The sequence below is a fragment of the Hemitrygon akajei genome, unplaced genomic scaffold, assembly GCF_048418815.1.
Source record: "Hemitrygon akajei unplaced genomic scaffold, sHemAka1.3 Scf000058, whole genome shotgun sequence".
NCBI classification, from domain to species: domain Eukaryota; kingdom Metazoa; phylum Chordata; class Chondrichthyes; order Myliobatiformes; family Dasyatidae; genus Hemitrygon; species Hemitrygon akajei.
In genome coordinates this window covers 2,063,066-2,133,941 of record NW_027331944.1, presented here as the reverse complement: position 1 = coordinate 2,133,941, position 70,876 = coordinate 2,063,066, and the positions used below count along the sequence as shown (strand labels likewise).

The 70,876-nt window shown below is 51.7% G+C and overlaps 1 protein-coding gene across 1 annotated transcript; it reads left to right on the top strand.

The window, feature by feature from the left end:
* Positions 1-14,604: 14,604 nt before the first annotated feature.
* Positions 14,605-63,755, top strand: LOC140721615 (NACHT, LRR and PYD domains-containing protein 3-like). The gene is made up of 6 exons (XM_073036427.1): positions 14,605-16,349; positions 59,697-59,783; positions 59,939-60,109; positions 62,350-62,520; positions 62,676-62,843; positions 63,008-63,755. Exons 1-6 carry the CDS (start codon positions 14,605-14,607, stop codon positions 63,093-63,095), a joined length of 2,430 nt encoding a protein of 809 aa, XP_072892528.1. The 3' UTR covers positions 63,096-63,755.
* Positions 63,756-70,876: the final 7,121 nt, after the last annotated feature.

The window sequence follows — 70,876 nt, the reverse complement described above, 5'->3', positions numbered from 1 at the left end:
CTTTGCACCCTGAATATTCTACAATATATTTTTCTATTAATCCAGCTGTTGGTTCTGCTGAAGCCTTCACTCCAGGTCCTAACGCTCTGGGAATCCCAACACACCCTAGGCAGGCTCCTGATACACTGTATGACCCAGTCCAGGTGACTTTTCTATCTTCAGACCTTTCATCTTCCAAGCCCCTTTTCCTTTGTAATAGCACTACACGCAATTCTGTTTGCTGATGTTCTTTACCTTTTGGAATTCTGCCAGTGACTTGCACAGAGTTTGTCTGGCATTTCCTTTTCACCCGTTACTGGGAAAGAAAAAAAAATACTTTGGTATCTTTTCTTATGTTATTGACCATTTCCTTGCATTTCCTGCACATTCATGAATAACTAGGAGCATCTATAACATAGTTGCCTCCGACATGACCCTAGTCACTAGACTCTAGACACTAGAATACTACAGCACAGTACAGGCTCTTCCGCCCTGGATGTTGTGCCGACCCATGTATTCCTTTAAAAAGAGTACTAAACCCACAGTACCCCATGACCCTCTATTTTTCTTTCATCCATGTGCCTGTCCAAGAGGTTCTTAAATACCTTTAATATTTTAGCCTCCACCACCATCCCTGGCAAGTTGTTCCAGGCACCCACAACCCTCTGTAAAAAATTTACCCCTGATGTCTCCCCTAAACTTCCCTCCCTTAACATTGTACATATGCCCTCTAGTGTTTGCTATTGGTGCCCTGGGAAACAGGTTCCAGCAATCCACCCTATCTATGCCTCTCATAATTTTTTAGACCTCTATCAAGTGCCCTCTCATCCTTCTACGCTCCAAAGAGTAAAGTCCCAGCTCTGCTAACCTTGCTTCACATGACTTGTTCTCCAAACCAGGCAACATCCTGGTAAATCTCCTCTGCACCCTCTCCATAGCTTCCACATCCTTCCTATAATGAGGTGACCAGAATTGAACACAATACTCTTAAGTGCAGTCTCACCAGAGATTTGTAGATTTGCAACTTGGCCTCTCTACTCTTGAACTCAATCCCCCTATTAATGAAGCCTAGCATCCCATAGGAGTTCTTAACTATCCTATCAACCCGTGCAGCGACCTTAAGGGATGTACGGATTTGAACCCCAAGGTCCCTCTATTCATTCACACACTTAAGTAACCAACGTTTAAACTTGTACTCAGCATTCTGGTTTGTCCTTCCAAAATGCATCACCTCACACATCCGGATTGAACTCCATCTGCCACTTTTCTGCCCAAATCTGCACCCTGTCTATATCCTCTTGTAACTTTCGACAACCTACAGCTCCATCCACAACTCCTCCAATCTTCAAGTCATCCACAAATTCACTCACCCATTCTTCCACCTCTACATCCCGGACATTTATAAAAAATCACAAATAGCAGGGGTCCCAGGACAGATCCCTGCGGCACTCCACTAGTCACCGACCCCCAGGCAGAATACTTTCCTTCCACTACTACCCTCTGCTTTCTTCCTGTAAGCCAATTATTTATCCAAACAGCCAAGGTTCCACTTATCCCGTGCCTCATAATTTTCTGGATGAGTCTCTCGTAAGGGACCTTGTCAAATGCCTTGCTAAAATCCATGGAGACCACATCTACTACCGTACCTCCGTCAATTGCTTTTTGTTACCTTTTCAAAAAACTCAATTAGCCCCGTGAGGCACGACGTTCCCTTCACAAAGCCATGTCGACCCAGACAGTAAATTCCAGGCACCCACAACTCTGTTAAAAAACTACCCACAATTGCTGTAAATTTACCCCATCTCACCTTAACCAAATGCCCTCTGGTAATAGACACCAGTCATATGTAAAGAAATAACAAACAAAATACAAGCTGTCGACCCAAACTCTTATCTCTCAAACTTGTACACCTCAGTCAGATCTCTATTCTAACTCCAGAATAAACAAACCAAGTTTATAAAACCCCTACTTGTAGCACATGCCCCCGAACCCAGGCAACATCCTGATGAACCTGTTCTGCACCCTCTCCAATCCTTCCAAGAGCTGGACAATCAGAAGCGAACACAATACTCCAGATGCTCCTTAAAACCATAAGACCTAGTAGCAGAATTAAGCCATTCGGCTCAGTGAATTTGCTCTTCAATTCCTCTCTACCCCATTATCCCAGTAAACGTCGACGCTCTTCCTAATCAGGAACATATCGACCTGCATTTTAAATATATCCAATGAAGTGACTTCCTCAGCCGTCTATGACAATAATTTCACAGATTCACCACCCGCCAGCCAAGAAACTTCTCCCAGTTTGTGTCCCCGGCAACCAGGACAATTCCCCACAGTTCTCAAGCATGTTCATATTCTGTATGAGCCTCCCATGTGGGACTTTGTCAAACACTCTACCAACATACAAATAGACAATATCCATGTGTAACTTCATTATTCACCTTTGTTTCCTCCTGGAGGAACTCAATCAAGCTGGCAAGACACAAACCCGACCCAAAGCCTTGCTACTGAACCCCAAACCACCTCATACATCCTCTCTGTCATACTCCCATGGGGCAGAACATATAAAAGGCTGAAGGTCTGTACCACCAGCGTCAACGACAGCTTTATTCTGCATTTATAAGACTACTAAATGGTCACCTACTAAGTTATTATTGGCTCTTAATAATAAAAACACAAATTTAAATCTAAAATTATAGCATCGTACATCTCATAACGAATAACAACTCAGATAATAACTTAGATAACCACAATATACTCACAGGAGAGCAGACAGAATACCATTCGGGTTTGAACAACAGATAATATGATGTAATTCTATTTCAAACGCTGTGGAAAGCAGAAAACTTTCAGTGTTATATTATCAATCAAAAATCAACATCTGATTCTGTTCCTCGTGTGTTTAAAAGAAGTTCCAAATATATATAAAATTCATACAATGCTTGTGAAATTTCTACAACTGATGAAGCATTCGCGTAAAATAAACGTCCTATTAACAACCACAGAGGAACAACGACCACCATTAAAATAAATGGAGGGATTTTCCAGAGCGACTCACTAAGCCCACTATGGTTTTGTCTAGCTTTAAGCCCACTCATAATTTACTGAAAGAGATAAAAATCAGGTATCTCATCAGAAAAAAATAACAATTATACCTTGACACAGCTATACATTGATGATTTGAAATTATTTGCTCTTGCATCAGTAAAGCTGAAACAAACAATTCAAATACTGGAACTAATTTCCAAATATATAAGCATAAACCTTAGACTACAAAAGTACAGAACATGATTAAACATAAAGAAAGGTGCAATAGAGCCGGTAGAATATCAAGCAGAGCATCAGGATGCAATGCAACAGAATATGAAACGGATATTTAAGATATCACTAAGCAAAGAAAACAGATAATAGTGTGATAAAGGAAAACCTTCCAACAAAATTTACTTCAAGGCTGAAGAAAATCTGAATTTACTGCTAGGCTGAACAAACTTTGAATTTACATCAAGGATCAAGGAAATCTGCCAAACAGAGCTGAACAGTAAACATATAACGAAGGTAGTAAACACTCACTGTGCCCATATTGACGTATAATTTTGGTAAAATATCCTGGTCTGAAACAGATCTGGAAAATATGCAAAACAATAAGAACTGAAATAGCAATTTCTGGAAAACCCCATGTGCACTGGAGCGCACTTGGATTGATATGAACGAGGACAGTATGAGGATGATGAATAACAGATCTAAAAAAATGAGACAACAGCCAGATAAAAATTTTCAGGATCAGGGTTAATATCATGGACACATGTCGTGAAAATTGTTTTTCTGTGCCAGCAGCACGATTACGGTAAAGTGTGTGCAGTGAGTCTGTATTTATGTATACAATTGTGGAAATAGAATTGTATCAGCGTGAATTAATCAGTCTAATGGCCTGGTGGAAGAAGCTGTCACGGAGCCTGTTGGTCCTGGCTATTAAACTGCGGTACCATTTCCCGGATGGTAGCAGCTGGAACAGTTTGTGCTTGGTGAGACTTGGGTGCAGAATGATCCTTCGGGCCCTTTTTACCCCGTCTCTGAAATGACCTGAGTAGTAGCAAGTTCACATCTACAGATGCACTGGGCTGTCCGCACCACTCTCTGCAGAGTCCTGCGATTGAGAGAAGTACAGTTCCCATACCAGGCAGTGATGCAGCCAGTCAGGATGCACAAAATTGTGCACCTATAGAAAATCGTTAGCATTTAGGGGCCCATCTCAAACTTTCTCAAACATCTCATCCATTTGTTTTTCTGTTTTTCTTTTTTTTTGTTCAGACTAGAGAATATGTCAGGCAGGATGTCGGAATGCTCCTCTTGCAGGATGTGGGAAGTTAGGGAGACACCCAGTGTCCCTGACAACGATCCCTGCAAGAAGTGCATCCAGCTGCAGCTCCTAACATAGCGCATTAGGGAACTGGAGCAGGAGCTGGATGACCTCCGGATCATTCGGGAGACTGAGCAGATTATAGATAGTAGCTTCCGGGAGGTAGTTACACCTAAGAAACAGGGCACAGGTAATTGGGTTACCGTCAGGCGAGCGAAGGGGAAAGGGCAGTTAATGCAGGGTTCTTCTGTGGCCATTCCCCTCCAAAATAGGTATACCAATTTGGATACTGTTGCAGGGGCAGGGGGGCGGGGCGGGCCGGAGGATGGCTTACCCGGGACAAGCTGCGGCAGCCAGATCTCTGGCACTGAGGAAGAGGAGAGCGGTAGTGATAGGGGACTCCATAGTCAGGGGTACAGACAGGAGATACTGTGGTCGTGACAGAGACTCCCAGATGGTTTGTTGCCTCCCGGGTGCCATGGTCAGGGATGTCTCTGATCGCCTGCACAGCATTCTGAGGTGGGAGGGTGATCAGCCAGATGTCATGGTACACATCGGTACCAATGACATAGATAGAAAGAGTCAGGATGTCCTGAAGAGTGAGTACAGAGAGCTTGGTAGGAAGTTGAAAAACAGGACCTCGAGGGTAGTAATCTCCGGATTGCTGCCTGTGCCACGTGCCAGTGAGGGTAAGAGTGAGATGCTCTGGCAGATGAACACGTGGCTGAGAAACTGGTGTAGGGGGCAGGGTTTCAGATTTCTAGATCATCGGGACCTCTTCAGGGGCAGGTGGGACCTGTACAAGAGAGACGGGTTACACCTGAACTACAAGGGCACCAATATACTTGTAGGCAGGTTTGCTAGTTTTATTGGGGAGGGGTTAAACTAGATGGGAACCAGAGTGCCAGAGTAGATAGTGGAACGGGGGTAAAAATAAATGATGTTGGTAGTTCATGCAAAGTCACAAATAGCAAGGTTGTGTGTGGTGGTAATAATCCTCTGAATTGTGTGTATATTTCAAAGCGTGGAGTATTGTGGGAAAGGCAGATGAGCTGAGGGCCTGGATTGACATGTGGAATTATGACATCATAGCCATTACTGAAACTTGGCTACAGGAGGGGCAGGACTGTCAGCTCAGTGTTCCAGGGTTCCGATGTTTCAGACGTGATAGAGACAGAGGGATGAAGGGTGGGTGGTGGCTTTGCTAGTCAGGGAAAATATTACAGCAGTGCTTCGGCAGGACAGATTAGATGGCTTGTCTACTGAGGCCATATGGGTGGAGCTGAGAAACAGGAAGGTATGACCACATTACTAGGGTTGTATTATGGACTACCCAATAGTCAGTGAGAATTGGAGGAGCAAATCTGCAAAGAGATAACAGACAACTGCAGGAGACAGAAATTTGTGATTGTAGAGGATTTTAATTTTCGACACATTGATTGGGACTCCCATACTGTTAAACGTCTAGATGGGTTAGAGTTTGTAAAATGTGTTCAGGAAAGTTTTCTAAATCAATATATAGATGTACCAACTAGGGAGGATGCAATATTAGATCTCCTATTAGGAAATGAGTTAGGGCAGGTGACGGAAGTCTGTGTAGGGGAACACTTTGGTTCCAGTGATCATAACGTCATTAGTTTCAACTTGATCATGGATAAAGATAGATCTGGTCCTCGGGTTGACGTTCTAAACCTGAAAAGTGCCAAATTTGAAGAAATGAGAAGGGATCTAAACATCGTAGATTGGGACAGGTTGTTCTCTGGCAAGGATGTGATTGGTAAGTGGGAGACCTTCAAAGGAGAAATTTTGAGAGTGCAGAGTTTGTATGTTCCTGTCAGGGTTAAAGGCAAAATGAATAAGAATAAGGAGACTTGGCTATCGAGGGATATTGGAACTCTGATAAAGAAGAGAGATGTATAACATGTATAGGTAACAGGGAGGAAATAAGATGCTTGAGGAGTATAAAAAGAGCAAGAAAATACTTAAGAAAGAAATCAGGAGGGCTAAAAGAGGACATGAGGTTGTTTTGGCAGTCAGGGTGAACGAAAATTTTAAGAACTTCTACGGGTATGTTAAGAGCAAAAGGATAATAAGGGATAAAATTGGTCCTCTTGAAGATCAGAGTGGTCGGTTATGTATGGAACCAAAAGAAATGGGAGAGATATTAAATGGGTATTTTGCATCTGTATTTACTAAGGAAACTAGAATGGAGTCTATGAAAACAAGGCAAACAAGTAGGGAGATCATGGAACTTATAGAGATTAAAGAAGAGGAGGTGCTTGCTGTCTTGAGGCAAATCAGAGTAGATAAATCCCCAGGACCTGATAGGGTATTACCTCGGACCTTGAAGGAGACTAATGTTGAAATTGCAGTGGCCCTGGCATAAATATTATGTCGATATCCACGGATCGGGTGCCAGAGGATTGGAGGATAGTTCATGTAGTTCCGTTGTTTAAAAAAGGCTCAAAAAGTAAGCTGGGAAATTATAGGCCAGTATGTTTGACATCGGTAGTAGGTAAATTATTGGAAGGAATACTAAGAGATAGGATCTCCAGGTATTTGGATAGACAGGGACTTATTAGAAAAAGTCAGTATGGCTTTGTGCGTGGTAGATCATGTTTAACCAATCTATTAGCGTTTATCGAGGAAGTTACCAGGAAAGTGGATGAAGGGAAGGCAGTGGATGTTGTCTACATGGACTTCAGTAGGGTCTTTGACAAGGTCTCACATGGGAGGTTAGTTAGGAAGATTCAGTCGCTAGGTATCCATGGAGAGGTAGTAAATTGGATTAGACATTGGCTCAATGGAAGAAGCCAGAGAGCGGTAGTGGAGGATTGCTACTCTGAGTGGAGGCCTGTGACTAGTGATGTGCCACGGGGATCAGTGCTGGGTCCATCGTTATTTGTCATCTATCTCAATGTTCTGGATGAGAATGTGGCAAATTGGATCAGCAAATTTGCTGTTGATACAAAGATTGGAGGTGTAGTGGACAGTGAGGAAGGTTTTCAAAGCTTGCAGAGGGATTTGGACCAGTTGGAGGAATGGGCTGAAAAACGGCAGATGGAGTTTAATGCGGACACGTGTGAGGTATTGCACTTCGGAAGGTCAAACCAAGTTAGAACATACAAGGTAAATGGTAGGACACTGAGGAGGGCAGTAGAGCAGAGGGATCTGGGAGTATAGATACATAATTCCCTAAAAGTGGCTTCACAAGTAGATAGGGTCGTAAAGAGAGCTTTTGGTACATTGGCCTTTATAAATCAAAGTACTGAGTATAAGAGTTGAAAGGTAATGGTGAGGTTGTATAAGGCATTGGTGAGACTGAATTTGGAGTATTGTATGCAGTTTTGGTCACCTAATTACAGGAAGGGTATTAATAAGGTTGAAAGAGTGCAGAGAAGGTTTACAAAGATGTTGCCGGGACTTGAGAAACTGAGTTACAGGGAAAGTTTGAATAGGTTAGGACTTTATTCCCTGGCATGTAGGAGAATGAGAGGTGATTTGATAGAGGTGTATAAAATTATGATGGGTATAGATAGAGGGAATACAAGCAGGCTTTTTCCACTGAGGCTTGGGGAGAAACGAAATCAGAGGTCATGGGTTAAGGGTGAAGGGCGAAAACATTAAAGGGTACATGGGGGGGGGCCTTCTTCACACAGAGAGTGGTGGGAGTGTGGAATGAGCTGCCAGATGAAGTGGTGAATGCGGGATCACTTTGACATTTAAGAAAAACTTGGACAGGTATATGGATGAGAGGGGTTTGGAGGGATATGGGCCAGGTGCAGGTCAGTGGGACTAGGCAGAAAAATGGTTCGGCACAGCCAAGAAGGGCCAAAAGGCCTGTTTCTGTGCTGTAATGTTCTATGGTTCTATCTGAGGTGAAAGAGGTGCTGTTGTGCCTTTTTTCACCACACAATTGTTATGTACAGACCACGTGAGGTCCTCAGTGATGTGAATGCCGAGGAAATTAAAGCTGTTCACTCTCTCAACCCCAGATCCATTGATGTCAATAGGGGTTAGCCTATCTCCATTCCTCGTCTTTGCAACATTGCATCCAGCTCCTTTGTTTTTGCGACATTGAGGGAGAAGTTGTTTTCTTGTCACCACCGTGTCAGGGTGATGACTTCTTCTGTGTAGGCTGCCTCGTTATTATTTGAGATTTGGCCAATAAATATAGTATCCTCAGCAAATTTAACTAGCAGATTGGAGCTGTGGGTGGCGACACTGTCATGCGCATACAGAGAGTAAAGGAGGGTGCTTAGGACACAGCCCTGAGGGGCTCCTGTGTTGAGGGTCAGAGGGGCAGAGGTGAGGGAGCCCACTCTTACCACCTGCTGGTGATCTGACAGGAAGTCCAGGACCCAGCTGCACAAGGCAGGGTGAAGGCCGAGGTCTCTGAGCTTCTTGTCAAGCCTGGAGGGAATGATGGTATTGAATGCTGAACTGTAGTCTAATAACATCATTCTCACATAAGCATCCCTCTTCTCCAGATGTTTAAGGAGGTGTGCAGAGCTGTGGTTATTGTATCATCTGTTGATCGGTTGTGTCGGTAGGTGAATTGTAGGGGGTCCAGTGTGGGTGGTAACAAGCTGCAGATGCAGTCCTTGACCAGTCTCTCAAAGCATTTGCTTATTATTGAGGTGAGTGCGACAGGACGCCAGACTTTCAGGCATGTTGCCTTAGTTGTTTTAGGTACAGGAACAATGGTGGATGATTTGAAGCAGGAGGGAACTCTACACTAGGAAAGGGTGAGATTAAAAATATCCGTAAATACACCTGCCAGTTGTGCCGCGCGCATCCTGAGTACCCGCCCTGGGACGCCGTCCGGTTCCGCAGGCTTGCGACTGTCCACTCGTTGGATACACCTGCGAACTTCAGCCTCAGAGATGACCAATATGCAGGTCGCTTTGTCGGCTCTCCTCGGGGTCTCAGTGTTGGCGATATCGAACCGAGCGTAAAGAGACTTCGATCCTCTGGGAGACAGGCAGCGATGTTGGCAGCACCACTGCACTTAGCTCTGAAGTCTGCTTTGGGGTGCAGAGCTTGCCATAAGCTGTGTGTGTTGTTTGTGGAGAGCTGTGCCTGAATACGATCTCTGTATTGTCGTTTCGCTGCCTGGATGACTTTGCACAGATCGGAGCTGAATTTCTTGAGCTCCTGCTGATCACCGGCAATGTAAGCAGTCGGTCACACGGCTAGTGCTGTTCACACAGAACTGTTGATACAAATTTTGTGGTTTGGGAAGTCCTGACCGATTTCTAAAGGAAATCATCCCCCCTCTGTGACAATAACACACAACTGGGGGATGTTGTTATTACACAGCTGTGATAATAACAGCCGGGAACTCCCTTGGCAGCCGGAAAGGTTTACACAGCAGCACCAGGTACTCCAGATCCGCGGAACAAAAGGGTTTGAGCGCATGGACATTCCGGGGTTCCACCAAGCATTAATGATCATGAAACATACCCTAAATCCTGTTCTCTTCCCAAATAGGTGTGTGTGTGTGTGTGTGTGTGTGTGTGTGTGTGTGTGTGTGTGTGTGTGTGTGTGTGTGTGTGTGTGTGTGTGTGTGTGTGTGTGTGTGTGTGTGTGTGTGTGTGTGTGTGTGTGTGTGTGGTGGTACTGGATGACGACACGATTGTTGGTGACGGTCGGGGCCAATTCTGGATCTGTGGACTCGGGAGCAGTTGGGACAGAGGGACAGCTGGGACGCAGGCGTTTGGGTAGTTGGATCCTTCTTGCATCCCCTCTTCTTTTCAGCAGTCGCTCTTCTGGGTTCCTCAGAATTCCTGGCTTTTCCGTGGATCAGCGGCTGCCACTCGTTAACCTCCATATTTACCTGAGAGAGCCTCTGCTTAGTTTGGTCCTTGTACCTCCTGCGCGGGGCACCACGATCTCTCTTGCCCTGAGAGAGTTCTCCGTAGAGTACTGCTTTCGGTAACCTGGAGTTATCCATGCGAGACATGTGTCCTGTCAGACGGTGGATCTGGCTGAGCAGCGAAGTGGCTTCAGGGCCTGGAAGTTGAACATATATAGCTGTGCATGTCTGTGTGATTATATGAAATATTAAAATAAATTAGTGTAGAAATAGAAATTTAAAAAGAGATTAGTGAGGCATTATCGATGGGTTCAATGTTCATTCGGAAACCACATGGTAGAGGAGAAGTTGCTCCTGAATCGTTGAGTGTGCGCCTTACTCCGTTCCTCGTGAACCAGACGGTGATGCAGCCAGTTACAATGCTCTGCAAGTTACACCTGTAGAAATATTCGAGTGATGCTGGAAACTCCTGATGAAATATAGCCACTGTTGTGCCTTCTTTGTAGCTGCATCGATATATTGGGTCCAGGTTAGATACTCGGAGATACTGACAGCCAGGAATTTGGAATTGCTCACTCTTTTCTGAAATCCACAATTAGCTCTATTGACATACTTTCATAACACAAACAGGATTCAGCACTCCATACAAGCATATGCAAAACTGATAAAGGGTACACATCACTGAACGTAAATGAAAGCATAACCCATAAAAGTGAAGAAACTATCATAATAGTAGAAAACGTTAACCAATGGAAGAGTCTGACTCCCCACGGAGGACATCCACACGATCTGAGCCGATTAGATGTCGACAAGGAAGCGTCGAGCCCCTGACTCAGAGTTGGAGACCTCTTCCCAGAAACAGAAGGAATCATTGTAGCAATACAGGACAAGGTTGTTGACACATGTAGTTATCAATAATACAGAATAAACGACCAATAGATTCAGGACGATAAATGCTGAAAATTACAAGAGAAACCAGAAACAATCCAACACTTTCCAACATCCTGCAGTAATTAAACTGAATCTCATGACTTGCACAAGCACAATCAACTGGTGGACAACATTCCCAAAAAGCTTGCTTGAACTACAACTGATGAAAAACACGATAACTTACAATAATTACAAGCCTGTTCCACTTTTAGAGTTAGAGTCCTTCATATCATACTGCGTCCGATCATTATTTCAGATAGGATAATACATGATCTGCGTTCGGATGTAATTTTACAGGATAAACAAGCAAAAGAAACTTTTTAAATATATATAGCCATTCCAACCACACATAACTTACAGAAATGAATCAGTAAAAAAAACCCCAGAAATATGTTGAATTGAAAGGGCAAAATGAAAGACTATGGAACACGAACAGGGTATTATTTATCCCAATCGTAATATCAATAACTGGTATCATCCTAAAGGCTTTACAGAACAGTATTAATAAATTAGGCCCACACGGCGATACTTGTGTAAATCTTTGAAAACCCATAACACTATACACCACGAGAATAGTCTGAAATCTCCTATCAATTCAGACATGAGTGTGCTTGGCTATGCCTGTACCTCAAGTTTTACCAGTTTAGGCTATGAAAAAGAATAATAATAATGATGACTTATTTATAAAGCACCTTTCATCCAGACGATGCCGTTCAAACCGCATCACAACGGGATAAAGTGCAAACTAGAAAATAAAAGACAAAATGTGTCAGTCCTAATATACACCTCAGACTCCTGCACAGTACTGTAGTTTAAGGTGTTGAATTCTACAGTTTAGGAACATAGTCCCAAAAAAACTCAACGCTGACCTCCCAATGATCCTTTGGCCTTCTACCTTATCGTCTGCCTGCACTGCATTTTCTCGGCAACTGAAACACTGTTTCCCTGAACTATTCTGTTCCAGTTTTCCTTGTACAACCTCATTGCACCGATGTGATGTAATGATCTATTTGGATCGCATGCAGAAAAGTTTTCCATTTTACAGTGGTGCATGTCACAATAATAAACCAATTTACCGATTCGTTGTCAATAATACAGCGCCCCTTGGTTGCTTAAGATTGTTATAACCGGGGGGGGGGGGGTGACAGTGCGGATGAGCTGCCACGACCTATTAAATGCTCCCAGTGGCGAGTAGCCTCTGTCCAGCTCTTGGCCTTCACGTGCGGTTTAGCCACTAATCCCGGTGGAAGCGTTTCTTCCCACAGGAGAAAGGGCAGAGGTGGGTTACTGGTGCCTGACAACCAGTCGCTTTGGGCAGATGGGGCTCATCGGCCGTGATTGGCAGCTCACCCAGGAACAAGAAAACTCTGATCTCAAAACTCCACTGCCTTGTAACTGTAACCCCTCATGGGGAAGAGTTTGGGAGTAAACCCAGTGGGAAAAGCCTGGAGCTGGATTCCCTGAGTCAGTGTTAAATGGTATTCAACGCAGACTGGCATCTCCTGCGACACCTCTGGTGCCAAGCTGTGTCAGTCTATGTTGTTCCTTTGTGTACATCAGATGCATGGAGAGAGGGAGCTTGTTACATCGGCAGAAGCTTCCTCTCCATATCGGAGTGTGCCGGCTTGCAGGGGCAGGACATCCATGGTCGACTCTGACAGACAGAAGCCTCATTAGACAGAGCCCCATACCCCCACAGCAAGACTGATGAGTAGCAGTTGCCAAGACTTCACCACCCTCTCCCACAGACACGATGTACATCACTGAGACAGACGCTTGTGGCTTCTTCCATTAACACAGATTCCATCTTTCCACCAATCCTCCATCACTGCGATTGAAAACTACCCCTTTTCATTCCTGTCATTCCGATGGGTTATCGATCTGCAACTTCACTGTGATTCTCCCCCAGACGCTGCCCGACTTGAGTATTTCCCGCGTATTCTGCCTCTGTTTTGATGCAAGAGCAGTGGACACCTGTGACTCTCCAGTGAGCAGATTGGCCAAAATGCACAGTGTCCTGCTCTTCATAGTTCCACACCAGATCAACATTAACATCCTCTGTTAATGAGGCAAACAATGCTTTAAATATAGTGAAATGTTGTTGTAACGGGAGGTGCAGTCAGGACTGCAATAGGATATTCAAGATTCAAAAACTTTATTGTCGTTCCAACCGTACATCAGCTCTGCAGGGTAGAATGAGACAGCGTTTCCCAGGAGCAGTGCAATCATAACATTACAAACGCAACACTATATAATAAACACAACAATAAATAATAAAACACAACAGCCACATGTCGCTTTAAATCAAGTTATAAGTGTCCGGTGCAAGTTAAAAGTGTCCAAAGCAGAGTCAGGTGGAGCAGCTATTTCGCAGTCTGACTGTCTGTGGGAGGAAACTGTTTAGTAGTCTTGTGGTTTTAGTTTTGATGCTCCTGTAACGTTTGCCTGATGGCAGAAGAACAAACAGTACATGGAGAGGGTGTGAGGGTTTTTTAATGATGTACCGTGTCTTCTGGAGGCATCGACATTGAAAGAGGTCTTGGGAAAAGGTAGGGATACCCCAATAACCTTCTCTGCTCCCCTAACCACCCTCTGCAAGGCTTTTATGTCGGCAGCACTGCAGCTGGAGTACCAGGTTGTGATGCAAAAGGTCAGCACACTCTCAACCACGCCTCTGTAGAATGTAGTTAAGATGTTAGTGGGGAGTGATGCTTGTTTAAGCTTCCTCAGAAAGTGCAATCAGGGGAATGTTCACCTTCACAATAACTATTGTGTACAGTTCTGGTCACCGAATTATAGGAAAGATATCAATAAATTAGAGAGAGTGCAGAGACGATTTACTAGGATGTTACCTGGGTTTCAGCACTTAAGTTACAGAGAAAGGTTGAACAAGTTAGGTCTCTATTCATTGGAGCGTAGAAGGTTGAGGGGGGATTTGATCGAGGTATTTAAAATGTTGAGAGGGATAGATAGAGTTGACGTGAATAGACTGTTTCCATTGAGAGTAGGGGAGATTCAAACGAGAGGACATGATTTGAGAGTTAAGGGGCAAAAGTTTAAGGGAAACACGAGGGGGTATTTCTTTACTCAGAGAGTGATAGCTGTGTGGAATGAGCTTCCGGTAGAAGTAGTAGAGGCCAGTTCAGTTGTGTCATTTAAGGTAAAATTGGATAGGTATATGGACAGGAAAGGAGTGGAGGGTTATGGGCTGAGTGCGGGTAGGTGGGACTAGGTGAGATTAAGAGTTCGGCACGGACTAGGAGGGCCGGAATGGCCTGTTTCCGTGCTGTGATTGTTATATGGTTATATGGTTATAGAACCAGAACATGAGGATTGGACATTTTCAGGGACATCCAATGCTGTCAATTCCGTATCTGTGAACAGAATTTTACTTTCTGTCCTAATATCCATGGAAGCATTGAATTTATTCATGCAATCTCAAACACTGAATGCTGAAATACCGTTATAAAGTTCTTTGTCAGATGAACCATTTAACGTTTTGAATATGTTCTCTGTTCCCATGGAAGATGTTCAACAGAAACACAAGGAGACTCTGCGGGCACAAACTGAAACACTGAGAGTTAACACGATCCTGATGACGGAGAAGGTGAAGGTTTTCCAGCTGGCTGATCGATACGCTGAGCTCACGGTCATTTCTACTGTTCGAGATCGGAGACTGGTGGAACATGAGCTGCTGGCAAGAGGCAGAGACCATGAGGATTATAGAGAGGAGCAACTCCGCAGACAGCTGGAAAAAATCCGTACTGATCAGTTATTCCAGAGCAGCTTTTCCCGGAGTAAATCCAAATCTGGGAGTGCAGCAGCAGTGGCCGGAGTCCCAGGGATCGGGAAAACAACGATGGTACAAAAGATTGTTTATGACTGGGCCATGGGGAAAATATACCAACAATTCCAGTTTGTCTTCAGTTTCAAATTCCGAGATTTAAACAGTATTAACTGTCGAATAAACCTGAAGGAACTGATTCTGGATCAGTGTCCTTACTTTGGGAATATCCTGAGAGAAGTCTGGAAGAACGCAGAGGGATTACTGTTTATATTCGATGGTTTAGATGAATTCAAACACAAAATCGATTTTGCGGACATTCGGAGAGATATAGAACCCAAGCACCAGTGCCCAGATCCCGAGTGGAAGTGTGAAGTGTCTGACATTGTGTACAGTTTAATCCAGGGCAAGCTGCTCCCAGGGTGTTCAGTGTTGGTGACCACCCGCCCCACTGTGTTACATTTATTGGAAAAGGCGGAGATCAGTGTCCGGGCTGAAATCCTGGGATTTGTTCATGAGGAACGGAAGGAATATTTCATCAGACATTTTGAAGATCAGACGGTGGCGGAAGCTGTTTTCAATTATATGAAGGAGAATGAGATCCTGTACACCATGAGCTACAACCCCTCCTACTGCTGGATCCTCGCTCTGGCACTGGGCCCCTTCTTCACAAAAAGTATCAGGGACCCACAGCAAGTTCCCAAGACTATCACCCAGCTATATTCCTACTATATTTACAACATCCTGAAAAACCACGGCCGTGAGATTGAGAGACCCCGTGATGTGTTACTCAGGGTTGGTCAGATGGCCTTCAGAGGAGTGTCCGAGAACAAGATTGTGTTTACAGATGGAGACTTGATCAAGTACAATCTTCAGCCTTCCCAGTTCCTGTCCGGGTTCCTGATGGAGCTTTTGGAGAGAGAGGATTCTGCCTGGAGTGTGGTGTACACATTCCCACACCTCACCATCCAAGAGTTTGTAGCTGCAGTCGCACAATTCCTGACTATACATCCCGGGGAAATTCTGAAATTCCTCACTGATGCCCACAACACGAGAGATGGACAATTTGAGGTATTCCTCCGTTTTGTTGCTGGTCTCTCCAACCCAATAACAGCTCGGGGCCTGGTGGAGTTTCTGGGTCCATTTCCTAATGAAACAACCTGCCGGGTGATTGACTGGGTGAAGGAGGAGGTTAAACGCAAGAGTGGAAACACAGGGAGTGAAGCTGGTAAAAGGAGGCTCCTGAACACATTGCACTACCTGTTTGAGTCTCAGAATCGTGGACTGGCTCAGGCCACACTGGGATCTGTGAAAACACTTTCATTCAGTGGAATGACACTGACTCCGATTGACTGCGCGGTCCTGTCTCATGCCATCGGACTCTGTGATACAATAAAACACCTCGACCTGGGGAACTGCCACATTCAGTGTGAAGGAATCCAGCGGCTGGGACCCGGGCTGCACAAGTGCCAGGAGTTGAGGTAACTTGATTTATCTCTCACTCGGAACTGTGAAACTGTTCTATTGTGTCATGTCATTTCAATGCAAAAGGGATTTGGGTTAAACTGTGATAAATCAGATTGTGATGAATTGTGACAAATGCCCAGGGGATCGGTCAGTAATTCCCCAAGGATGGGAGGGTTCTGTGGTTCCTTGTGAAGGGATGTTGGAGGCTTCATCAGATCAGTGAACAACGACCATTGGTTTAATGGTAGTAAATCACAGGAATAGCCGTGTTTCCTGCTGCCTGTGACACGTCCATTGACAATGTTCCTTCTCACTGTTACTGACACCCAGACCAACACTGACTGTAGGAGGTAGGTCAGAGATTCACACCCCCTTCCCGGTGAGGGACAAGAGACCGTCTGCCGACTGTCCCAGTGAAAATGAAAGAAATACCATTGTGAGATTGTGTTTGCCTGCCCTTGATAGTGTGTGACTTTGCTCACTACCAGATACACAGAGAGCGAGGCCGCATCTCCTCTGGGTCTCTGTTCAGACCCGACACACACGTACAAAAATTTTCTGCATCCTCTCGTCTTGTAGGATTATCGTTTACCCTTGGAATCCTCCTGTGGGACTTTTTATCCCAATAGGGATCTCGTCCCCATCCCCATTCCTCCTGTGGGCTCTCTATTACCCTTTCCTCATCCTCCAGTGGAATGTCCTTTCCCCACCCCCCTTCCTGCGGGATCTTTCTTCCCCATCCCACTTCCTCCTATGGTATCCCTTCCCAACCCCCCTTCCTCCTGTCAGATCTCTTTTCCCCATCCCCCATCCGCCTATGGGATCTCTCTTCGCAAACCCCCTTCATCCTGTGGGATCTCACTTCCCCATCCCCCTCCCTCCTGTTGGATCTCTCTTCTCCATTCCCCCTCCTCCTGTAGGTTCTCTCTTCCCCATTCCCTTCCCTCCAGTGGTATCCCTTCCCATTCCCCTTTCATGCTGTGGGATCTATCTTCCCCATCCCCCGACCTCCTGTAGGATCTCTACCCCATCAGCCTCCCTCCTGTGGGATCTCTCCTCCCCATTCCCCTTCCTCCAGTTGGATCTCTCTACCGCATCCCCCTTCCTCCTGTGGGATCTCTCTCACCCATCCCCCTTCTTCCTGTGGGAACTGACCTCCCCATATTCATAGAATCGTAAAATCATATAACACTACAGCACAGAAAACAAGCCATTCGGCCCTTCTGCTCTGTGCCAAAACTTTATTCCGCTAGTCCCATTGACCTGCACCCAGTCCATAGCCCTCCAGACCTCTCCCATCCATGCATCTATCAGATTTATTCATAAAACTTAAGAGTGTGTCCGCATTTTCCACATCAGATGGCAGCTCGTTCCACACTCTCACAACTCTCTGAGTGAGGACCTTCCCCCTAAACCTTTCCCCTTTCACCCTGAAGCAAAGTCCTTTTGTAATTTATCTCTCCTAATCCGTGTGGAAAGAGCCCATTCGCATCTACCCTGTCTATACCCCTCGTAATTGTGTAAAATTCTATCAAATCTCCCCTCATTCTTCTGCGCTCCAAGGAATAAAGTCCTAACCTGTTCAATCTTTCCTTGTAACTCAACTCCTGAAGAGCCGGCAACATCCTCGCACATCTTTTCTGCACACTTTCAGTCTTACTGATATCCGTCCTATAGTTCAGTGACCAGAACTGCACACAATACTCCAAATTTGGCCTCACCAATGTCTTATACAACCTCACCATCACATTCCAACTCCTATACTCAACTTTGATTTATGAATGCCAGGATGCCAAAAGCCTTCTTTACAACCCTGTCTCCCTGTGACTCCACTTTCAGGGAATTATGTATCCGAACTCCCAGATCCCTTTCTTCCTGCGCACTCCTCAGTGTCCTACCATTTACTGTGTATGTCTTACCTTGATTTGTCCTTACAAAATGCAACACCTCACACTTGTCTGCATTAAATTCCATCTGCCATTTTCTGGCCCATGTTGCCAGTTGGTCCAGATCCCTCTGCAAGCTTTGAAAGCCTTCCTCGCTGTCCACAACGCCTCCTATCTTAGTGTCATCAGCAAACTTGCTGATCCAATTCATCACACTATCATCTAGATCATTGATATAGACAACAAACAACAATGGTCCCAGCACAGATACCTGAGACACACCACTAGTCACAGGCCTCCAGTCTGAGAAGCAATGATCCACTACCACTCTCTGTCTTCTCACACACAGCCAATTTCGAATCCAATCTACAACCTCTCCATGGATACCTACTGTCTGAACCTTCTGAACTAACCTCTCAAGTGGGACCTTGTCAAAAGCCTTACTAAAGTTCATGTAGACAACATCCACAGCCTTTCCTTCATGTGCATTCTTGGTAACTTCCTCGAAAAACACTACAGGATTCATTAAACACGATCTGCCATGAACAAAGCCATGCTGACTATCTTTAATCAGCCCTTGGATGTCCAAATCCTTGTATATCCGATCTCTGAGAACACCTTCCAATAATTTACCTAATACCGATGTCAGGCTCACTGGCCTTAACTGCCTGGTGCACTTTTGGAGCCTTTTTCAAACAACGGAACAACATGAGCTACCCTCCAATCCTCCGGCACGGCACTTGTGGCGAAGGACATTTTAAATATTTCGGCCAGGACCCCTGCAATTTCTACACTAGTCTCTCTCAAGGTCCGAGAAAATATCATGTCAGGCCTGGGGGATTTATTTACCTTTATTTGCTGTAAGGCTGTAAACACCTCCTCCTCTTTGATCTCTATATGTTCCATAAAACATAGAATAGTACAGCACATTACAGGCCCTTCGGCCCACAATTTTGTGCCGACCCTCAAACCCTGCCTGCCATATAACCCCCCACCTTAAATTCCTCCATATGCCTGTCTAGTATTCTCCTAAACTTCACTAGTGTATCTGCCTCCAACACTGACTCAGGCAGTGCATTCCACGCAGAAACCACTCTCTGAGTGAAAAACCTTCCTCTAATATCCCCCTTGAACTTCCCTCCCCTTACTTTAAAGCCATGTCCTCTTGTACTGAGCAGTGGTGCTCTGGGGAAGAGGCGCTGGCTGTCCACTCTGTCTATTCCTCTTAATATCTTGTACAACTCTATCATGTCCTCGGAGTCCTGCCATGTGCAGAAGTTCGCTGATGACACGGCCATAGTGGGGTGTGTCAGGAATAGACAGGAGGAAGAGTATAGGAAACTGATACAGGACTTTGTGATATGGTGCAACTCAAACTACCTGCGTCTCAATATCACCAAGACCAAGGAGATGGTGGTGGACTTTAGGAGATCTAGGCCTCATATGGAGCCAGTGATCATTAATGGAGAATGTGTGGAGCAGGTTAAGACCTACAAGTATCTGGGAGTACAGTTAGACGAGAAGCTAGACTGGACTGCCAACACAGATGCCTTGTGCAGGAAGGCACAGAGTCGACTGTACTTCCTTAGAAGGTTGGCGTCATTCAATGCCTGTAGTGAGATGCTGAAGATGTTCTATAGGTAGTTGTGGAGAGCGCCCTCTTCTTTGTGGTGGCGTGTTGGGGAGGCAGCATTAAGAAGAGGGACGCCTCACGTCTTAATAAGCTGGTAAGGAAGGCGGGCTCTGTCGTGGGCAAAGTACTGGAGAGTATAACATCGGTAGCTGAGCGAAGGGCGCTGAGTAGGCTACGGTCAATTATGGAAAACCCTGAACATCCTCTACATAGCACCATCCAGAGACAGAGAAGCAGTTTCAGCGACAGGTTGCTATCGATGCAATGCTCCTCAGACAGGATGAAGAGATCAATACTCCCCAATGCCATTCGGCTTTACAATTCAACCGCCAGGAGTAAGATATGTTAAAGTGCCGGGGTTAGGACTCAATGTATTAAGTAAACTACTTAAGAACTTTTTAAAAGCTATTATTAATGCTTTTTGAGAGAGTGATTTAGATGCATATCATATTTTTACTGAGTTAAGTATTGTATGTAATTAGTTTTGCCACAACAAGTGTACGGGACATTGGGAAACAATGTTGAATTTCCCCATGGGGATGAATAAAGTATCTATCTATCTATCTATCTATCTATCTATCTATCTATCTCCCTTAATATCAACATGCTCCAGAACATCAACCTCACTCATATTGTCCTCGCCATCATCAAGTTCCCTCTCATTGGTGAATACTGAAGAGAAGTATTCATTGAGGACCTCACTCACTTCCACAGCCTCCAGGCTCATCTTCCCACTTTTATCTCTAATCGGTCCTACAATCATTCCTGTCATCCTATTGTTCTTCACATAATTGAAGAATGCCTTGGGGTTTTCCTTTACCCTACTCGCCAAGGCCTTCTCATGCCCCCTTCTTGCTCTTCTCAGCCCCTTCTTAAGCTCCTTTCTTACTACCCTATATTCCTCAATAGACCCATCTGATCCTTGCTTCCTAAACCTCGTGTACGCTGCCTTCTTCCCCCTGACTAGATTTTCCACTTCACTTGTCACCCATGGTTCCTTCTCCCTACCATTCTTTATCTTCCTCAGCGGGACAAATTAATCCCTAACATCCTACAAGAGATCCTTAAACATCGACCACATGTCCATAGTACATTTCCCTGCAAAAACATCATCCCAATTCACACCCGCAAGTTCTAGCCTTATAGCCGCATAATTTGCCCTTCCCCAATTAAAAATTTTCCTGTCCTTTCTGATTCTATCCTTTTTCATGATAATGCTAAAGGTCAGGGAGTGGTGATCACTGTCCCCCAGATGCTCACCCACTGAGAGATCTGTGATTGACCCGGTTCCTTACCTAATACTAGATCTAGTATGGCATTCCCCCTCGTCGGCCTGTCAACATACTGTAACAGGAATCCATCCTGGACACACTTAACAAATTCTGCCCCATTTAAACCCTTGGAACTAATCAAGTGCCAATCAATATTAGGGAAGTTAAAGTCACCCATGATAACAACCCTGTTATTTCTGCATCTTTCCAAAATCTGCCTCCCAATCTGCTCCTCGGTATCTCTGCTGCTACCAGGGAGCCTATAGAATACCCCGGTAGAGTAATTGCTCCCTTCCTGTTCCTGACTTCCACCCATACTGACTCAAAAGAGGATCCTGCTACATTACCCACCATTTCTGTAGCTGTAATAGTATCCCTGACCAGTAATGCCACCCCTCCTCCCCTTCTCCCCCCTCTCTATCCCTTTGAAAGAACTGAAATCCAGGAATATTGAGAATCCATTCCTGTCCTGGTACCAGCCAAGTCTCCGTATTGGCCACTACATCATAATTCCATGTATGTATCCAAGCTCTCAGTTCATCACCTTTGTTCCTGATGCTTCTTGCATTGAAGTACACGCACTTTAGCCCTTCTACCTTACTGCCTTTATAACCTTTATTCTGCTGCTCTTTCCTCAAAGCCTCTCTATGTGTCAGATCTGGCTTTACTCCATGCACTTCTTTCACTGCTCTATCGCTCTGGGTCCCATCCCCCTTACAAATTAGTTTAAACCCTCCCGAACCATGCTAGCAAACCTACCAGCAAGGATATTGCTCCCCCTCGAGTTCAGGTGCAACCCATCCAATCTGTACAGGTCCCACCTTCCCCAGAAGAGATCCCAATGATCCAAAAATCTTAAACCCTGCCCCTTGCACCAACTCCTCAGCCACGCATTCAACTGCCATCTCCTCCAATTCTTACCATCACGATCACGTAGCACTGGCAGCAATCCTGAGAACGCCACCCTTGAGGGCCTGTTCTTCAGCCTTCTGCCTAGTTCCCGAAACTCACCCTTCAGGACCTCATCCCTCTTCCTGTCTGTGTCGTTGGTTCCAACATGTATCACGACTTCTGGTTGCTTTCCCTCTCGTACCAGGATGTCATGCACCCGGTCAGAGACATCCCGGACCCTGGCACCCGGGAGGCAACAAACCTTGCGGGTTTCCTTCTCACGTCCACAAAATCTCCTGTCTGCTCCCCTGACTATAGAGTCTCCAATGACGACAGCTCTCCTCCTCTCCGTCCCACCCTTCTGCATCACAGGGTCAGACTCAGTGACAGAGGCCCTGCCACCGTGGCTCACACCTGGTCGGTCGTCCTCACCAACAGCATCCAGCACGGTAAACATTATTCAGGGGAATGGCTACAGGGGTGCTCTGCACCTCCTGTCTACTTTCCTTCGCTTTCCCCCCTCGGACTGTCAACCAACGACCTGCTTCTTGCAGCCTAGGTGTGACTATCTCCCTGTAGCTCTCATCTATGTCTGCCTCATTCTCCCTTATGAGTCGAAGGTCATCCAGCTGCTGCTCCAGATTCCTCACACGGTCTTCCAGATCGCCCAGCCGCAAGCACTTCTGGCACATGTGACTCTGTGGGAGAGGGGAGCTCCACCAAGACTGCCACATCTCACAGGAGAGGCACATCACCGTCTCAGGAGGCATTGTAAAGGCCTGTCAAAGCCTCTAATCTCCACTCACTCACTGGCCGCTTTCCACAGGCGGCTCAGCTTGAGCTACCCCTCTATTTATTTGTTTGAGCTTTTCAAACTGCTTGGTCAATCAGCTGCTTTCTGCTGAGTCTGAGCTATTCAAATCATGGTTGTCTTGATTTGCACAGTCCAACTGCCAAAACTGCCAGAATCTCTCGAGTCAAAGCCTCAAATTTCCACTCCTTCACTGGCCCACTCACTCACTGGCCGCGTTCCATGACACTACTGTTTGTTTCCTTTAATTTCATATCCGCTATGCCAGTTTCCTGAGTAGGCATTAACACAAAAAAACTGTTTAAGATCTTCCCCATCTCGTGATGCTCCACACATAGACCACATAGACAACCACTCTGATCTTCTAGGGGACCAATTTTGTCCTTTACTGTCCTTTTACTCTTAATATACTCGTAGAAACCCTTCCGGTTTACCTTCACATGATCTGCCAACACAACCTCATGTCTCCTTTTTGCCTTCCTGATTTCCTTCTTTAGTATTCCCTTACATTCTCTATACTCTTCAAGTATCTCATTTGTTCCTTGTTGCCTGTACCTGCTAAACACCTACTTAACCAGATCGCCAATATCCCTTGAACAACAAGGTTCCCTATCCCTGTTAACTTTGACTTTAATCCTGGCAGGAACATGCAAACTCCGGATGTAAGCGCAGTTCAGTAACTCCACTTACTGAATACATCACTGCCAGAAAACAACTTATCCCAATCCACTCTTCCCAGATCCTCTCTCATTTCCACAAAATTGGCCCTTCTCCAATTCAGAACCTTAACTGGTGGACCAGTCCTATCCTTATCCATAATTATCTTGAAACTAATGACAATATGGTCACTGGACCCAAAATGTTCGCTTACACATACTTCTGTCACCTGACCTGTCTGATTCCGTAATAGATCAGGTACTGCACCCTCTCTCGTTAGTACCTCAATATATTGATTTAGAAAACGTTCCTGAACACATTTGACAAACTCCACGCCATCTAACCATTTCACAGAGTGGGAGTCCAGGTCAATATGTGGGAAGTTAAAATCCCCTACGATTACAACTTTCTGTTTCTGTGCTAACTCTCTACAGATTTGCTCCCCCAATTCTCTCTGCCTATTGGGCGGTCTATAATACAACCCTATTCGTGTGGTCACACTTTTCCCGTTCCTCATTTCCATCCATACGGCTTCTATAAACGAGCCCTCCGGGCTGTCCCGTATACACACAGCTGTGAGATTCTCCCTGACCAGTAATGCCACTCCTCCCCCTTTCATCTCTCCCCCACTATCAAGTCTGAAATGTCTCTTCACCATCCCCCTTCCTCCTGCGGGAAATCTTTTTCCCATCCCCCTTCCTACTGTGGGATCTCTCTTCCCCATCCCTTCCTCCTGTGGGATCTCCCTTCCCAATCCCTTTCCTCCTGTGGAATCGCTCTTCACCATCCCCATTCCTCATGTGGGATCTCTCTTCTCCATCCCCTTTCCTCATGTGGGATCTCTCTCCCCCATCCCCCTTCCTCCTGTGGGATCACTCTACCCATCCGCCTTCCTCTTGTGGGATCTCTATTCTCCATCACTTTCCTCCTGTGGGATCCCTCTCCCCATCCCCCTTCCTCCTGTGGGATCCCTCTCCCCCATCCCCCTTCCTCCTGTGGGATATCTCTTCCTCATCCCCCTTCATCCAGTGGGATCTCTCTACCCCATCCCCGTTCCTCTTGTGAGAGCTCTCTTCCCCATTCTCCCTTCCTCCTGTGGGATCTCTCTTCTGCATTCCCCCTTCCTCCTGTGGGATCTCCCTTGCCCATCCCCCTACCTCCTGTGGGATCTCTCTTCCCCATCCCCCTTCCACTTGTGGGATCTCTCTTCCCTATTCCCCCTTCCTCCTGTGGGATCTCTCATCCTCATCACCCTTCCTCCTGTGGGATCTCTCTTCCCCATCCCCCTTCCTCTTGTGGGATCTCTCTTCCCCATCCCCCTTCCGCCTGTGGGAACTCTCTTCTTCATCCCCCTTCCTCCGGTGGGATCTCTCTTCCCCATCCCCCTTCCTCTTCTGGGATCTCTCTTCCCCATTCCCCCTTCCTCCTGTGGGATCTCTCTTTCCCATTCCTTCCTCCTGTGGGATCTCTCTCCCCCATCCCCCTTCCTCCTGTGGGATCTCTCTTCCCCATTCCCCCTTCCTCCTGTGGGATCTTTCTTCCCCATCCCTTCCTCCTGTGGGATCTCTCTCCCCCATCCCCCATCCTCCTGTGGGATCTCTCTTCCCCATCCTCCTTCCTCCTGTGGGACCTCTCTTCCTCATCCCCCTTCCTCCTGTGGGATCTCTCTTCCCCATCACTCTTCTTCTTGTGGGATCTCTCTTCCCCATCCCCCATCCTCCTGTGGGATCTCTCTTCCTCATCCCCCTTACTCCTGTGGGATCTCTCTTCCCCATCCCTTCCTCCAGTGGAATTCCTCTTCAACACCCCTTCCTCCTGTCGCATCTCCTTACCCCTTTCCTTTCCTGCTGTGGGATCTCTCTCCCCCATCCGCTTCGTCTTGTGGGATCTCTCTTCCCCATTCCCCCTTCCTCCTGTGGAATCTCCCTTGCCCATCCCCCTACCTCCTGTGGGATCTCTCTTCCCCATCCCTTACCTCCTGTGGAATCGCTCCTCTCCATCACCCTTCCTCATGTGGGATCTCTCTTTTCCATAACCCTTCCTCATGTGGGATCTCTCTCCCCCATCCCCGTTCCTCCCGTGGGATCCCTCTCCCCCATCCCACTTCCTCTTGTGGGATCTCTCTTACCCATCCCTTCCTCCTGTGGGATCTCTCTTGCCCATCCTTTCTTCCTGTGGGATCTCTCTTCCCCATCCCCCTTCCTCCCGTGGGATCTATCTTCCTCATCCCCCTTCCTCCTGTGGGATCTCTCTTCCCTATTCCCCCTTCCTCCTGTGGGATCTCTCTTGCCCATCCCTTACTCCTGTGGGATCTCTCTCCCACATTCCCGTTCCTCCTGTGGGATCTCTCTTCCCCATCCTCCTTCCTCTTGTGGGATCACTCTTCACCATTCCCCCTTCCTCCTGTGGGATCTCTCTTCCCCATCCCTTCCTCCTGTGGGATCTCTCTACCCCATCCCTTCCTCTTGTGGGATCTCTCTTCCCCATTCCCCTTCTTCTTGTGGGATTTCTCTTCCCCATTTCCCCTTCCTCCTGTGGGATCTCTCTTCCTCATCCCTTTCCTCTGATGGGATCTCTCTTCCCCATCCCCCTTCCTCTTGTGGGAACTCTCTTCCCCATCCCCCTTCCTCCTGTGGGATCTCTCTTCTTCAACCCCCTTCCTCTTGTGGGATCTCTCTTCCCCATTCCCCCTTCCTCCTGTGGGATCTCCCTTCCCCATCCCCCTTCCTCCTGTGGGATCCCCATTCCCACTTCCTCCTGTGGGATCTCTCTTCCCAATTCCCCCCCATCCTGTGGTATCTCTCTCCCCCATCCCCCGTCCTCCTATGGGATCTCTCTTCCCCATCCCCCTTCGTCTTGTGGGATCTCTCTTCCCCATCCCTTCCTCCTGATGGATCTCTCTCCCCCATCCCCCCTCCTCCTGTGGGATCTCTCTTCCCCATCCCCCTTCCTCTTGTGGGATCTCTCTTTCCCATTCCCCCTTACTCCAGCGGGATCTCTCTTCCTCATCCCCCTTCCTCCTGTGGGATCTCTCCCCCATTCCCCCCTGTGGGATCGCTATTCCCCATTCCCCTTCCTCTTGTGGGATCTCTCTTCCCCATTCCCCCTTCCTCCTGTGGGATCTCTCTCCCCCATCCCCGTTCCTCTTGTGGGATCTCTCTTTCCCATTCCCCCTTCCTCCAGCGGGATCTCTCTTCCTCATCCCCCTTCCTCCTGTGGATTCTCTCCTCCCCATCTCCCTTCCTCTTGTGGGACCTCTCTTCCCAATTCCCCTTCCTCCAGTGGGATCTCTCTTCCACATCCCCCTTCCTCCTGTGGGATCTCACTTCCCCATCCCCCTCCCTCTTGTGGGATCTCTCTTCCCCATTCCCCCTTCCTCCTGTGGTATCTCTCTTCGCCATCCCTCTTCCTCCTGTGGGATCTCTCTTCCCCATTCCCCCTTCCTCCTGTGGGATCATTCTTCCCCATCACCCTTCCTCTTGTGGGATCTCTCTTCCCCATTCCTTCCTCCTGTGGGATCTCTCTCCCCCATCCCCCTTCCTCCTGTGGGATCTCTCTTCCCCATCCCCCTTCCTCTTGTGGGATATTTCTTCCCCATTCCCCCTTACTCCTGTGGGAACTCTCGTCCCCATCCCTCTTCCTCCTGTGGGATCTCTCTTCCCCATTCCCCCTTCCTCCTGTGGGATATCTCTTCCCCATCCCCCTTCCTCTTGTGGGATCTCTCTTCCCCATTCCTTCCTCCTGTGGGATCTCTCTCCCCCATCCCCCATCCTCCTGTGGGATTTCTCTTCCCCATCCCCCTTCCTCTTGTGGGATCTCTCTTCCCATTCCTCCTTCCTCCTGTGGGATCTCTCTTCCTCATCCCCCTACCTCCTGTGGGATCTCTCCCCAATTCCCCCCTGTGGGATCTCTCTTCCCCATTCCCCTTCCTCTTGTGGGATCTCTCTTCCCCATTCCCCCTTCCTCCTGTGGGATCTCTCTTGCCCATCCCTTACACCTGTGGGATCTCAATCCCCCATTCCCGTTCCTCCTGTGGGATCTCTCTTCCCCATCCTCCTTACTCTTGTGGGATCACTCATCACCATTCCCCCTTCCTCCTGTGGGATCTCTCTTCCCCATCCCTTCCTCCTGTGGGATCTCTCTACCCCATCCCTTCCTCCTGTGGGATGTCTCTTGCCCATCCCTTCCTCATGTGGCATCTCTCTCACCCATCCCCCTTCCTCCTGTGGGATCTCACTTCCCCATTCCCCCTTTCTCCTGTGGGATCTCTCTTCCCCATCCCTCTTCCTCCTGTGGGATCTCTCTTCCCCATTCCCCCTACCTCCTGTGGGATCTCTCTTCCCCATCCCCCTTCCTCTTGTGGGATCTCTCTTCCCCATCCCCCTTCCTCTTGTGGGATCTCACTTCCCCATTCCCCCTTCCTCCTGTGGGATCTCTCGTCCCGATCCCTCTTCCTACTGTGGGATCTCTCTTCCCCATTTGCCCTTCCTCCTGTGGGATCTCCCTTCCCCATCCCCCTTCCTCTTGTGGGATCTCTCTTCCCCATTCCTTCCTCCTGTGGGATCTCTCTTCCCCATCCCCCTTCCTCATGTGGGATCTCTCTGCGCTATTCCCCCTTCCTCCTGTGGGATCTCTCTTCCTCATCACCCTTCCTCCTGTGGGATCTCTCTTTCCCATCACCTTCCTCCTGTGGGATCTCTCTTCCCCATCCCACTTCCGCTTGTGGGATCTCTCTTCTTCATCCCCCTTCCTCCTGTGGGATCTCTCTTCCCCATCCCTCTTCCTCCTGTGGGATCTCTCTTCCCCATTCCTTCCTCCTGTGGGATCTCTCTCCCCCATCCCCCATCCTCCTGTGTGATCTCTCTTCCCCATCCCCCTTCCTCTTGTGGGATCTCTCTTCCCATTCCTCCTTCCTCCTGTAGGATCTCTCTTCCTCATCCCCCTTCCTCCTGTGGGATCTCTCTTCCCCATTCCCCCCTGTGGGATCTCTCTTCCCCATTCCCCTTCCTCTTGTGGGATCTCTCTTCCCCATTCCCCCTTCCTCCTGTGGGATCTCTCTTGCCCATCCCTTACTCCTGTGGGATCTCTCTCCACCATTCCCGTTCCTCCTGTGGGATCTCTCTTCCCCATCCTCCTTCCTCTTGTGGGATCACACTTCACCATTCCCCCTTCCTCCTGTGGGATCTCTCTTCCTCATCCCTTCCTCCTGTGGGATCTCTCTACCCTATCCCTTCCTCTTGTGGGATCTATCTTCCCCATTCCCCTTCTTCTTGTGGGATCTCTCTTCCCCATTTCCCCTTCCTCCTGTGGGATCTCTCTTCCTCATCCCCCTTCCTCTTGTGGGATCTCTCTTCCCCATCCCCCTTCCTCTTGTGGGAACTCTCTTCCCCATCCCCCTTCCTCCTGTGGGATCTCTCTTCCTCAACCCGCTTCCCCCTGTGGGATCTCTCTTCTTCAACCCCCTTCCTCTTGTGGGATCTCTCTTCCCCATTCCCCCTTCCTCCTGTGGGATCTCCCTTCCCCATCCCCCTTCCTCCTGTGGGATCCCCATTCCCCCTTCCTCCTGTGTGTTCTCTCTTCCCAATTCCACCCCTCCTGTGGGATCTCTCTCCCCCATCCCCCTTCCTCCTATGGGATCTCCCTTCCCCATCCCCCTTCGTCTTGTGGGATCTCTCTTCCCCATCCCTTCCTCCTGAGGGATCTCTCTCCCCCATCCCCCCTCCTCCTGTGGGATCTCTCTTCCTCATCCCCCTTCCTCTTGTGGGATCTCTCTTTCCCATTCCCCCTTCCTCCAGCGGGATCTCTCTTCCTCATCCCCCTTCCTCCTGTGGGATCTCTCCCCCATTCCCCCCTGTGGGATCTCTCTTCCCCATCCCCCTTCCTCTTGTGGGATCTCACTTCCCCATTCCCCCTTCCTCCTGTGGGATCTCTCGTCCCGATCCCTCTTCCTACTGTGGGATCTCTCTTCCCCATTTGCCTTTCCTCCTGTGGGATCTCTCTTCCCCATCCCCCTTCCTCTTGTGGGATCTCTCTTCCCCATTCCTTCCTCCTGTGGGATCTCTCTTCCCCATCCCCCGTCCTCATGTGGGATCTCTCTGCCCTATTCCCCCTTCCTCCTGTGGGATCTCTCTTCCTCATCACCCTTCCTCCTGTGGGATCTCTCTTTCCCATCACCTTCCTCTTGTGGGATCTCTCTTCCCCATCCCACATCCGCTTGTGGGATCTCTCTTCTTCATCCCCCTTCCTCCTGTGGGATCTCTCTTCCCCATCCCCCTTCCTCCTGTGGGATCTCTCTTCCCCATTCCTTCCTCCTGTGGGATCTCTCTCCCCCATCCCCCATCCTCCTGTGTGATCTCTCTTCCCCATCCCCCTTCCTCTTGTGGGATCTCTCTTCCCATTCCTCCTTCCTCCTGTAGGATCTCTCTTCCTCATCCCCCTTCCTCCTGTGGAATCTCTCTTCCCCATCCCTCTTCCTGTTGTGGGAACTCTCTTCCCCATTCCCCCTTCCTCCTGTGGGATCTCTGCCCCATTCCCCCCTGTGGGACCTCTCTTCCCCATCCCCCTTCCTCTTGTGGGATCTCACTTCCCCATTCCCCCTTTCTCCTGTGGGATCTCTCTTCCCCATCCCTCTTCCTCCTGTGGGATCTCTCTTCCCCATTCCCCCTACCTCCTGTGCGATCTCTCTTCCCCATCCCCCTTCCTCTTGTGGGATCTCTCTTCCCCATCCCCCTTCCTCTTGTGGGATCTCACTTCCCCATTCCCCCTTCCTCCTGTGGGATCTCTCGTCCCGATCCCTCTTCCTACTGTGGGATCTCTCTTCCCCATTTGCCCTTCCTCCTGTGGGATCTCCCTTCCCCATCCCCCTTCCTCTTGTGGGATCTCTCTTCCCCATTCCTTCCTCCTGTGGGATCTCTCTTCCCCATCCCCCTTCCTCATGTGGGATCTCTCTGCCCTATTCCCCCTTCCTCCTGTGGGATCTCTCTTTCCCATCACCTTCCTCTTGTGGGATCTCTCTTCCCCATCCCACTTCCGCTTGTGGGATCTCTCTTCTTCATCCCCCTTCCTCCTGTGGGATCTCTCTTCCCCATCCCCCTTCCTCCTGTGGGATCTCTCTTCCCCATTCCTTCCTCCTGTGGGATCTCTCTCCCCCATCCCCCATCCTCCTGTGTGATCTCTCTTCCCCATCCCCCTTCCTCTTGTGGGATCTCTCTTCCCATTCCTCCTTCCTCCTGTAGGATCTCTCTTCCTCATCCCCCTTCCTCTTGTGGGATCTCTCTTCCCCATTAGCCCTTCCTCCTGTGGGATCTCTCTTCCCCATCCTCCTTCCTCTTGTGGGATCTCTCTTTCCCATTCCCCCTTCCTCCAGCGGGATCTCTCTTCCTCATCCCCCTTCCTCCTGTGGGATCTCTCCCCCATTCCCCCCTGTGGGATCTCTCTTCCCCATCCCCCTTCCTCTTGTGGGATCTCACTTCCCCATTCCCCCTTCCTCCTGTGGGATCTCTCGTCCCGATCCCTCTTCCTACTGTGGGATCTCTCTTCCCCATTTGCCTTTCCTCCTGTGGGATCTCTCTTCCCCATCCCCCTTCCTCTTGTGGGATCTCTCTTCCCCATTCCTTCCTCCTGTGGGATCTCTCTTCCCCATCCCCCTTCCTCATGTGGGATCTCTCTGCCCTATTCCCCCTTCCTCCTGTGGGATCTCTCTTCCTCATCACCCTTCCTCCTGTGGGATCTCTCTTTCCCATCACCTTCCTCTTGTGGGATCTCTCTTCCCCATCCCACATCCGCTTGTGGGATCTCTCTTCTTCATCCCCCTTCCTCCTGTGGGATCTCTCTTCCCCATCCCCCTTCCTCCTGTGGGATCTCTCTTCCCCATTCCTTCCTCCTGTGGGATCTCTCTCCCCCATCCCCCATCCTCCTGTGTGATCTCTCTTCCCCATCCCCCTTCCTCTTGTGGGATCTCTCTTCCTATTCCTCCTTCCTCCTGTAGGATCTCTCTTCCTCATCCCCCTTCCTCCTGTGGAATCTCTCTTCCCCATCCCTCTTCCTGTTGTTGGAACTCTCTTCCCCATTCCCCCTTCCTCCTGTGGGATCTCTGCCCCATTCCCCCCTGTGGGACCTCTCTTCCCCATCCCCCTTCCTCTTGTGGGATCTCACTTCCCCATTCCCCCTTTCTCCTGTGGGATCTCTCTTCCCCATCCCTCTTCCTCCTGTGGGATCTCTCTTCCCCATTCCCCCTACCTCCTGTGCGATCTCTCTTCCCCATCCCCCTTCCTCTTGTGGGATCTCTCTTCCCCATCCCCCTTCCTCCTGTGGGATCTCTCGTCCCGATCCCTCTTCCTACTGTGGGATCTCTCTTCCCCATTTGCCCTTCCTCCTGTGGGATCTCCCTTCCCCATCCCCCTTCCTCTTGTGGGATCTCTCTTCCCCATTCCTTCCTCCTGTGGGATCTCTCTTCCCCATCCCCCTTCCTCATGTGGGATCTCTCTGCCCTATTCCCCCTTCCTCCTGTGGGATCTCTCTTTCCCATCACCTTCCTCTTGTGGGATCTCTCTTCCCCATCCCACTTCCGCTTGTGGGATCTCTCTTCTTCATCCACCTTCTTCCTGTGGGATCTCTCTTCCCCATCCCCCTTCCTCCTGTGGGATCTCTCTTCCCCATTCCTTCCTCCTGTGGGATCTCTCTCCCCCATCCCCCATCCTCCTGTGTGATCTCTCTTCCCCATCCCCCTTCCTCTTGTGGGATCTCGCTTCCCATTCCTCCTTCCTCCTGTAGGATCTCTCTTCCTCATCCCCCTTCCTCTTGTGGGATCTCTCTTCCCCATTAGCCCTTCCTCCTGTGGGATCTCTCTTGCCCATCCCTTACTCCTGTGGGATCTCTCTCCCCCATTCCCGTTCCTCCTGTGGGATCTCTCTTCCCCATCCTCCTTCCTCTTGTGGGATCACACTTCACCATTCCCCCTTCCTCCTGTGGGATCTCTCTTCCTCATCCCTTCCTCCTGTGGGATCTCTCTACCCCATCCCTTCCTCTTGTGGGATCTATCTTCCCCATTCCCCTTCTTCTTGTGGGATCTCTCTTCCCCATTTCCCCTTCCTCCTGTGGGATCTCTCTTCCCCATCCCTTCCACCTGTGGGATCTCTCTACCCCATCCCTTCCTCTTGTGGGATCTATCATCCCCATTCCCCTTCTTCTTGTGGGATCTCTCTTCCCCATTTCCCCTTCCTCCTGTGGGATCTCTCTTCCTCATCCCCCTTCCTCTTGTGGGATCTCTCTTCCCCATCCCCCTTCCTCTTGTGGGAACTCTCTTCCCCATCCCCCTTCCTCCTCTGGGATCTCTCTTCCTCAACCCGCTTCCCCCTGTGGGATCTCTCTTCTTCAACCCCCTTCCTCTTGTGGGATCTCTTTTCCCCATTCCCCCTTCCTCCTGTGGGATCTCCCTTCCCCATCCCCCTTCCTCCTGTGGGATCCCCATTCCCCCTTCCTCCTGTGTGTTCTCTCTTCCCAATTCCACCCCTCCTGTGGGATCTCTCTCCCCCATCCCCCTTCCTCCTATGGGATCTCTCTTCCCCATCCCCCTTCGTCTTGTAAGATCTCTCTTCCCCATCCCTTCCTCCTGAGGGATCTCTCTCCCCCATCCCCCCTCCTCCTGTGGGATCTCTCTTCCTCATCCCCCTTCCTCTTGTGGGATCTCTCTTTCCCATTCCCCCTTCCTCCAGCGGGATCTCTCTTCCTCATCCCCCTTCCTCCTGTGGGATCTCTCCCCCATTCCCCCCTGTGGGATCTCTCTTCCCCATCCCCCTTCCTCTTGTGGGATCTCACTTCCCCATTCCCCCTTCCTCCTGTGGGATCTCTCGTCCCGATCCCTCTTCCTACTGTGGGATCTCTCTTCCCCATTTGCCTTTCCTCCTGTGGGATCTCTCTTCCCCATCCCCCTTCCTCTGGTGGGATCTCTCTTCCCCATTCCTTCCTCCTGTGGGATCGCTCTTCCCCATCCCCCTTCCTCATGTGGGATCTCTCTGCCCTATTCCGCCTTCCTCCTGTGGGATCTCTCTTCCTCATCACCCTTCCTCCTGTGGGATCTCTCTTTCCCATCACCTTCCTCTTGTGGGATCTCTCTTCCCCATCCCACATCCGCTTGTGGGATCTCTCTTCTTCATCCCCCTTCCTCCTGTGGGATCTCTCTTCCCCATCCCCCTTCCTCCTGTGGGATCTCTCTTCCCCATTCCTTCCTCCTGTGGGATCTCTCTCCCCCATCCCCCATCCTCCTGTGTGATCTCTCTTCCCCATCCCCCTTCCTGTTGTGGGAACTCTCTTCCCCATTCCCCCTTCCTCCTGTGGGATCTCTGCCCCATTCCCCCCTGTGGGATCTCTCTTCCCCATTCCCCTTCCTCTTGTGGGATCTCTCTTCCCCATTCCCCCTTTCTCACGTGGGATCTCCCTTGCCCATCCCTTACTCCTGTGGGATCTCTCTCCCCCATTCCCGTTCCTCCTGTGGGATCTCTCTTCCCCATCCTCCTTCCTCTTGTGGGATCACACTTCACCATTCCCCCTTCCTCCTGTGGGATCTCTCTTCCTCATCCCTTCCTCCTGTGGGATCTCTCTACCCCATCCCTTCCTCTTGTGGGATCTATCTTCCCCATTCCCCTTCTTCTTGTGGGATCTCTCTTCCCCATTTCCCCTTCCTCCTGTGGGATCTCTCTTCCTCATCCCCCTTCCTCTTGTGGGATCTCTCTTCCCCATCCCCCTTCCTCTTGTGGGAACTCTCTTCCCAATCCCCCTTCCTCCTGTGGGATCTCTCTTCCTCAACCCGCTTCCCCCTGTGGGATCTCTCTTCTTCAACCCCCTTCCTCTTGTGGGATCTCTCTTCCCCATTCCCCCTTCCTCCTGTGGAATCTCCCTTCCCCATCCCCCTTCCTCCTCTGTGATCCCCATTCCCCCTTCCTCCTGTGGGATCTCTCTTCCTCAACCCGCTTCCCCCTGTGGGATCTCTCTTCTTCAACCCCCTTCCTCTTGTGGGATCTCTCTTCCCCATTCCCCCTTCCTCCTGTGGGATCTCCCTTCCCCATCCCCCTTCCTCCTGTGGGATCCCCATTCCCCCTTCCTCCTGTGTGTTCTCTCTTCCCAATTCCCCCCCTCCTGTGGGATCTCTCTCCCCCATCCCCCTTCCTCCTATGGGATCTCTCTTCCCCATCCCCCTTCGTCTTGTGGGATCTCTCTTCCCCATCCCATCCTCCTGAGGGATCTCTCTCCCCCATCCCCCCTCCTCCTGTGGGATCTCTCTTCCTCATCCCCCTTCCTCTTGTGGGATCTCTCTTTCCCATTCCCCCTTCCTCCAGCGGGATCTCTCTTCGTCATCCCCCATCCTCCTGTGGGATCTCTCCCCCATTCCCCCCTGTGGGATCTCTCTTCCCCATCCTCCTTCCTCTTGTGGGATCACACTTCACCATTCCCCCTTCCTCCTGTGGGATCTCTCTTCCCCATCCCTTCCACCTGTGGGATCTCTCTACCCCATCCCTTCCTCTTGTGGGATCTATCTTCCCCATTCCCCTTCTTCTTGTGGGATCTCTCTTCCCCATTTCCCCTTCCTCCTCTGGGATCTCTCTTCCTCATCCCCCTTCCTCTTGTGGGATCTCTCTTCCCCATCCCCCTTCCTCTTGTGGGAACTCTCTTCCCCATCCCCCTTCCTCCTCTGGGATCTCTCTTCCTCAACCCGCTTCCCCCTGTGGGATCTCTCTTCTTCAACCCCCTTCCTCTTGTGTGATCTCTCTTCCCCATTCCCCCTTCCTCCTGTGGGATCTCCCTTCCCCATCCCCCTTCCTCCTGTGGGATCCCCATTCCCCCTTCCTCCTGTGTGTTCTCTCTTCCCAATTCCCCCATCCTCCTGTGGGATCTCTCTCCCCCATCCCCCTTCCTCCTATGGGATCTCTCTTCCCCATCCCCCTTCGTCTTGTGGGATCTCTCTTCCCCATCCCCCTTCCTCCTGTGGGATCTCTCTCCGCCATCCCCCTTCCTCCTGTGGGATCTCTCTTCCTCAACCCGCTTCCCCCTGTGGGATCTCTCTTCTTCAACCCCCTTCGTCTTGTGGGATCTCTCTCTCCCATCCCCCTTCCTCCTGAGGGATCTCTCTCCCCCATCCCCCCTCCTCCTGTGGGATCTCTCTTCCTCATCCCCCTTCCTCTTGTGGGATCTCTCTTTCCCATTCCCCCTTCCTCCAGCGGGATCTCTCTTCCTCATCCCCCTTCCTCCTGTGGGATCTCTCCCCCATTCCCCCCTGTGGGATCTCTCTTCCCCATCCCCCTTCCTCTTGTGGGATCTCACTTCCCCATTCCCCCTTCCTCCTGTGGGATCTCTCGTCCCGATCCCTCTTCCTACTGTGGGATCTCTCTTCCCCATTTGCCTTTCCTCCTGTGGGATCTCTCTTCCTCATCCCCCTTCCTCTTGTGGGATCTCTCTTCCCCATTCCTTCCTCCTGTGGGATCTCTCTTCCCCATCCCCCTTCCTCATGTGGGATCTCTCTGCCCTATTCCGCCTTCCTCCTGTGGGATCTCTCTTCCTCATCACCCTTCCTCCTGTGGGATCTCTCTTTCCCATCACCTTCCTCTTGTGGGATCTCTCTTCCCCATCCCACATCCGCTTGTGGGATCTCTCTTCTTCATCCCCCTTCCTCCTGTGGGATCTCTCTTCCCCATCCCCCTTCCTCCTGTGGGATCTCTCTTCCCCATTCCTTCCTCCTGTGGGATCTCTCTCCCCAATCCCCCATCCTCCTGTGTGATCTCTCTTCCCCATCCCCCTTCCTCTTGTGGGATCTCTCTTCCCATTCCTCCTTCCTCCTGTAGGATCTCTCTTCCTCATCCCCCTTCCTCCTGTGGAATCTCTCTTCCCCATCCCTCTTCCTGTTGTGGGAACTCTCTTCCCCATTCCCCCTTCCTCCTGTGGGATCTCTGCCCCATTCCCCCTTCCTCCTGTGGGATCTCTCTTCCCCATTCCCCTTCCTCTTGTGGGATCTCTCTTCCCCATTCCCCCTTCCTCACGTGGGATCTCTCTTGCCCATCCCTTACTCCTGTGGGATCTCTCTCCCCCATTCCCGTTCCTCCTGTGGGATCTCCCTTCCCCATCCTCCTTCCTCTTGTGGGATCACACTTCACCATTCCCCCTTCCTCCTGTGGGATCTCTCTTCCTCATCCCTTCCTCCTGTGGGATCTCTCTACCCCATCCCTTCCTCTTGTGGGATCTATCTTCCCCATTCCCCTTCTTCTTGTGGGATCTCTCTTCCCCATTTCCCCTTCCTCCTGTGGGATCTCTCTTCCTCATCCCCCTTCCTCTTGTGGGATCTCTCTTCCCCATCCCCCTTCCTCTTGTGGGAACTCTCTTCCCCATCCCCCTTCCTCCTGTGGGATCTCTCTTCCTCAACCCGCTTCCCCCTGTGGGATCTCTCTTCTTCAACCCCCTTCATCTTGTGGGATCTCTCTTCCCCATTCCCCCTTCCTCCTGTGGGATCTCCCTTCCCCATCCCCCTTCCTCCTGTGGGATCCCCATTCCCCCTTCCTCCTGTGGGATCTCTCTTCCTCAACCCGCTTCCCCCTGTGGGATCTCTCTTCTTCAACCCCCTTCCTCTTGTGGGATCTCTCTTCCCCATTCCCCCTTCCTCCTGTGGGATCACCCTTCCCCATCCCCCTTCCTCCTGTGGGATCCCCATTCCCCCTTCCTCCTGTGTGTTCTCTCTTCCCAATTCCCCCCCTCCTGTGTGATCTCTCTCCCCCATCCCCCTTCCTCCTATGGGATCTCTCTTCCCCATCCCCCTTCGTCTTGTGGGATCTCTCTTCCCCATCCCTTCCTCCTGAGGGATCTCTCTCCCCCATCCCCCCTCCTCCTGTGGGATCTCTCTTCCTCATCCCCCTTCCTCTTGTGGGATCTCTCTTTCCCATTCCCCCTTCCTCCAGCGGGATCTCTCTTCGTCATCCCCCTTCCTCCTGTGGGATCTCTCCCCCATTCCCCCCTGTGGGATCTCTCTTCCCCATCCCCCTTCCTCTTGTGGGATCTCACTTCCCCATTCCCCCTTCCTCCTGTGGGATCTCTCGTCCCGATCCCTCTTCCTACTGTGGGATCTCTCTTCCCCATTTGCCCTTCCTCCTGTGGGATCTCTCTTCCCCATCCCCCTTCCTCTTGTGGGATCTCTCTTCCCCATTCCTTCCTCCTGTGGGATCTCTCTTCCCCATCCCTCTTCCTCATGTGGGATCTCTCTGCCCTATTCCCCCTTCCTCCTGTGGGATCTCTCTTCCTCATCACCCTTCCTCCTGTGGGATCTCTCTTTCCCATCACCTTCCTCTTGTGGGATCTCTCTTCCCCATCCCAGTTCCGCTTGTGGGATCTCTCTTCCCCATCCCCCTTCCTCTTGTGGGATCTCTCTTCCCCATTCCTTCCTCCTGTGGGATCTCTCTTCCCCATCCCTCTTCCTCATGTGGGATCTCTCTGCCCTATTCCCCCTTCCTCCTGTGGGATCTCTCTTCCTCATCACCCTTCCTCCTGTGGGATCTCTCTTTCCCATCACCTTCCTCTTGTGGGATCTCTCTTCCCCATCCCAGTTCCGCTTGTGGGATCTCTCTTCTTCATCCCCCTTCCTCTTGTGGGATCTCTCTTCCCCATTCCCCCTTCCTCCTGTGGGAACTCTCGTCCCAATTCCCCCCCCACCTGTGGGATGTCTCTCCCCCATCCCCCTTCCTCCTATGGGATCTCTCTTCCCCATCCCCCTTCGTCTTGTGGGATCTCTCTTCCCCATCACTTCCTCCTGAAGGATCTCTCTCCCCCATCCCCCTCCTCCTGTGGGATCTCTCTTCCTCATCCCCCTTCCTCTTGTGGGATCTCTCTTTCCCATTCCCCCTTCCTCCAGCGGGATCTCTCTTCCTCATCCCCCTTCCTCCTGTGGGATCTCTCTTCCTCATCACCCTTCCTCCTGTGGGATCTCTCTTTCCCATCACCTTCCTCTTGTGGGATCTCTCTTCCCCATCCCAGTTCCGCTTGTGGGATCTCTCTTCTTCATCCCCCTTCCTCTTGTGGGATCTCTCTTCCCCATTCCCCCTTCCTCCTGTGGGAACTCTCGTCCCAATTCCCCCCCCTCCTGTGGGATGTCTCTCCCCCATCCCCCTTCCTCCTATGGGATCTCTCTTCCCCATCCCCCTTCGTCTTGTGGGATCTCTCTTCCCCATCACTTCCTCCTGAAGGATCTCTCTCCCCCATCCCCCTCCTCCTGTGGGATCTCTCTTCCTCATCCCCCTTCCTCTTGTGGGATCTCTCTTTCCCATTCCCCCTTCCTCCAGCGGGATCTCTCTTCCTCATCCCCCTTCCTCCTGTGGGATCTCTCCCCCATTCCCCCCTGTGGGATCGCTATTCCCCATTCCCCTTCCTCTTGTGGGATCTCTCTTCCCCATTCCCCCTTCCTCCTGTGGGATCTCTCTTGCCCATCCCTTACTCCTGTGGGATCTCTCTCCCCCATCCCCGTTCCTCTTGTGGGATCTCTCTTTCCCATTCCCCCTTCCTCCAGCGGGATCTCTCTTCCTCATCCCCCTTCCTCCTGTGGATTCTCTCCTCCCCATCTCCCTTCCTCTTGTGGGATCTCTTTTCCCAATTCCCCTTCCTCCAGTGGGATCTCTCTTCCACATCCCTTTCCTCCTGTGGGATCTCACTTCCCCATCCCCCTCCCTCTTGTGGGATCTCTCTTCCCCATTCCCCCTTCCTCCTGTGGGATATCTCTTCCCCATCCCTCTTCCTCCTGTGGGATCTCTCTTCCCCATTCCCCCTTCCTCCTGTGGGATCTCTCTTCCCCATCACCCTTCCTCTTGTGGGATCTCTCTTCCCCATTCCTTCCTCCTGTGGGATCTCTCTCCCCCATCCCCCCTTCCTCCTGTGGGATCTCTCTTCCCCATCCCCCTTCCTCTTGTGGGATCTCTCTTCCCCATTCCCCCTTCCTCCTGTGGGAACTCTCGACCCCATCCCTCTTCCTCCTGTGTGATCTCTCTTCCCCATTTCCCCCTTCCTCCTGTGGGGATATCTCTTCCCCATCCCCCTTCCTCTTGTGGGATCTCTCTTCCCCATTCCTTCCTCCTGTGGGATCTCTCTCCCCCCATCCCCCATCCTCCTGTGGGATTTCTCTTCCCCATCCCCCTTCCTCTTGTGGGATCTCTCTTCCCATTCCTCCTTCCTCCTGTGGGATCTCTCTTCCTCATCCCCCTACCCTCCTGTGGGATCTCTCTTCCCCCATCCCAATTCCTCTTGTGGGATCTCTCTTCCCCATCCCCCCTTCCTCCTGAGGGATCTCTCTTCCTCATCCCCCTACCTCCTGTGGAATCTCTCTTCCCCATCCCACTTCCTCTTGTGGGGATCTCTCTTCCCCATTCCCCCTTCCTCCTGTGGGATTTCTCCCCCATTCCCCCCTGTGGGATCTCTATTCCCCATTCACCTTCCTCTGTGGGATCTCTCTTCCCCATTCTCCTTCCTCCTGTGGGATCTCTCTTGCCCATCCCTTACTCCTGTGGGATCTCTCTCCCCCATCCCCGTTCCTCTGTGGGATCTCTCTTCCCCATCCTCATTCCCTCTTGTGGGATCTCTCTTCACCATTCCCCCCTTCCTCCTTTGGGATCTCTCTTGCCCATCCCTTCCTCCTGTGGGATCTCTCTTGCCCATCCCCTTGCTCCTGTGGCATCTCTCTCCCCCATCCCCCTTCCTCCTGTGGGATCTCTCTTCCCTATCCCCCCTTCTTCCTGTGGGATCACTCTTCCCCATCCCCCTTCGACCTGTGGCATCTGTCTCCCCCATCCCCCTTCCTCCTGTGGGATCTCTCTTCCGCATCCCCCCTTCTTCCTGTGGGATCTCTCTCCCCCATCCCCCTTCCTCCTGTGGGATCTCTCTTCCCCATCCCCCTTCCTCATGTGGGATCTCTCTTCACACTTTCCCCCTTCCTCCTGTGGGAACTCTCGTCCCATCCCCCTTCCTCCTGTGGGATCTCTCTTCCCCAATAAACACTTCCTCCTGTGGGATCTCTCTTTCCCATCCCCCCTTCCTCTTGTGGGATCTCTCTTCGCCATTTCCCCCTTCCTCCTGTGGGATCTCTCTTCCCCATCCCTTCCTCCAGTGGGAATCCCTCTTCAACACGCCTTCCTCCTGTCGCATCTCCCTACCCCTTTCCTTTCCTGCAGTGGGAATCTCTCTCCCCCATCCGCTTCGTCTTGTGGGATCTCTCTTCCCCATTCCCCCTACCTCCTGTGGGATCTCCCTTCCCCATCCCTTTCCTACTGTGGAATCGCTCCTCTCCATCCCCCCTTCCTCATGTGGGATCTCTCTTTTCCAAAAACCCTTCCTCCTGTGGGATCACTCTACGCATTCCCCTTCCTCTTGCGGGATCTCTCTTCTCCATCCGTTTACTCCTGTGGGATCCCTCTCCCCCATCCCCTTCCTCCAGTGGGATCTCTCTTCCCTATCCCCCTTCCTCCTGTGGGATCCCTCTCCCCCATCCCCCCTTCCTCCTGTGGGATCTCTCTTCCCCATCCCTTCCTCCTGTGGGATCTCTCTTCCCCATCCCGCTTCCTCTTGTGGGATCTCTCTTCCCCATTCCCCCCTTCCTCCTGTGGGAATCTCTCTTCCCCATCCCCTCTCCCTCCTGTGGGATCACTCTTCCGCATTCCCCCTTCCTTCTGTGGGTTCTCTCTTCCCCATCCCCCTTCCTCTTGTGGGAACTCTCTTCCTCATCCCCCTTCCTCCTGTGGGATCTCTCTTCCTCAACCCGCTTCCTCCTGTGGGATCCCTCTTTCCCCATCACCCTTCCTCTTGTGGATCTCTCTTCCCCATCCCACATCCGCTTGTGGGATCTCTCTTCTTCATCCCCCCTTCCTCCTGTGGGATCTCTCTTCCCCATCCCCCTTCCTCCTGTGGGATCTCTCTTCCCCATTCCTTCCCTCCTGTGGGATCTCTCTCCCCCCATCCCCCATCCTCCTGTGTGATCTCTCTTCCCCATCCCCCTTCCTCTTGTGGGATCTCTCTTCCCATTCCTCCTTCCTCCTGTAGGATCTCTCTTCCTCATCCCCCTTCCTCCTGTGGAATCTCTCTTCCCCATCCCTCTTCCTGTTGTGGGAACTCTCTTCCCCATTCCCCCTTCCTCCTGTGGGATCTCTGCCCCATTCCCACCTGTGGGATCTCTCTTCCCCATTCCCCTTCCTCTTGTGGGATCCTCTCTTCCCCATTCCCCCTTCCTCACGTGGGATCTCTCTGCCCATCCCTTACTCCTGTGGGATCTCTCTCCCCCCATCCCCGTTCCTCTTGTGGGATCTCTCTTTCCCATTCCCCCTTCCTCCAGCGGGGATCTCTCTTCCTCATCCCCCCTTCCTCCTGTGGATTCTCTCCTCCCCATCTCCCTTCCTCTTGTGGGATCTCTTTTCCCAATTCCCCCTTCCTCCAGTGGGATCTCTCTTCCACATCCCTTTCCTCCTGTGGGATCTCACTTCCCCATCCCCCCCTCCCTCTTGTGGGATCTCTCTTCCCCATTCCCCCTTCCTCCTGTGGGATCTCTCTTCCCCCATCCCTCTTCCTCCTGTGGGATCTCTCTTCCCCATTCCCCCTTCCTCCTGTGGGATCTCTCTTCCCCATCACCCTTCCTCTTGTGGGATCTCTCTCTTCCCATTCCTTCCTCCTGTGGGATCTCTCTCCCCATCCCCCCTTCCTCCTGTGGGATCTCTCTTCCCCATCCCCCTTCCTCTTGTGGGATCTCTCTTCCCCCATTCCCCCTTCCTCCTGTGGGAACTCTCGACCCCATCCCTCTTCCTCCTGTGTGATCTCTTCCCCCATTCCCCCTTCCTCCTGTGGGATATCTTCCCCATCCCCCCTTCCTCTTGTGGGATCTCTCTTCCCCATTCCTTCCTCCTGTGGGATCTCTCTCCCCCATCCCCCATCCTCCTGTGGGAATTTCTCTTCCCCATCCCCCTTCCTCTTGTGGGATCTCTCTTCCCATTCCTCCTTCCTCCTGTGGGATCTCTCTTCCTCATCCCCCTACCTCCTGTGGGATCTCTCTTCCCCATCCCAATTCCTCTTGTGGGATCTCTCTTCCCATCCCCCCTTCCTCCTGTGGGATCTCTCTTCCTCATCCCCCTTCCTCCTGTGGGAATCTCTCCTTCCCCATCCCACTCTCCTCTTGTGGATCTCTCTCCCCATTCCCCCCTTCCTCCTGTGGGATTTCTCCCCCATTCCCCCCTGTGGGATCTCTATTCCCCATTCACCTTCCTCTTGTGGGATCTCTCTTCCCCATTCTCCCTTCCCTCCTGTGGGATCTCTCTGCCCATCCCCTTACTCCTGTGGGATCTCTTGCCCATCCCTTACTCCTGTGGGATCTCTCTCCCCCATCCCCGTTCCTCCTGTGGGGATCTCTCTTCCCCATCCTCATTCCTCTTGTGGGATTCTCTCTTCACCATTCCCCCTTCCTCCTTTGGGATCTCTCTTGCCCATCCCTTCCTCCTGTGGGATCTCTCTTGCCCATCCCTTGCTCCCTGTGGCATCTCTCTCCCCCATCCCCCATCCTCCTGTGGGATCTCTCTTCCCTATCCCCCTTCTTCCTGTGGGATCACTCTTCCCCATCCCCCTTCGACCTGTGGCATCTGTCTCCCCCATCCCCCTTCCTCCTGTGGGATCTCTCTTCCGCATCCCCCTTCTTCCTGTGGGATCTCTCTCCCCCATCCCCCTTCCTCCTGTGGGATCTCTCTTCCCCATCCCCCTTCCTCCTGTGGGATCTCTCTTCCCCATAAACACTTCCTCCTGTGGGATCTCTCTTTCCCATCCCCCTTCCTCTTGTGGGATCTCTCTTCGCCATTTCCCCTTCCTCCTGTGGGATCTCTCTTCCCCATCCCTTCCTCCAGTGGAATCCCTCTTCAACACGCCTTCCTCCTGTCGCATCTCCCTACCCCTTTCCTTTCCTGCAGTGGGATCTCTCTCCCCCATCCGCTTCGTCTTGTGGGATCTCTCTTCCCATTCCCCCTTCCTCCTGTGGGATCTCCCTTCCCCATCCCTTTCCTACTGTGGAATCGCTCCTCTCCATCCCCCTTCCTCATGTGGGATCTCTCTTTTCCAAAACCCTTCCTCATGTGGGATCTCTCTCCCCCATCCTCCTTCCTCCTGTGGGATCACTCTACGCATTCCCCCTTCCTCTTGCGGGATCTCTCTTCTCCATCCGTTTACTCCTGTGGGATCCCTCTCCCCATCCCCTTCCTCCAGTGGTATCTCTCTTCCCTATCCCCCTTCCTCCTGTGGGATCCCTCTCCCCCATCCCCCCTTCCTCCTGTGGGATCTCTCTTCCCCATCCCTTCCTCCTGTGGGATCTCTCTTCCCCATCCCGCTTCCTCTTGTGGGATCTCTCTTCCCCATTCCCCCTTCCTCCTGTGGGATCTCTCTTCCCCATCCCTCTCCCTCCTGTGGGATCACTCTTCCGCATTCCCCCTTCCTTCTGTGGGTTCTCTCTTCCCCATCCCCCTTCCTCTTGTGGGAACTCTCTTCCTCATCCCCCTTCCTCCTGTGGGATCTCTCTTCCTCAACCCGCTTCCTCCTGTGGGATCCCTCTTTCCCATCACCTTCCTCTTGTGGGATCTCTCTTCCCCATCCCACATCCGCTTGTGGGATCTCTCTTCTTCATCCCCCTTCCTCCTGTGGGATCTCTCTTCCCCATCCCCCTTCCTCCTGTGGGATCTCTCTTCCCCATTCCTTCCTCCTGTGGGATCTCTCTCACCCATCCCCCATCCTCCTGTGTGATCTCTCTTCCCCATCCCCCTTCCTCTTGTGGGATCTCTCTTCCCATTCCTCCTTCCTCCTGTAGGATCTCTCTTCCTCATCCCCCCTTCCTCCTGTGGAATCTCTCTTCCCCATCCCTCTTCCTGTTGTGGGAACTCTCTTCCCCATTCCCCCTTCCTCCTGTGGGATCTCTGCCCCATTCCCCCCTGTGGGATCTCTCTTCCCCATTCCCCTTCCTCTTGTGGGATCTCTCTTCCCCATTCCCCCTTCCTCACGTGGGATCTCTCTTGCCCATCCCTTACTCCTGTGGGATCTCTCTCCCCCATTCCCGTTCCTCCTGTGGGATCTCTCTTCCCCATCCTCCTTCCTCTTGTGGGATCACACTTCACCATTCCCCCCTTCCTCCTGTGGGATCTCTCTTCCTCATCCCTTCCTCCTGTGGGATCTCTCTACCCCATCCCTTCCTCTTGTGGGATCTATCTTCCCCATTCCCCTTCTTCTTGTGGGATCTCTCTTCCCCATTTCCCCTTCCTCCTGTGGGATCTCTCTTCCTCATCCCCCTTCCTCTTGTGGGATCTCTCTTCCCCATCCCCCCTTCCTCTTGTGGGAACTCTCTTCCCCATCCCCCTTCCTCCTGTGGGATCTCTCTTCCTCAACCCCGCTTCCCCCTGTGGGATCTCTCTTCTTCAACCCCCTTCCTCTTGTGGGATCTCTCTTCCCCATTCCCCCTTCCTCCTGTGGGATCTCCCTTCCCCATCCCCCTTCCTCCTGTGGGATCCCCATTCCCCCTTCCTCCTGTGGGATCTCTCTTCCTCAACCCGCTTCCCCCCTGTGGGATCTCTCTTCTTCAACCCCCTTCCTCTTGTGGGATCTCTCTTCCCCATTCCCCCCTTCCTCCTGTGGGATCTCCCTTCCCCATCCCCTTCCTCCTGTGGGATCCCCATTCCCCCTTCCTCCTGTGTGTTCTCTCTTCCCAATTCCCCCCCTCCTGTGGGATCTCTCTCCCCCATCCCCCTTCCTCCTATGGGATCTCTCTTCCCCATCCCCCTTCGTCTTGTGGGATCTCTCTTCCCCATCCCTTCCTCCTGTGGGATCTCTCTTCCTCATCCCCCTTCCTCTTGTGGGATCTCTCTTTCCCATTCCCCCTTCCTCCAGCGGGATCTCTCTTCGTCATCCCCCTTCCTCCTGTGGGATCTCTCCCCCCATTCCCCCCTGTGGGATCTCTCTTCCCCATCCCCCTTCCTCTTGTGGGATCTCACTTCCCCATTCCCCCTTCCTCCTGTGGGATCTCTCGTCCCGATCCCTCTTCCTACTGTGGGATCTCTCTTCCCCATTTGCCCTTCCTCCTGTGGGATCTCTCTTCCCCATCCCCCTTCCTCTTGTGGGATCTCTCTTCCCCATTCCTTCCTCCTGTGGGATCTCTCTTCCCCATCCCCCTTCCTCTTGTGGGATCTCTCTTCCCCCATTCCTTCCTCCTGTGGGATCTCTCTTCCCCATCCCTCTTCCTCATGTGGGATCTCTCTGCCCTATTCCCCCTTCCTCCTGTGGGATCTCTCTTCCTCATCACCCTTCCTCCTGTGGGATCTCTCTTTCCCATCACCTTCCTCTTGTGGGATCTCTCTTCCCCATTCCCCCTTCCTCCTGTGGGAACTCTCGTCCCAATTCCCCCCCTCCTGTGGGATGTCTCTCCCCCATCCCCCTTCCTCCTATGGGATCTCTCTTCCCCATCCCCCTTCGTCTTGTGGGATCTCTCTTCCCCATCACTTCCTCCTGAACGGATCTCTCTCCCCCATCCCCCCTCCTCCCTGTGGGATCTCTCTTCCTCATCCCCCTTCCTCTTGTGGGATCTCTCTTTCCCATTCCCCCTTCCTCCAGCGGATCTCTCTTCCTCATCCCCCTTCCTCCTGTGGGATCTCTCCCCCATTCCCCCCTGTGGGATCGCTATTCCCCATTCCCCCTTCCTCTTGTGGGATCTCTCTTCCCCATTCCCCCTTCCTCCTGTGGGATCTCTCTTGCCCATCCCTTACTCCTGTGGGATCTCTCTCCCCCCATCCCCGTTCCTCTTGTGGGATCTCTCTTTCCCATTCCCCCTTCCTCCAGCGGGATCTCTCTTCCTCATCCCCCTTCCTCCTGTGGATTCTCTCCTCCCCATCTCCCTTCCTCTTGTGGGATCTCTTTTCCCCAATTCCCCTTCCTCCAGTGGGATCTCTCTTCCACATCCCTTTCCTCCTGTGGGATCTCACTTCCCCATCCCCCTCCCTCTTGTGGGATCTCTCTTCCCCATTCCCCCTTCCTCCTGTGGGATCTCTCTTCCCCATCCCTCTTCCTCCTGTGGGATCTCTCTTCCCCATTCCCCCTTCCTCCTGTGGGATCTCTCTTCCCCATCACCCTTCCTCTTGTGGGATCTCTCTTCCCCATTCCTTCCTCCTGTGGGATCTCTCTCCCCCATCCCCCTTCCTCCTGTGGGATCTCTCTTCCCCATCCCCCTTCCTCCTGTGGGATCTCTCTTCCCCATTCCCCCTTCCTCCTGTGGGAACTCTCGACCCCATCCCTCTTCCTCCTGTGTGATCTCTCTTCCCCATTCCCCCTTCCTCCTGTGGGATATCTCTTCCCCATCCCCCTTCCTCTTGTGGGATCTCTCTTCCCCATTCCTTCCTCCTGTGGGATCTCTCTCCCCCATCCCCCATCCTCCTGTGGGATTTCTCTTCCCCATCCCCCTTCCTCTTGTGGGATCTCTCTTCCCATTCCTCCTTCCTCCTGTGGGATCTCTCTTCCTCATCCCCCTACCTCCTGTGGGATCTCTCTTCCCCATCCCAATTCCTCTTGTGGGATCTCTCTTCCCCATCCCCCTTCCTCCTGTGGGATCTCTCTTCCTCATCCCCCTTCCTCCTGTGGAATCTCTCTTCCCCATCCCACTTCCTCTTGTGGGATCTCTCTTCCCCATTCCCCCTTCCTCCTGTGGGATTTCTCCCCCATTCCCCCCTGTGGGATCTCTATTCCCCATTCACCTTCCTCTTGTGGGATCTCTCTTCCCCATTCTCCCTTCCTCCCTGTGGGATCTCTCTTGCCCATCCCTTAATCCTGTGGGATCTCTCTCCCCCATCCCCGTTCCTCCTGTGGGATCTCTCTTCCCCATCCTCATTCCTCTTGTGGGATCTCTCTTCACCATTCCCCCTTCCTCCTTTGGGATCTCTCTTGCCCATCCCTTCCTCCTGTGGGATCTCTCTTGCCCATCCCTTGCTCCTGTGGCATCTCTCTCCCCCATCCCCCTTCCTCCTGTGGGATCTCTCTTCCCTATCCCCCTTCTTCCTGTGGGATCACTCTTCCCCATCCCCCTTCGACCTGTGGCATCTGTCTCCCCCATCCCCCTTCCTCCTGTGGGATCTCTCTTCCCCATCCCCCTTCTTCCTGTGGGATCTCTCTCCCCCATCCCCCCTTCCTCCTGTGGGATCTCTCTTCCCCATCCCCCTTCCTCATGTGGGATCTCTCTTCACCCTTTCCCCCTTCCTCCTGTGGGAACTCTCGTCCCCATCCCCCCTTCCCTCCTGTGGGATCTCTCTTCCCCATAAACACTTCCTCCTGTGGGATCTCTCTTTCCCATCCCCCTTCCTCTTGTGGGATCTCTCTTCGCCATTTCCCCTTCCTCCTGTGGGATCTCTCTTCCCCATCCCTTCCTCCAGTGGAATCCCTCTTCAACACGCCTTCCTCCTGTCGCATCTCCCTACCCCTTTCCTTTCCTGCAGTGGGATCTCTCTCCCCCCATCCGCTTCGTCTTGTGGGATCTCTCTTCCCCATTCCCCCTTCCTCCTGTGGGATCTCCCTTCCCCATCCCTTTCCTACTGTGGAATCGCTCCTCTCCATCCCCCTTCCTCATGTGGGATCTCTCTTTTCCAAAACCCTTCCTCATGTGGGATCTCTCTCCCCCATCCTCCTTCCTCCTGTGGGATCACTCTACGCATTCCCCTTCCTCTTGCGGGATCTCTCTTCTCCATCCGTTTACTCCTGTGGGATCCCTCTACCCATCCCCCTTCCTCCAGTGGGATCTCTCTTCCCTATCCCCCTTCCTCCTGTGGGATCCCTCTCCCCCATCCCCCTTCCTCCTGTGGGATCTCTCTTCCCCATCCCTTCCTCCTGTGGGATCTCTCTTCCCCATCCCGCTTCCTCTTGTGGGATCTCTCTTCCCCATTCCCCCCTTCCTGCTGTGGGATCTCTCTTCCCCATCCCTCTCCCTCCTGTGGGATCACTCTTCCGCATTCCCCCCTTCCTCCTGTGGGTTCTCTCTTCCCCATCCCCCTTCCTCTTGTGGGAACTCTCTTCCCCATCCCCCTTCCTCCTGTGGGATCTCTCTTCCTCAACCCGCTTCCTCCTGTGGGATCTCTCTTTCCCATCACCTTCCTCTTGTGGGATCTCTCTTCCCCATCCCACATCCGCTTGTGGGATCTCTCTTCTTCATCCCCCTTCCTCCTGTGGGATCTCTCTTCCCCATCCCCCTTCCTCCTGTGGGATCTCTCTTCCCCATTCCTTCCTCCTGTGGGATCTCTCTCCCCCATCCCCCATCCTCCTGTGTGATCTCTCTTCCCCATCCCCCTTCCTCTTGTGGGATCTCTCTTCCCATTCCTCCTTCCTCCTGTAGGATCTCTCTTCCTCATCCCCCTTCCTCCTGTGGAATCTCTCTTCCCCATCCCTCTTCCTGTTGTGGGAACTCTCTTCCCCATTCCCCCTTCCTCCTGTGGGATCTCTGCCCCATTCCCCCCTGTGGGATCTCTCTTCCCCATTCCCCTTCCTCTTGTGGGATCTCTCTTCCCCATTCCCCCTTCCTCACGTGGGATCTCTCTTGCCCCATCCCTTACTCCTGTGGGATCTCTCTCCCCCATTCCCGTTCCTCCTGTGGGATCTCTCTTCCCCATCCTCCTTCCTCTTGTGGGATCACACTTCACCATTCCCCCTTCCTCCTGTGGGATCTCTCTTCCTCATCCCTTCCTCCTGTGGGATCTCTCTACCCCATCCCTTCCTCTTGTGGGATCTATCTTCCCCATTCCCCTTCTTCTTGTGGGATCTCTCTTCCCCATTTCCCCTTCCTCCTGTGGGATCTCTCTTCCTCATCCCCCTTCCTCTTGTGGGATCTCTCTTCCCCATCCCCCTTCCTCTTGTGGGAACTCTCTTCCCCATCCCCCTTCCTCCTGTGGGATCTCTCTTCCTCAACCCGATTCCCCCTGTGGGATCTCTCTTCTTCAACCCCCTTCCTCTTGTGGGATCTCTCTTCCCCATTCCCCCTTCCTCCTGTGGGATCTCCCTTCCCCATCCCCCTCCCTCCTGTGGGATCCCCATTCCCCCTTCCTCCTGTGGGATCTCTCTTCCTCAACCCGCTTCCCCCTGTGGGATCTCTCTTCTTCAACCCCCTTCCTCTTGTGGGATCTCTCTTCCCCATTCCCCCCTTCCTCCTGTGGGATCTCCCTTCCCCCATCCCCCCTTCCTCCTGTGGGATCCCCATTCCCCCTTCCTCCTGTGTGTTCTCTCTTCCCAATTCCCCCCCACCTGTGGGATCTCTCTCCCCCATCCCCCTTCCTCCTATGGGATCTCTCTTCCCCATCCCCCTTCGTCTTGTGGGATCTCTCTTCCCCATCCCTTCCTCCTGTGGGATCTCTCTTCCTCATCCCCCTTCCTCTTGTGGGATCTCTCTTTCCCATTCCCCCCTTCCTCCAGCGGGATCTCTCTTCGTCATCCCCCTTCCTCCTGTGGGATCTCTCCCCCATTCCCCCCTGTGGGATCTCTCTTCCCCATCCCCCTTCCTCTTGTGGGATCTCACTTCCCCATTCCCCCTTCCTCCTGTGGGATCTCTCGTCCCGATCCCTCTTCCTACTATGGGATCTCTCTTCCCCATTTGCCCTTCCTCCTGTGGGATCTCTCTTCCCCATCCCCCTTCCTCTTGTGGGATCTCTCTTCCCCATTCCTTCCTCCTGTGGGATCTCTCTTCCCCATCCCCCTTCCTCATGTGGGATCTCTCTGCCCTATTCCCCCTTCCTCCTGTGGGATCTCTCTTGCTCATCACCCTTCCTCCTGTGGGATCTCTCTTTCCCATCACCTTCCTCTTGTGGGATCTCTCTTCCCCATCCCAGTTCCGCTTGTGGGATCTCTCTTCTTCATCCCCCTTCCTCTTGTGGGATCTCTCTTCCCCATTCCCCCTTCCTCCTGTGGGAACTCTCGTCCCCAATTCCCTCCCCTCCTGTGGGATGTCTCTCCCCATCCCCCTTCCTCCTATGGGATCTCTCTTCCCCATCCCCCTTCGTCTTGTGGGATCTCTCTTCCCCATCACTTCCTCCTGAGGGATCTCTCTCCCCCATCCCCCCTCCTCCTGTGGGATCTCTCTTCCTCATCCCCCTTCCTCTTGTGGGATCTCTCTTTCCCATTCCCCCTTCCTCCAGCGGGATCTCTCTTCCTCATCCCCCTTCCTCCTGTGGGATCTCTCCCCCCATTCCCCCCTGTGGGATCGCTATTCCCCATTCCCCCTTCCTCTTGTGGGATCTCTCTTCCCCATTCCCCCTTCCTCCTGTGGGATGTCTCTTGCCCATCCCTTACTCCTGTGGGATCTCTCTCCCCCCATCCCCGTTCCTCTTGTGGGATCTCTCTTTCCCATTCCCCCTTCCTCCAGCGGGATCTCTCTTCCTCATCCCCCTTCCTCCTGTGGATTCTCTCCTCCCCCATCTCCCTTCCTCTTGTGGGATCTCTTTTCCCAATTCCCCCTTCCTCCAGTGGGATCTCTCTTCCACATCCCTTTCCTCCTGTGGGATCTCACTTCCCCATCCCCCTCCCTCTTGTGGGATCTCTCTTCCCCATTCCCCCTTCCTCCTGTGGGATCTCTCTTCCCCATCCCTCTTCCTCCTGTGGGATCTCTCTTCCCCATTCCCCCTTCCTCCTGTGGGATCTCTCTTCCCCATCACCCTTCCTCTTGTGGGATCTCTCTTCCCCATTCCTTCCTCCTGTGGGATCTCTCTCCCCCATCCCCCTTCCTCCTGTGGGATCTCTCTTCCCCATCCCCCTTCCTCTTGTGGGATCTCTCTTCCCCATTCCCCCTTCCTCCTGTGGGAACTCTCGTCCCCATCCCTCTTCCTCCTGTGTGATCTCTCTTCCCCATTCCCCCTTCCTCCTGTGTGATATCTCTTCCCCATCCCCCTTCCTCTTGTGGGATCTCTCTTCCCCATTCCTTCCTCCTGTGGGATCTCTCTCCCCCATCCCCCATCCTCCTGTGGGATTTCTCTTCCCCATCCCCCCTTCCTCTTGTGGGATCTCTCTTCCCATTCCTCCTTCCTCCTGTGGGATCTCTCTTCCCTCATCCCCCTACCTCCTGTGGGATCTCTCTTCCCCATCCCAATTCCTCTTGTGGGATCTCTCTTCCCCATCCCCCTTCCTCCTGTGGGATCTCTCTTCCTCATCCCCCTTCCTCCTGTGGAATCTCTCTTCCCCATCCCACTTCCTCTTGTGGGATCTCTCTTCCCCATTCCCCCTTCCTCCTGTGGGATTTCTCCCCCATTCCCCCCTGTGGGATCTCTATTCCCCATTCACCTTCCTCTTGTGGGATCTCTCTTCCCCATTCTCCCTTCCTCCTGTGGGATCTCTCTTGCCCATCCCTTACTCCTGTGGGATCTCTCTCCCCCATCCCCGTTCCTCCTGTGGGATCTCTCTTCCCCATCCTCAATCCTCTTGTGGGATCTCTCTTCACCATTCCCCCTTCCTCCTTTGGGATCTCTCTTGCCCATCCCTTCCTCCTGTGGGATCTCTCTTGCCCATCCCTTGCTCCTGTGGCATCTCTCTCCCCCATCCCCCTTCCTCCTGTGGGATCTCTCTTCCCCATCCCCCTTCTTCCTGTGGGATCACTCTTCCCCCATCCCCCTTCGACCTGTGGCATCTTTCTCCCCCTTCCCCCTTCCTCCTGTGGGATATCTCTTCCCCATCCCCCTTCTTCCTGTGGGATCTCTCTCCCCCCATCCCCCTTCCTCCTGTGGGATCTCTCTTCCCCATCCCCCTTCCTCATGTGGGATCTCTCTTCACCCTTTCCCCCTTCCTCCTGTGGGAACTCTCGTCCCCATCCCCCTTCCTCCTGTGGGATCTCTCTTCCCCATAAACACTTCCTCCTGTGGGATCTCTCTTTCCCATCCCCCTTCCTCTTGTGGGATCTCTCTTTCCCATACCCCTTCCTCCAGCGGGATCTCTCTTCCTCATCCCCCTTCCTCCTGTGGGATCTCTCCCCCATTCCCCCCTGTGGGATCGCTATTCCCCATTCCCCTTCCTCTTGTGGGATCTCTCTTCCCCATTCCCCCTTCCTCCTGTGGGATCTCTCTTGCCCATCCCTTACTCCTGTGGGATCTCTCTCCCCCATCCCCGTTCCTCTTGTGGGATCTCTCTTTCCCATTCCCCCTTCCTCCAGCGGGATCTCTCTTCCTCATCCCCCTTCCTCCTGTGGATTCTCTCCTCCCCATCTCCCTTCCTCTTGTGGGATCTCTTTTCCCAATTCCCCCTTCCTCCAGTGGGATCTCTCTTCCACATCCCTTTCCTCCTGTGGGATCTCACTTCCCCATCCCCCTCCCTCTTGTGGGATCTCTCTTCCCATTCCCCCTTCCTCCTGTGGGATCTCTCTTCCCCATCCCTCTTCCTCCTGTGGGATCTCTCTTCCCCATTCCCCCTTCCTCCTGTGGGATCTCTCTTCCCCATCACCCTTCCTCTTGTGGGATCTCTCTTCCCCATTCCTTCCTCCTGTGGGATCTCTCTCCCCCATCCCCCTTCCTCCTGTGGGATCTCTCTTCCCCATCCCCCTTCCTCTTGTGGGATCTCTCTTCCCCATTCCCCCTTCCTCCTGTGGGAACTCTCGTCCACATCCCTCTTCCTCCTGTGTGATCTCTCTTCCCCATTCCCCCTTCCTCCTGTGTGATATCTCTTCCCCATCCCCCTTCCTCTTGTGGGATCTCTCTTCCCCATTCCTTCCTCCTGTGGGATCTCTCTCCCCCATCCCCCATCCTCCTGTGGGATTTCTCTTCCCCATCCCCCTTCCTCTTGTGGGATCTCTCTTTCCCATTCCTCCTTCCTCCTGTGGGATCTCTCTTCCTCATCCCCCTACCTCCTGTGGGATCTCTCTTCCCATCCCAATTCCTCTTGTGGGATCTCTCTTCCCCATCCCCCCTTCCTCCTGTGGAATCTCTCTTCCCCATCCCACTTCCTCTTGTGGGATCTCTCTTCCCCATTCCCCCCTTCCTCCTGTGGGATTTCTCCCCCCATTCCCCCCTGTGGGATCTCTATTCCCCATCCCCCTCCCTCTTGTGGGATCTCTCTTCCCCATTCCCCCTTCCTCCTGTGGGATCTCTCTTCCCCATCCCTCTTCCTCCTGTGGGATCTCTCTTCCCCATTCCCCCTTCCTCCTGTGGGATCTCTCTTCCCCATCACCCTTCCTCTTGTGGGATCTCTCTTCCCCATTCCTTCCTCCTGTGGGATCTCTCTCCCCCATCCCCCTTCCTCCTGTGGGATCTCTCTTCCCCATCCCCCTTCCTCTTGTGGGATCTCTCTTCCCCATTCCCCCTTCCTCCTGTGGGAACTCTCGACCCCATCCCTCTTCCTCCTGTGTGATCTCTCTTCCCCATTCCCCCTTCCTCCTGTGGGATATCTCTTCCCCATCCCCCTTCCTCTTGTGGGATCTCTCTTCCCCATTCCTTCCTCCTGTGGGATCTCTCTCCCCCATCCCCCATCCTCCTGTGGGATTTCTCTTCCCCATCCCCCTTCCTCTTGTGGGATCTCTCTTCCCATTCCTCCTTCCTCCTGTGGGATCTCTCTTCCTCATCCCCCTACCTCCTGTGGGATCTCTCTTCCCCATCCCAATTCCTCTTGTGGGATCTCTCTTCCCCATCCCCCTTCCTCCTGAGGGATCTCTCTTCCTCATCCCCCTTCCTCCTGTGGAATCTCTCTTCCCCATCCCACTTCCTCTTGTGGGATCTCTCTTCCCCATTCCCCCTTCCCTCCTGTGGGATTTCTCCCCCCATTCCCCCCTGTGGGATCTCTATTCCCCATTCACCTTCCTCTTGTGGGATCTCTCTTCCCCATTCTCCCTTCCTCCTGTGGGATCTCTCTTGCCCATCCCTTACTCCTGTGGGATCTCTCTCCCCCATCCCCCGTTCCTCCTGTGGGATCTCTCTTCCCCATCCTCATTCCTCTTGTGGGATCTCTCTTCACCATTCCCCCTTCCTCCTTTGGGATCTCTCTTGCCCATCCCCTTCCTCCTGTGGGATCTCTCTTGCCCATCCCTTGCTCCTGTGGCATCTCTCTCCCCCATCCCCCTTCCTCCTGTGGGATCTCTCTTCCCCATCCCCCTTCTTCCTGTGGGATCACTCTTCCCCCATCCCCCTTCGACCTGTGGCATCTGTCTCCCCCCATCCCCCTTCCTCCTGTGGGATATCTCTTCCCCATCCCCCTTCTTCCTGTGGGATCTCTCTCCCCCATCCCCCTTCCTCCTGTGGGATCTCTCTTCCCCATCCCCCTTCCTCATGTGGGATCTCTCTTCACCCTTTCCCCCTTCCTCCTGTGGGAACTCTCGTCCCCATCCCCCTTCCTCCTGTGGGATCTCTCTTCCCCATAAACACTTCCTCCTGTGGGATCTCTCTTTCCCATCCCCCTTCCTCTTGTGGGATCTCTCTTCGCCATTTCCCCTTCCTCCTGTGGGATCTCTCTTCCCCATCCCTTCCTCCAGTGGAATCCCTCTTCAACACGCCTTCCTCCTGTCGCATCTCCCTACCCCTTTCCTTTCCTGCAGTGGGATCTCTCTCCCCCATCCGCTTCGTCTTGTGGGATCTCTCTTCCCCATTCCCCCTTCCTCCTGTGGGATCTCCCTTCCCCATCCCTTTCCTACTGTGGAATCGCTCCTCTCCATCCCCCTTCCTCATGTGGGATCTCTCTTTCCAAAACCCTTCCTCATGTGGGATCTCTCTCCCCCATCCTCCTTCCTCCTGTGGGATCACTCTACGCATTCCCCTTCCTCTTGCGGGATCTCTCTTCTGCATCCGTTTACTCCTGTGGGATCCCTCTCCCCATCCCCTTCCTCCAGTGGGATCTCTCTTCCCTATCCCCCTTCCTCCTGTGGGATCCCTCTCCCCCATCCCACTTCCTCCTGTGGGATCTCTCTTCCCCATCCCTTCCTCCTGTGGGATCTCTCTTCCCCATCCCGCTTCCTCTTGTGGGATCTCTCTTCCCCATTCCCCCTTCCTCCTGTGGGATCTCTCTTCCCCATCCCTCTCCCTCCTGTGGGATCACTCTTCCGCATTCCCCCTTCCTCCTGTGGGTTCTCTCTTCCCCATCCCCCTTCCTCTTGTGGGAACTCTCTTCCCCATCCCCCTTCCTCCTGTGGGATCTCTCTTCCTCAACCCGCTTCCCCCTGTGGGATCTCTCTTCTTCAGCCCCCTTCCTCTTGTGGGATCTCTCTTTCCCATTCCCCCTTCCTCCTGTGGGATCTCCCTTCCCCATCCCCCCTTCATACTGTGGGATCTCTCTTCCCCCATTCCTCCTTCCTCCTGAGGGATCTCTCTTCGCCATTTCCCCTTCCTCCTGTGGGATCTCTCTTCCCCATCCCTTCCTCCAGTGGAATCCCTCTTCAACACGCCTTCCTCCTGTCGCATCTCCCTACCCCTTTCCTTTCCTGCAGTGGGATCTCTCTCCCCCATCCGCTTCGTCTTGTGGGATCTCTCTTCCCCATTCCCCCTTCCTCCTGTGGGATCTCCCTTCCCCATCCTTTCCTACTGTGGAATCGCTCCTCTCCATCCCCCTTCCTCATGTGGGATCTCTCTTTTCCAAAACCCTTCCTCATGTGGGATCTCTCTCCCCCCATCCTCCTTCCTCCTGTGGGATCACTCTACGCATTCCCCTTCCTCTTGCGGCATCTCTCTTCTCCATCCGTTTACTCCTGTGGGATCCCTCTCCCCCATCCCCTTCCTCCAGTGGGATCTCTCTTCCCTATCCCCCTTCCTCCTGTGGGATCCCTCTCCCCCATCCCCCTTCCTCCTGTGGGATCTCTCTTCCCCATCCCTTCCTCCTGTGGGATCCTCCTTCCCCATCCCGCTTCCTCTTGTGGGATCTCTCTTCCCCATTCCCCCTTCCTCCTGTGGGATCTCTCTTCCCATCCCTCTCCCTCCTGTGGGATCACTCTTCCGCATTCCCCCCTTCCTCCTGTGGGTTCTCTCTTCCCCATCCCCCTTCCTCTTGTGGGAACTCTCTTCCCCATCCCCCTTCCTCCTCCTCCTGTGGGATCTCTCTTCCTCAACCCGCTTCCCCCTGTGGGATCTCTCTTCTTCAGCCCCCTTCCTCTTGTGGGATCTCTCTTTCCATTCCCCCTTCCTCCTGTGGGATCTCCCTTCCCCATCCCCCTTCATACTGTGGGATCTCTCTTCCCCATTCCTCCTTCCTCCTGAGGGATCTCTCTTCCACATTCCCCCCCCCCCTCCTGTGGGATCTCTCTCCCCCATCCCCCTTCCTCCTATGAGATCCCTCTCCCCCATCCCCCTTCCTCCTGTGGGATCTCTCTTCCCCATCCCCCTTCCTCCTGTGGGATCCCTCTCCCCCGTCCCCCTTCCTCCTGTGTGATCCCCCTCCGCCATCCCTCTTCCTCCTGTGGGATCTCTCTTCCCCATTCCCCTTCCTCTTCTGGGATCTCTGTTTCCCATTCCCCCTTCCATCTGCGGGATCTCTCTTCCTCATCCCCCTTCCTCCTGTGGGATCTCTCCTCCCCATCTCCCTTCCTCTTGTGGGATCTCTCTTCCCCATCCCCCTTCCTCCTGTGGGATCTCTCTTCCCCATCCCCCTTCCTCCTGTGGGATCTCTCTTCCCCATCCCCCCTTCCTCCTGTGGGATCTCTCTTCCCCATCCCTCTTCCTCCTGTGGGATCTCTCTTCCCCATTCCCCCTTCCTCCTGTGGGATCTCTCTTCCCCATCCCCCCTTCATCTTGTGGGATCTCTCTTTCCCATTCCCCCCTTCCTCCTGTGGGATCTCTCTTGCCCATCCCTTCCTCCTGTGGGATCTCTCTCCGTCATCCCCCTTCCTCCTGTGGGATCCCTCTCCTTCATCCCCCTTCCTCCTGTGGGATCCCTCTCCCCATCCCCCTTTTTCCTGTGGGATCTCTCTTCCCCATCCCCCCTTCCTCCTGTGGGATCCCTCTCCCCCATCCCCCTTCCTCCTGTGTGATCCCCCCTCCGCCATCCCTCTTCCTCCTGTGGGATCTCTCCCCCCATCCCCCTTCCCCTTGTGGGATCTCTCCCCCCATCCCCCTTCCTCTTGTGGGATCTCTCTTCTCCATCCCTTTCCTCCAGTGGGATTCCTCTCCCCCATCCCCATTCCTCCTGTGAGATCTCTGTTCCCCATCACACTTCCTCTTGTGGGATCTCTCTTCCCCATCCCCTTCCTCCTGTGGGATCTCTCCTTCCCCGTCCCCCTTCCTCTTGTGGGATCTCTCTTCCACATCCACCTTACTTTTGTGGTATCCCTCTTCCTCCTGTGGGAGATCTCTACCACATCCCCCTTCCTCCTGTGGGATCCCTCTTCCCCATCCCCCTTCCTCCTGTGGGATCTCTCTTCCCCATCCCTCTTCCTCCTGTGGGATCTCTCTTCCCCATTCCCCCTTCCTCCTGTGGGATCTCTCTTCCCCATCCCCCTTCATCTTGTGGGATCTCTCTTTCCCATTCCCCCCTTCCTCCTGTGGGATCTCTCTTGCCCATCCCTTCCTCCTGTGGGATCTCTCTCCGTCATCCCCCTTCCTCCTGTGGGATCTCTCTTCCCCATCCCCCTGCCTCTTGTGGGATCTCTCTTCCCCATCCCTTCCTCCTGTGGGATCGCTCTTCCCCATCCCCCTTCCTCCTGTGGGATCGCTCTTCCCCATCCCCCTTCCTCCTGTGGGATCCCTCTCCCCATCCCCCTTCCTCCTGTGGAATCTCTCTTCCCTATCCCCCTTCCTCCTGTGGGATCCCTCTCCTTCATCCCCCTTCCTCCTGTGGGATCCCTCTCCCCATCCCCCTTCCTCCTGTGGGATCTCTCTTCCCCATCCCCCTTCCTCCTGTGGGATCCCTCTCCCCCATCCCCCTTCCTCCTGTGGGATCTCTCTTCCCCATCCCCCCTTCCTCCTGAGGGATCCCTCTCCCCCGTCCCCCTTCCTCCTGTGTGATCCCCCTCCGCCATCCCTCTTCCTCCTGTGAGATCTCTCCCCCCCATCCCCCTTCCCCTTGTGGGATCTCTCCCCCCATCCCCCTTCCTCTTGTGGGATCTCTCTTCTCCATCCCTTTCCTCCAGTGGGATTCCTCTCCCCCCATCCCCATTCCTCCTGTGAGATCTCTGTTCCCCATCACACTTCCTCTTGTGGGATCTCTCTTCCCCATCCCCTTCCTCCTGTGGGATCTCTCCTTCCCCGTCCCCCTTCCTCTTGTGGGATCTCTCTTCCACATCCACCTTACTTTTGTGGTATCCTTCTTCCTCCTGTGGGAGATCTCTACCACATCCCCCTTCCTCCTGTGGGATCCCTCTTCCCCACCCCCCTTTCCTCCTGTGGGATCTCTCTGCCCCATCCCTCTTCCTCCTGTGGGATCTCTCTTCCACATCCCCCTTCCTCCTGTGGGATCTCTCTCCCCCATCCCCCTTCCTCCTGTGGGATCTCTACCCCACATCCCCCTTCCTCCTGTGGGATCTGTCTTTCCCATCCCCCTTCCTCCTGTTGGATCTCTCTCCCCCCATCCCCCTTCCTCCTGTTGGATCTCTCTCCCCCATCCCCCTTCCTCTTGTGGGATCTCTCCCCCCCCATCCGCCTGTGGGATCTCTCTGCCCCATCCCCCTTCCTCCTGTGGGATCTCTCTGCCCCATCCCCCTTCCTCTTGTGGGATCTCTCTTTCCACATCCCCCTTCCTCCTGTGGATCTCTCTCCCCATCCCCTTCCTCCTGTGTGATCTCTCCGCCCCATCCCCCTTCCTCTTGTGGGATATCTCCCCCCCATCCCCCTTCCTCCTGTGGGATCTCTCTTACCCATCCCCCTTCCTCTTGTGGGATCTCTCTTCCACATCCGCTTCCTTCTGTGTCTTTCCATCCTTTACCTTAGGTGATGTCTCTTCCTCCACCTCCCATCGACATTTCCCGATTCTCAAATCTTCCTCACTGTTTGACTTTCTCCCCTTCACTCCTGCCCTTTCCGACTGTCTCACGTCAGGAACACTTTTCTAACCATCAGGGAATGAGAGAGAATATGTGGAGTTTACAGGGTCACACCGACAGATGAAATTACTGACATTCGGTGAATTCATTGGAGCTGTGCAGTGAGGGACATTGACAGTGATGGGAACTATGATCAGTGAATTAATAAAGGGTTTAATATTCCCTGAAATATTCGAGTGAGAGAAATGCCCTCAGACCCACTGTTTTAATCACTATGTTCATCAATTTGTCTGTTTGTGTTTAGACTGAACGATAATAAACTGGGTGATTCAGGAGTGAAACTGGTGTCTGCGGCTCTGAGGAACCCGGAGTGTAAAATACAGACACTGGGGTAAGTACCAGACTGTGGGAGATTGTGTTTACAGTCATTGGGTGTCTGACACTGAACATTAATGTGATCAGTAATTCTGTCACTGATAAACACTGGGGATCTGTACCGTCTCCTGTCTCTCTGTGTCCTTCACCCTCACTCTCTCTCATCTCCAGGCTGAGGAGTGTCGATCTCACAGATTCTGGTGTCGAGGATCTCACTTCCGCTCTCAGTACAAAGCCATCACTGACGGAGCTGAACCTGAGTATTAATAAACTGGGGAATTCAGGAGTGAAACTGGTGTCTGCGGCTCTGAGGAACCTGGAGTGTAAAATACAGAAACTGTGGTAAGTACCAGACTGTGGGAGATTGTGTTTAGTGTCACTGGGTGTTTTACACTGAACTTTAATGTGATCAGTAATTGTGTTACTGATAAACACTGGGGATTTGCACCGTCTCCTGTCTCTCTGTGTCCTTCACCCTCACTCTCTCTCATCTCCAGTCTGGAGGATGTCGGTCTCACAGATTCTGGTGCCGAGGATCTCGTCTCCGCTCTCAGTACAAACCCATCACTGACGGAGCCGGATCTGATATCAAACTCTCTGACAGACCAGCCTTATAATCTTCTAGATTCATATCATTACCTAGTTTTTGAACCGTTTGGAAGCTCTTCTTTTCTTCTTCACTAGATTTACAACGGCCTTTGTGCACCACGGATCTTGTACCCTCCCATCCTTTCCATGTCCCATTGGAACGTATCTACTCAGATCCCCACGCAAATATCCACTGAAAATTTTCTACATTTCTTTGATCCGTTTCCCTGAGGACATCAATTTCCAATTTATTCAAACGAGAGGACATGATTTGAGAGTTAGGGGGCAAAAGTTTAAGGGAATCACGAGGGGGTATTTCTTTACTCAGAGAGTGATAGCTGTGTGGGATGAGCTTCCTGTAGAAGTAGTAGAGGCCAGTTCAGTTGTGTCATTTAAGGTAAAATTGGATAGGTATATGGACAGGAAAGGAGTGGAGGGTTATGGGCTGAGTGCGGGTAGGTGGGACAAGGTGAGATTAAGAGTTCGGCATAGACTAGGAGGGCCGGAATGGCCTGTTTCCGTGCTGTGATTGTTATATGGTTATATGCTTACAAGTTCCAGCCTGATAGGCTCTTAGTTTTCCTTACTCCAATTAAAGGTTTGTAGGCTTATCTACATATTGTGACAGGAAACCTTCCTGAACACACCCAACAAACTCCACCCCGTCAAAACCCTTTACTCTAGGGAGATGCCAATCAATATTTGGGAAATTAAAATCTCCCACTTCAACAACCCTGTTATTGTTACTCCTTTCCAGAATTTGTCTCCCTATCTGCTCCTCGATGTCCCTGTTACTGATGGGTGGTCTATACAAAACACCCAGTCGAGTTGTTGACCCCTTCCTGTTCCTAACCTCCACCCACAGAGACTCCACGGACAATCCCTCCATGACTTCCTCCTCTTCTGTAGCCGTGACACTATCTCTGATCAACAGTGCCATGCCCCCACCTCTGTGGCCTCCCTCCCTGTCCTTTCTGAAACATCTAAAGCCGGGCACTCGAAATAAACATTCCTGTCCCTGCACCATCCAAGTCTCTGTAATGGCCACCGCATCATATCTCCAAGTACTGATCCACGCTCTAAACTCATCTGCTTTGTTCACAACACTCCTGGCATTAAAATAGACACACCTCAAACCATCGGTCTAAGAGCGTCCCTTCTCTATCACCTGCCTATCCTCCCTCTCGCGCTGTCTCCAAATTTTCTCTATTTGTGAGCCAACCTCCCTTTGCGCCATCAATTCATTTCAGTTCCCACCCCCTCCCAGCAATTCTTGTTTAAATTCTCCGCAATAGTCTTAGCAAACCAGGATATCGGTTTCCCTGGCGTTCAAGTGCAACCCGTCCTTTTTGTGCAGGTCACAGCTGCTCCAAAGGAGGTCCCGGTGATCCAGAAATCTGAATCCCTGCCTCCTGCTCCAATCCCTCAGCCACGCATTCATCCTCCACCTCATTCTATTCCTGTACTCACTGTCACATGGCACAGACAGTAATCGCGAGATTACTACCTTTGCCGGTCCTGCTTCTCAACTTCCTTCCTAACTCCCTGTACTCTGTTTTCAGGACCTCTTCCCTTTTCCTACCTATGTCATTGGTACCAATATGTACCACGACCTCTGGCTGTTCTCCCTCCCGCCGCAGGATATCTTGGTCGTGTTCTGAAACATCCCGGACCCTGGGACCAGGGAGGCAAACGACCATTCGCGTTTTTTTCTTGCGTCCACAGAATCGTCTATTTGGCCCTCAAACGACAGAGTCACCTATCACTACTGTCTTCCTCTTCCTTTCCCTGCCCTTCCGAACCACAGGGCCACTGTTGCCTCCACCAGGTAGGCTGCCCCACCCCTCTCCAGCAGTACTTGAACAGGGGTACTTATCGTCAAGGGGAATAGCCACAGGGGTATTCCTGATAAACTGTGTTACTGATAAACATTGGGGATTTGTACCGTCTCCTGTCTCTCTGTGTCCTTCACCCTCACTCTCTCTCATCTCCAGGCTGGAGAATGTCGGTCTCACAGATTCTGGTGCTGGGGATCTCGTCTCCGCTCTCAGTACAAACCCATCACTGACGGGGCTGGACTTGGGTGATAATAAACTGGGGGATTCAGGAGTGAAACTGGTATCTGCGGCTCTGAGGAACCCGGAGTGTAAAATACAGAGACTGGGGTAAGTACCAGACTGTGGGAGATTGTGTTTACAGTCACTGGGTGTCTGACACTGAACATTAATGTGATCAGTAATTGTGTTACTGATAAACACTGGGGATTTGTACCGTCTCCTGTCTCTCTGTGTCCTTCACCCTCACTCTCTCTCATCTCCAGGCTGTGGGGTGTCGGTCTCACAGATTCTGGTGCCGAGGATCTCGTCTCCGCTCTCAGTACAAACCCATCACTGACGGATCTGAACCTGGCATCAAACTCTCTGACAGACGGATCTGTCCCCGCTCTCCGCCGCCTCATACTGACCCTCCCGAGTCTGGAGTCGATCTGGTGAGTGTTTGTGTTAATGTTCAATGTGATAAAATATCAGCGGATCCGCGGGTTTTCTGGTGATATTTGTCTGTGAGTGTTGTTGAAACATTAACCCCGGTCCCCTGTTACTGACACTGTTGTGTAATCTGTTTATTTCATCTTTATTCTCCCACCTGTTTCAGGCTGGGGTACAATCGGTTCAGTGAGACCGGGAGGAAGGAACTGAGACCTCTGGAGGGAGTCAGACCCGGACTGAGAGTGATCCTGTGAACATCGGAATGTGTGAACATCCCCGCCCGCGGGATGGGGACATTTGGCCGACTCCCCGCCCTCCCCTTTAACTCCCGCCCTTACCTTTAACGGCCGCACGCCGGCGCTGATTCCCAACGGTTTTAACGGAACCGGCTCGGGCCTCGCGCTGTGTGCGTCGCTCGCAGCGGTCCCGCCGTGACGTGTTTCCGCCTACTGTCCGCGGGGCAGCTTCCGCCAGATGTGCGTGTACGAGACTCCCCACGTGACACCCTGGGGAATTACCCAGACAGGAAGAGCCCGGAGGTCCGCGGCTCAGTCTGGGACACCGGTGTCCCGGGGTGGGGGGGGGGATGATCCCGGGAGAGAATCCTTTTGCTCCCTTTGCTGAGGACGGTGCATTCGGCAGCCTGGCCGATATAATGATGTTAAATGAACAAATCCCTCGGCAGTGACCCTGGATCTGCAGCGATCCCGGACACGGCCCTGAAGTGTGATTTTATAATCATCGGTTCCCCGATGCAGAGTGACGGTGAGAAACGGGACTGATTATTCAACCGGTCACTCCTTGTCGCCGGTCAGTTATATCGTTTTGAAGTCTGACGTGAAAAATATAAATGAAGGTTTCTTATTGCTGTATTCTCACTTACGGAGAATAAAATTTGCCGTAAATTACCAAAAGATTTGTGATAAAGAAAGGATTATTTCTCATGTAACCACATAACAATTACAGCACGGAAACTGGCCATCTCGGCCCTTCTAGTCCGTGCCGAACGCTTCCTCTCACCTAGTCCCACCGACCCGCACTCAGCCCATAACCCTCCATTCCTTTCCTGTCCATATACCTATCCAATTTTACTTTAAATGACAATATCGAACCGGCCTCTACCACTTCTACTGGAAGCACATTCCACACAGCTACCACTCTCTGAGTAAAGAAATTCCCCCTCGAGTTACCCTTAAAGATTTGCCCCCTAACTCCCAACTCATGTCCTCTTGTTTGAGTATCCCCTACTCTCAATGGAAGAAGCCTATCCACGTCAACCCTATCTATCCCCCTCGTAATTTTAAATGCCTCTACCAAGTCCCACCCCCCCCCCCAACCTTCTACGCTCCAAAGAATAAAGACCTAACTTGTTCAACCTTTCCCTGTAACTTAGGTGCTGAAACCCAGGTAACATTCTAGTAAATCTCCTCGGTACTCTCTCTATTTTGTTGACATCTTTCCTATAATTCGGTGACCAGAACTGTACACAATACTCCAAAATCGGCCTCACCAATGCCTTGTACAATTTTAACATTACATTCCATCTCCTATACTCAATGCTCTGATTTATAAAGGCCAGCATACCAAAAGCTTTCTTCACCACCCTATCCACATGAGATTCCACCTTCAGGGAACTATGCACCATTACTCCTAGATCACTCTGTTCTACTGCATTCTTCAATGCCCTACCACTTACACTGCATGTCCTATTTTGATTAGTCCTATGAAAATGTAGCATCTCACAATTATGAGCATTAAACTCCATCTGCCATCTTTCAGCCCACTCTTCTAACTGGCCTAAATCTCTCTGCAAGATTTGAAAACCTACTTCATTATCCACAACGCCACCTACCATGGTATCATCTGCATAAGGATTACTATGAGATTTGGTATTATTAGTAAACCCTAATGAAATGTTTTCAAAACAAAAAGTAAAATCCATATTAATGTATTGATCTATAAATTGACAAGCATCAACCCAAAATGTTTTAGCACATTCACAGTCCCAAAACAGATTAAATAAACCACAACCAGAAGTCAATAGACAATAGGTGCAGGAGTCGGCCATTCGGCCCATCAAGCCAGCACCGCCATTCACTGTGATCATGGCTGACCATCCACAATCAGTACCACGTTCCTGCCCTCTCCCCATATCCCTGGGCTCCGCTATCTCTATCTAACTCTCTCTTGAAAGCATCCAGAGACTTGGCCTCCACTGCTTTCTGTGGCAGAGCATTCCACAGATCCACAACTCTCTGGGTGAAAAAGTTTTTCCTCAACTCCGTTCTAAATGGCCTACCCCTTATTCTTTAACTGTGACCTCTGGTTCTGGACTCCCCCAACATTGGGAACATGTTTCCTGCCTCTAGCGTGTCCAACCCATTAATACTCTTATATGTTTCAATCAGATCCCCTCTCATCCTTCTAAATTCCAGTGTATACAAGCCCAGTCGCTCCAATCTTTCAACATAGGACAGTCCCGCCATTCCGGGAATTAACCTCGTGAACCTACGCTGCCTTCCTCAAATTTGGAGACCAAAACTGCACACAATATTCCAGCTGGGGTCTCTCAAGGGCCCTGTACAGCTGCAGAAGGACCTCTTTACTCCTGTACTCAACTCCCCTTGTTATGAAGGCCAACATGCCATTAGCTTTCTTCACTGCCTGCTGTACCTGCATCCTTACTTTCAGTGACTGATGAACAAGGACACCTAGATCTCGTTGTACTTCCCCCTCTCCTAACGACACCGTTCAGATAGTAATCTTCTTTCTTGTTCTTGCCACCAAAGTGGATAACCTCACATTTATCCACATTAAACTGCATCTGCCATGCATCTGCCCACTCACCCAACCTGTCCAAGTCACCCTGCATTCTCCTAACATCCTCCTGACATTTCACACTGCCATCCAGCTTTGTGTCATCTGCAAATTTGCTAATGTTACTTTTAATCCCTTCATCTAAATCATTAATGTATATCATAAATAGCTGCGGTCCCAGCACCGAGCCTTGCGGTAACCCCACTAGTCATTTCAAAGGGTGTAGAATATAAAGGCGGACAGATAACGCTGAGCCTTTATAAGACACTAGTCAGCCGCACTTGGTGTATTGTCAACAGTTCTGGGCCATGCGTCTCAGAAAGGATGTGTTGTCGTTGGAGAGAGTCCAGAGGAGGTTTGCGAGGATGATTCTGGGAACGAAGGGGTTAACATACGAGGAGCGTTTGGCAGCTTTGGGCCGGAATTCTCACTGGACTTTAGACGAATGCGGAGGGGGGGGGGGGGGAATCTCATTGAAACTACCGAACGTTGAAAGGACTGGATAAGGTGGGCGTTGGAGATGATGTTCCCTATGGTGGGGGGTATCCAGATCTAGATCACGTTGTCCTTCCCCTTTTCAGCAAGAACGACGAGTCAGCTTACAGAGAGGAGGTGCAGCGGCTAACGGACTGGTGCAGAGCCAACAACCTGCCTCTGAATGTGAACAAAACAAAGGAGATGGTCATTGACTTCAGGAGGGCACAGAGCGACTACTCCCCGCTTTAAGGAAAAGGGAGGGAAGTTCAAGGGGGATATTAGAGGAAGGTTTTTCACTCAGAGAGTGGTTGGTGCGTGGAATGCACTGCCTGAGTCAGTGGTGGAGGCAGATACACTAGTGAAGTTTAAGAGACTACTAGACGGGTATATGGAGGAATGTAAGGTGGGGGGTTGTATGGGAGGCAGGGTTTGAGGGTCGGCACAACATTGTGGGCCGAAGGGCCTGTAATGTGCTGTAGTGTTCTATGGGTTTCTGGAGCAGCCCCTGTAGAGCTATTCCGGATTGGGATTTGCTCAACGAACCGGAATTGACCAGAGGGCTCAGTAGTTAGAGGGGGTGGTGTCGCTCTGCTGGTTAAGAATGGCATTATATCAGTAGAAAAATGTGACATCGGATCGTAAGATGTTGAACCCTTGTGGGTTGAGTTAGGAAACTGCAAGGAGGAGTATAGGAAACTGATACAGGACTTTGTGATATGGTGCAAGTCAAACTACCTGCGTCTCAATATCACCAAGACCAAGGAGATGGTGGTGGACTTTAGGAGACCTAGGCCTCATATGGAGCCAGTGATCATTAATGGAGAATGTGTGGAGCAGGTTAAGACCTACAAGTATCTGGGAGTACAGTTAGACGAGAAGCTAGACTGGACTGCCAACACAGATGCCTTGTGCAGGAAGGCACAGAGTCGACTGTACTTCCTTAGAAGGTTGGCGTCATTCAATGTCTGTAGTGAGATGCTGAAGATGTTCTATAGGTCAGTTGTTGAGAGCGCCCTCTTCTTTGTGGTGGCGTGTTGGGGAAGCAGCATTAAGAAGAGGGACGCCTCACGTCTTAATAAGCTGGTAAGGAAGGCGGGCTCTGTCGTGGGCAAAGTACTGGAGAGTTTAACATCGGTAGCTGAGCGAAGGGCGCTGAGTAGGCTACGGTCAATTATGGAAAACCCTGAACATCCTCTACATAGCACCATCCAGAGACAGAGAAGCAGTTTCAGCGATAGGTTGCTATCGATGCAATGCTCCTCAGACAGGATGAAGAGGTCAATACTCCCCAATGCCATTAGGCTTTACAATTCAACCGCCAGGAGTAAGATATGTTAAAGTGCCGGGGTTGATTGTATTTAATGTATTTAAGTAAACTACTTAAGAACTTTTTAAAAGCTATTATTAATGCTTTTTGAGAGAGTGATTTAGATGCATATCATATTTTTACTGAGTTAAGTATTGTATGTAATTAGTTTTGCTACAACAAGTGTATGGGACATTGGAAAAAAATGTTGAATTTCCCCACGGGGATGAATAAAGTATCTATCTATCAATCTATCTATCTATCTATCATCTATCTAAAGGACGTTGTTGGCAGTTATACACAGGCCTCCCAACAGCAGCTGAGATGTGGGCCGAAGATTACAATGGGAATGGACCCTGGTCAGACCCCGCTTGGAGTACTGTGCTCAGTTCTGGTCTCCTCACCACAGGAAGGATGTGGAAGCCATAGAAAGGGTGCAGAGGAGATTTACAAGGATGTTGTCTGGATTGGGGAGCATGCCTTATGAGAATAGGTTGAGTGAACTCGGCCTTTTCTCCTTGGAGCGGCGGAGGATGAGAGGTGACCTGATAGAGGTGTACAAGATGATGAGAGGCATTGATCGTGTGGATAGTCAGAGGCTTTTTCCCAGGGCTGAAATGGTTGCCACAAGAGGACACAGGTTTAAGGTGCTGGGGAGTAGGTACAGAGGAGATGTCAGGGGTAAGTTTTTTACTCAGAGAGTGGTGAGTGTGTGGAATGGGCTGCCGGTAACGGTGGTGGAGGTGGATACGATAGGGTCTTTTAAGAGACTTTTGGATAGGTACATGGAGCTTAGTAAAATAGAGGGCTATAGGTAAGCCTAGTAATTTCTAGGGTAGGGAGATGTTCGGCACAATCTTGTGGGCCGAAGGGCCTGTATTGTGCTGCAGGTTTTCAATGTTTCTATGAAATAGAAAAGCTGTTTAAAAGGGCAATGTTATGATAGTCATGGGAGATTTTAACATGCAGGTCGATTGGGAAAATCAGGTTGGTAATGGATCTCAAGGGAGAGAGTTTGTTGAGTGCCTAAGAGATGGCGTTTTACAGTAATTTGTCATTGAGCCTAGACACTAGATTGGGTGTCGTGTAATGAACCGGGGGTGATTGGTCAGCTTGAGGTAAAAGAACCCTTTGGACCAGTGACCCCTGAGGAGCCTTGTCCACGTGACCTTTGATGCTGTGCCCAATCAAAAGCCCATCAGCCTCTGTCTTAGATACACCCAACGGCCCGGACTCCACTGGGCCAGCGGTAAATACATTCCACACGATCACCACCCTCCGGCCAAAGAAATTTCTCCGCATCTCTGTTGTAACTGGACGCCCCTCTACTCTGAGTCTGTGCCCTGCTGTCCGAGACTCCCCCACCATGGGGAGCATCCTCTTCACATCGACTCTGTCTCGGCCTCACAGCAACATTACTCCTCTGATAACCGTTTGCAATGTTCCGGCACCATCCCTGAGACCGATGAGTTTTGAAAGATCATTGCTAATGCCACCACAATCTCTACCGCTAATTGTGTGCAGTTTTGGTCCCCTAATCTGAGGAAAGACATTCTTGCCATAGAGGGAGTACAGAGAAGGTTCACCAGATTGATTCCTGGGATGGCAGGACTTTCATATGAAGAAAGACTGGATCGACTGGGCTTATACTCACTGGAATTTAGAAGATTGAGGGGGGATCTTATTGAAACGTACAAAACTCTAAAGGAATCGGACAGGCTAGATGCAGGAAGATTGTTTCCGATGTTGGGGGAGTCCAGAACGAGGGGTCACAGTTTAAGGATAAAGGGGAAGCCTTTTAGGACCGAGATGAGGAGAAACTTCTTCACACAGAGAGTGGTGAATCTGTGGAATTCTCCGCCACAGGAAACAGTTGAGGCCGGTTCATTGGCTATATTTAAGAGGGAGTTAGATACGGCCCTTGTGGCTAAAGGGATCAGGGGGTATGGAGAGAAAGCAGGTACGGGGTTCTGAGTTGGATGATCAGCCATGATCATACTGAACGGCGGTGCAGGCTCGATGGGGCGAATGGCCTACTCCTGCACCTATTTTCTATGTTTCTATACCTCTTTCAGAACCCCAGGGTGCAGTTCCTCTAGTCTGGGTGCGTTATGTACCTTTAGGTCTTTCAGTATTTCGAGCACCTTCTCTCTTGTAACAGTAACTACACCCACTTCTCTTCCTTCACTCAGTACAACATCAGGCTCACTGTTAGTGTCTTCCACAGTGAAGACCGATGCAAAATACTCATTCAGTTCCTCTGCCATCTCCTTGGCCCCCAATGTTATTTCTTGGGCCACTGTCATCTCTCTTTTGACTTTTTCATACTGGAACAATCTTTTACTGTCAAATTTGACTATTGTTTGCGAGCTTGCTTCCATATTTCACCTTTTCCCTTCTAATGATTCTTTCAGTTGCTCTCTGTCGGGTTTTGAAAGCTTCCCAATTCTCTGTCGTCTCACTATTTTTTGCTTTGTTGAATGCCCGCTCTCTTTTTGCTTTAACATTAGCTTTGACTTCCCTCGTCAGGCACGGTTGTGCTATTTTGCCATTTGAGTATTTACTTTCTTTGTTTTTGGAATACATCTATCTGGCACCTTCCTCATTTCCCCCCCCAGAGACTCACCCCGTTGCTGCTCTGCTGTCATCCCTGCCAGCATCTCATATAACATATAACAATTACAGCACGGAAACAGGCCATCTCGGCCCTTCTAGTCCGTGCCGACCGCTTACTCTCACCTAGTCCCACCGACCCGCACTCAGCCCATAACCCTCCATTCCTTTCCTGTCCATATACCTATCCAATTTTACTTTAAATGACAATACCCAACCTGCCTCTACCACTTCTACTGGAAGCACGTTCCACACAGCTACCACTCTCTGAGTAAAGAAGTTCCCCCTCGTGTTACCCCTAAACTTTTGCCCCCAACTCTTAACTCATGTCCTCTTGTTTGAATCTCCCCTACTCTCAATGGAAAAAGCCTATCCACGTCAACTCGATCTATCCCCCTCATAATCTTAAACACCTCTATCAAATCCCCCCTCAACCTTCTACGCTCCAAAGAATAAAGACCTAGCTTGTTCAACCTTTCTCTGTAACTTAGGTGCTGAAACCCAGGTAACATTCTGGTAAATCTCCTCTGTACTCTCTATACTTTGTTGACATCTTTCCTATAATTCAGTGACCAGAGTACCTTAAAACTCTGCCTGCTCGTGCTAGCCACTTCAGCCCTGGTGAAAAAGCCTCTGACTATCCGCACGATCAATGCCTCTCATCGTCTTATACACCTCTGTCAGGTCACCTCTCACCCTCCGTCGCTGCAAGGAGAAAAGGCCGAGTTCACTCAACCTATTCTCATTAGGCATGCTCCCCAATCCAGGCAACATCCTTGTAAATCTCCTCTGCACACTTTCTATGGCTTCCACATCCTTCCT

What these genes read in the sequence shown, in the direction of transcription:
- LOC140721615 (XM_073036427.1), top strand. Translation starts at nt 14,605, where the DNA reads ATGGAAGATGTTCAACAGAAACACAAGGAGACTCTGCGGGCACAAACT. An exon ending in TGTAAAATACAGACACTGGG is followed by an intron (nt 59,784 to 59,938) that starts GTAAGTACCAGA and finishes TCTCATCTCCAG; the next exon opens with GCTGAGGAGTGTCGATCTCA. An exon ending in TGTAAAATACAGAGACTGGG is followed by an intron (nt 62,521 to 62,675) that starts GTAAGTACCAGA and finishes TCTCATCTCCAG; the next exon opens with GCTGTGGGGTGTCGGTCTCA.